General features: G+C 37.3%; 4 protein-coding genes and 1 pseudogene across 4 annotated transcripts; 4 read left to right on the top strand and 1 right to left on the bottom strand.

The window, feature by feature from the left end:
- Positions 1-7,101: 7,101 nt before the first annotated feature.
- Positions 7,102-8,391, bottom strand: LOC110733281 (extensin-2-like). Its single transcript, XM_021913293.1, has 2 exons — positions 7,971-8,391; positions 7,102-7,913 (listed from the first exon to the last, which is right to left on the bottom strand). The coding sequence occupies exons 1-2, from the start codon at positions 8,273-8,275 to the stop codon at positions 7,394-7,396; spliced, it is 825 nt and encodes a 274-aa protein (XP_021768985.1). The 5' UTR covers positions 8,276-8,391; the 3' UTR covers positions 7,102-7,393.
- An 8,603-nt stretch (positions 8,392-16,994) lies between these two features.
- On the top strand, positions 16,995-19,112 carry LOC110733276 (serine/threonine-protein phosphatase 7 long form homolog). Its single transcript, XM_021913290.1, has 6 exons — positions 16,995-17,102; positions 17,210-17,550; positions 17,632-17,691; positions 17,995-18,082; positions 18,171-18,605; positions 18,687-19,112. Exons 1-6 carry the CDS (start codon positions 16,995-16,997, stop codon positions 19,110-19,112), a joined length of 1,458 nt encoding a protein of 485 aa, XP_021768982.1.
- An 866-nt stretch (positions 19,113-19,978) lies between these two features.
- On the top strand, positions 19,979-23,958 carry LOC110733277 (glucan endo-1,3-beta-glucosidase-like). Its single transcript, XM_021913291.1, has 4 exons — positions 19,979-20,791; positions 22,150-22,734; positions 22,878-23,178; positions 23,689-23,958. Exons 1-4 carry the CDS (start codon positions 20,336-20,338, stop codon positions 23,709-23,711), a joined length of 1,365 nt encoding a protein of 454 aa, XP_021768983.1. The 5' UTR covers positions 19,979-20,335; the 3' UTR covers positions 23,712-23,958.
- A 1,697-nt stretch (positions 23,959-25,655) lies between these two features.
- LOC110733280 lies at positions 25,656-26,843 on the top strand. Its single transcript, XM_021913292.1, has one exon. The coding sequence runs from the start codon at positions 25,963-25,965 to the stop codon at positions 26,677-26,679; it is 717 nt and encodes a 238-aa protein (XP_021768984.1). The 5' UTR covers positions 25,656-25,962; the 3' UTR covers positions 26,680-26,843.
- A 1,747-nt stretch (positions 26,844-28,590) lies between these two features.
- Positions 28,591-36,111, top strand: LOC110733279 (annotated as a pseudogene).
- Positions 36,112-60,948: the final 24,837 nt, after the last annotated feature.

Here is a 60,948-nt window from a genome sequence, read left to right as displayed (position 1 = left end):
CGGAAGTGGTTTTTAGCTGTCCATCCCAATTAACGGTGATCTGTTAATTGGAGGATGCCTTTAAACTCAAATTGTAGAGTAGATCATTGCATCTGATTTTATTTATCATTATTATCATACAAAATACTTCGATTGTACTTTTATATTATACATAATATTTCTTAAGAACTGCAGTATTCCAGACATTCTTCAGCGACTTTCCGTCTTCAGTTTCCAGATAAAATGATCCTTGCATAACCATATCTCTTATTCGATATGGACCTTCCCAGGTAGCCGTTAACTTTCCATCTTCATTACCCTTTCCTGTTGCTGATGTTCGTCTCAATACTAAATCTCCGACCTCTAATGGCCGGTGATTAACCTTCTTACTGTAAGCTCTTGACATTCTGTTTTTGTATGCGGCCGATTTAACTGCCGCTTTTTCCCTTACTTCTGGAAAAAAGTCTAACTGTTGCCGCAATAGTAGATCATTTTGCTCTTCACAGTAATGTTGTATTCTGTATGTCGGCAGACTGACCTCGGCGGGTATAATGGCTTCTGTTCCGAAAACTAAGTGGAAAGGGGATTCTCCTGTTGCTTCTTTAACTGTTGTTCTATTTGCCCATAAGATCTCTGGAATCAAATCTTCCCATAACCCTTTGGCATCTTCGATCTTTTTCTTTATTGCCATTACTATCTGCTTATTAGATGCTTCTGCCTGGCCGTTTGATTGCGGATGACAAACTGCCGCATATGCAAATTTGACTTTGTAAATTGTTAACAAAGTTTTTACGGGCTTGCAATCAAACTGTGATCCATGATCAAAAACCATTGCTCTCGGAAGGCCAAATCTTGTAAAGATATTTTTCCAAATGAACTTTCTAACTTCTGCTGCCGATATTGTTCTTACCGGTTCTGCTTCGATCCATTTGGTGAAGTAATCTACACCCACCAGTAGGAACTTTCGATTTCCAGTTGCTGACGGAAAGGGACCAACTATATCCATCCCCCACTGCGCAAACGACACTGGATTTAATATCAGCGTCAAATCATTTGGTGGCCGGTTCAGAATAGGTGCAAACTTTTGACATTTTTCACACTTTTTAACATAATCGGAAGCATCTTCATTCATTGCTGGCCAATAATATCCTCGTCTCATTATTTCTCTTGAAAGAGCTCGTCCTCCTAGGTGATTTCCGCAAGTTCCTTCATGAATCTCCACTATTAGCTTTGTAGATTCCTCTGCTGTTATACACCTTTGTAATGGGAACGAGAACCCTCTTTTATAAAGTTGGCCCTGGTATAGTATGAACCATACGCTATTTTTTTTTTATTTTCCGAGCTTCTTCTTTCTCTATCGGCAAAGCCCCTGTCAGTAAGTATGTTAGAATTTTGTCATACCATTGCTCCCCCAACTGGATACATTGAACTTCCTTTGCCGATTCGTCTATACTTCTCTGTTTCAGAACCTCTACCATAACAGTTCTTTCCAAGTCATTAAAACTTGAGCTGGCTAGCCTTGCTAGAGCATCAGCCTGGGAATTTTGTGCTCTCGGCACCAATTAAACTTCAAAATGTTGCAGCTGAGCTGTAAGCTCATTTATTTTTTCCAGATAATTTATCATCGCTAATTCTCTTGCTTCATACTCCCCACGAAACTGTCTAGAAACCAATTGTGAGTCGGTTTTGAGAACTAACCTCTTTGCTTCTGCCGCTATAGAGAGCTGAATACCCGCAATTGCTGCCTTGTATTCAGCTTCATTATTTGTAGCTTTGAATTTAAACTTTAAAGCATACTCAAAAACCTCTCCATTCGGAGCTGTTATCACAATACCGGCTCCAGATCCCATTGAGGTTGCTGAGCCATCTACTGATACCTGCCATGTCCCCAATTCTTCCTCTTCATCATTATAAGAGGTTTCTACAACAAAATCTGATAGGGCTTGTGCTTTTATTGACACCCTGGGTTTGTAATACAACTCATATTCCGATAATTCTACAGCCCACTTCAATAACCTTCCCGATGTATCCATTTTCTGCAATGATTTTTCCAATGGATGATTTGTAAGAATTTCTATTGGATGTGCATCAAAATAAGGTCGTAATTTTCTAGCAGCAATTACGACAGCAAAGGCAATTTTTTCAATCACTGGATATCGTCGCTCAGCAGCATTAAGGACATGATTGATAAAGTATAACTGTAAGTATTCTCCCGGCTCTGGTCGTGCAACTGTTGGGAGAGACTAAATGGTTTCTTACCACCTCTAGAGCATCAGCTTGATCTTTCCCCCATTCAAATGTCTTGTTTTGCCGTAAAACTACAAAAAACGGAAGTGCTTTATCTGCCGATTTGCTGATGAAGCGCGTCAAGGCTGCCATTCTTCCTGTCAATCTCTGAATGTCTCGAATTGATTTAGGTTGTTTCATTTCGAGAAGAGCATTAATCTTATCTGGATTTGCATCAATGCCTCGCTCGCTAACCATAAATCCTAAGAACTTTCCAGATCGGACTCCGAAAACACATTTTTCTGGATTGAGCTTCATCTGATATTGCCGCAAAGTTGCAAAGGTCTCCTTTAAATCCTCTATGTGATCTTTTTTCAGCTTGCTTTTTACTATTGTATCATCTACATATACTTCAACATTACGGCCCTTCTGATTTGCAAAAATTTTATCAACCAGCTTTTGATATGTTGCACCAACATTCTTCAACCCAAACGACATTGCCTTGTAGAAATATACCCCGGCATCTGTTATAAAAGCCGTTTTAGGCCTATCAACTTCATTAAGACTAACCTGATGATATCCAGAAAATGCATCTAAGAAGCTTAGCATTTCATGGCCAGAAGTCGAATCTACCAACCTGTCTATCCGAGGTAACGGATAACAGTCCTTAGGGCAAGATTTATTCAGATCCGTAAAATCCACGCACATCCGCCATTTCCCGGTTGGCTTTCTAACCATTACAACATTTGCCAACCATTCTGGATAAGTACACGGTTCTATAAATCCTGCCGTTAACAGCTTGTTGACTTCTGCTTGAATGGTTTCAATTTTTTCTGTGGAGAAGTTGCGCTTCTTCTGCCTTACCGGTCTGAACCTTCGGTCCACATCGAGCTTATGCTCCATCACTTCTGGGTGTATGTCCGGCATATCACTTGCCGAGAAGGCGAATACATCCGCATTTTCTCTCAACAAGCTGATCAGATTGCACCTCATTTCAACGTCCATATCAGCCCCCACCTTAACTGTCTGACTTGAATTTCCTGGTCGGAGCTCTACTTGCACTGTTTCACCTCCTGGCGATGGTCTCGGCATAGTTTCCGGCCTAGAATCAAAATTTTCCATCGACAAATCTCGCACTGTTGGTTCTCTTGCCCGCTTAGGGTTGTTTGGTACTTCTCCTTTCTGCCCCGGATTTTTTAACGCCGTGACATAGCATGACTTTGCCATCACCTGTCCCCCATGTACCTTTTCCACAACCCCTCTATTTGACACATAAGCAATAGTTAAATGATAAGTTGATACTACTGCCTGTATGTCATGAATTATCGGCCTTCCCACAATTGCATTATACGCCGACGGTACATCCACTACTAAAAATTCAGCCATCGCATCTCTTGCTGTTGTACCGTCTCCGAGCCTAATAGGGAGAACTATACTTACTTCTGGCCTCACTGTTGAACCGTTAAACCCAATCACCGGATATGATACCGGCGTTAAATATTTTCGGCCTATCATCAACTCATTGAAGACTTGCATAAACAGAACATTTGTTGAGCTTCCTCCATCAACTAGAACCCTTTTCACATCGGCCCCATTAATCTTTGCTATTAATACAAGGGGATCATCATGAGGAAACACTATTCCTTTTGCATCTTATTTGGTGAAGGTTACATTCGGAATTTCAGACGGCTGTGGGCGATCAGCAACATCTAATGCATTAATAATGTGCCGATACTCCGACAGGTGCTTCCGTGCTCCACTTATGGTTCCTCCGTGAACTGGTCCACCAGTTATTACATCAACTCTTTTTCCAGTAGATGACGGTGGTTGTCCGCCTTCCCCCTGTCGGTTCACTTGACCTTGTCTTTCTGGCCGGTATTCTATCTGCTGGCGTCCTGGTTGCCTATATTGTTGTTGCTGACTTTCCCCAGATTGCAACCGGTATTGCGTAAGATGCCCCCTTCTTATTAATTCTTCAATATTATCCTTCAACTGCACACAGTCCTCAGTGTAATGCCCTACATCTCGGTGGAACATGCAATACTTCTTGGTATCCCTTCCTTTCGCTTTCATCGGCACAGGTCTCACCCATCCTTCTCGGTTCTGATTTATAGAATATATTGCAGCCCTTGGTGCATTTAGAGGTGTATACGAATTATATCGCATTGGTGCTTTGGTTCCTCTGACCTCTTGGTGGCTTCCTCTTCTTGCTGCCGTTGGGTTCCTTGACCTTAGAACCCCTGAAGATCCCTCTTCCGACATAGGGTGAATTCTATCAGTAGAACTTATTCGGCTGCTTGTCTTCATTAATTCTTCACTCTTAATATAATTATGAGCTTTATTAAAAGATGCGGCTAATGTTGGCTGATTTTTTCGAGTTAGGTATCTCTTGAATTCCGAATCATTCAGACCGTTCATTAGTGCCATGACTGCTATCTCCTGCTGCAATCTTGGAATTGTATTGGCTTCATTATTAAACCTCCTTATGTAATCCCTTAAAGATTCATCTGCTTTCTGAGTAACAACCATTAACTCTCCAGAAGTTCTCTGCCGAACACTATTACTGACATACTGCCCTATGAACATTTCGGCTAACTGCTGGAAACTGTGAACTGCTCCATTTTCAAGATTATTAAACCAATCGGCTGCTGCTCCAACCAAAGTAGTGGGAAACACCTTACACCAAACGACATCAGAGTTGGTGTATAAAATCATGTGACCTTCATACGAGGTCATGTATCTTCCTGGATCTCCCCTACCATCATACCGACATGTCGGCATTTTGATTTTCTCCATTGGCTGGTCAATGATGCTTTGTGCAAATGGTGATGCCCTCAACTGAACTACTCTTCGCCCCGCTCCTTGCTGGTAAGTTCCTGTACTCTCGTCCTGAGCTGAGGATCGAACCTCTGATTCCCTAGGGGTTTGTTGGGATCTTGTCGGCGACCCATCATTCCGGCGTCTTTGCGAACTTCCAGTCTGGTCAAATTGATTGCCATGAGCTGTAAAAGGCATCCCTCCTCCATCTTGGGTTGCCCCTATTTCTTTTCTTTTTTTGCTCATAGTTGTCATTACCCTTGAAGTTGTTGCCAATTCTTCTGATGTAAACCCTGCCATAGGGTCTATATATGTCCTAGCCTGCCTTTCAGGGGTTAACGGCATATGAAATACATTACCCCCCAATGTATGAGTCTCATCCTCGATCTGAATTTCTGGATCAGGCATATTTTATATATTTTTTTTATTATATATATATATATATATATATATATATATATATATATATATTTTATTTTATCGGAAAGTATAAGGCTCTTTCAGGCGATAGAAGCAATTAAGTAGCTCCCCTCCTTCTAGCGCCAACTGTTTCAGCAGAAATCCGATAACCCGAATTCAGGATTCGAAGCTCGAGTATATAACCCGTTCTGCTCCTATCGGCCAAATAAGAACCTACACAAAGAGAAGAGATAAGCTAGCCCCGGGGTGAATCCGGGGATAACCACTCCAAAGATTAAGTCAGTAAGTGTTTATAGAAGAGAAGTGATTTAGAGAGAGAAAGTAGTGAAAGAGAGAGAGAGAAAGTGTAATAAATGCTACCTTGTTTATGAAGTAAAACCGGATTATTTATATGTTTACTAGGTGACAGATGGCAGTCTAATAAGTAATGTAATTTCTGCCACGTGTCAATTGTGAGCGCGACATGTGGCAGCTACCTATATGCTGATATGTCTACTTTATAGGAACGCCGATATTAACAAAGGCCATTTATGGATCGAATTCAAACAGTATGTCGGTATGTCCAACCATATCGGTCCATTATGATTTCCGTTATGTAGATATTTCCCCATACAATAGTGTCCGCAAACAACCGTGAGCAAGTCGGTGATGGCGGCAACGGCGGCGATTACAACTTCCGGCGCGGGGATTGATGATGGTGAGGAGTGTCGACTTTTTTTTTTTTTTTTTTTTGGGGATGATTCAGTTGATTTATTTTACAAGGGAAAAGGGAAGTGATTTTGTTAAAAAAATACTTAGTAAATACAAACCGCTACTTGAAGTAGCGGTTTCTCTAAATAATCCGCTATTTCAAGTAGCGGTTTTTAATCGTATACCGCTACTTCAAGTAGCGGTTTTTTAATAAACCAGTTTTTAAAAAAATTCCCCCTGAACCGCTGACGTGGACGGTACGGTGGGAATTAAAAAAAGATTAGTGATAATTTGGGAATTGTATGTTTTCCCAACATTATTTAGGGAAAGGGCTCTTAAATTAGTGTTATTAATATATTATTATAATTATTTTTATTGATTTGTTCTGGTCTACTGTTGAAGATAAAATAAGCTTAGAAAATTCAAATACAATAAGTTCAAAAAATGAAGTAAAATCAAATTAGGTAAGATAAAATAATTTCAAACAAAGTTATATGAAACAAATAGACCCTTAATGATTTTTTTTGTTTGCAATAACAATTGCTCTCTAATATACTTCCATTTATGTTTCATTATTTTATTGTTTTGACTTAACTTCTGATTTAGTGAGAACCCTTCAAAGTCATACTTAAACAAGGCAGCTTTTGATTTGGTATTGATCTTTTATGTTAATGTATTGATGTGGATAAGGCTTATACATCATGTACTTTGTGTATATTATCATTAAAATATATGTGCGCGTTCAACTATCTGTAACGAGACCTGGACATGTAAATGTAGCTGAATTGTAGGATTTTGTGGATACCACTCTTCAATTCTATCATATATTAATGGTACTTGTGGTAAATTGCGTCTGTTCTTGATCAGTATTTGGACACGATACGGATTTCATTCTTATACTTAGCTTGTAAATTTAAAAGTGATGTATGCAGCATCAGGTGCACCTAAATAAAATTTTGGAGATCAGACTAGAAGCACAAGATTATCAATCCATAAATTCAATTAAGAACTCAGATACATTATTTCTTATATAACAATAGGGTCAATAGCCCACAGCAACCAAGCACACTTATTACACTTTTATTCAACATCCAAGTAACAAAGATGAGTAAACAAATTGTATAAATGTAAATAAACAACAAAACTTTGACAATTTTCTTTATTGTTTGTAGTAAGTAGAAGATAAACAGTATCAGGGAGAGTGACTTATGATAATGATTTTTGAAGCTAGGGCACTAGGTAAGATAGTGGAGACTTTAGTTTAGTAAGGAGGTGGAGACTTGTAAGAGTACGAGGGTGAGTAGTAGTATGGTTTAGGAGAGTAGTAGTATGAAGGGGACTTGTCATATGAAGGAGCCTTGTATGGTTCGGGGGATTTGTAGTCATATGAAGGGGACTTGTAGGGTTCAGGGGACTTTTCATATGAAGGAGCCTTGTATGGTTCGGGGGATTTGTAGTCATATGAAGGGGACTTGTAGGAGGGTGGAGACTTGTAGTACGAAGGGGACTCATAGGAGTACGAAGGGGATTTGTAGGCTGGTGGAGACTTGTAGTATGAAGGGGACTCATAGGAGTATGAAGGGGACTTGTAGGCTGGTGGAGACTTGTAGTCGTATGAAGGAGATTCATAGGAGTATGAAGGGGACTTGTAAACTGGTGGAGACTTGTAGTCGTATGAAGGGGATTCATATGAGTATGAAGGGGACTTGTAAACTGGTGGAGACTTGTAGTATGAAGGGGACTCGTAGGAGTATGAAGGAGCCTTGTAAGCTGGTGGAGACTTGTAGTATGAAGGGGACTCGTAGGAGTATGAAGGAGCCTTGTAAGCTGGTGGAGACTTGTAGTATGAAGGGGACTTGTAAGCTGGTGGAGACTTGTAATATGAAGGGGACTCGTAGGAGTACGAGGGTGAGTAGGTGCCATATTCATAGGGTGGTGGAGACTTATATTCGTATGGAGGGGATTTGTAGGAGTACGAGGGAGAGTAGGGTGGTGGAGATTTATAGTATGATGGGGATTTGTACACATATGAGGGCGAGTAGTATGGTGAGGGTTTGTAATCGTATGAATCTGCAGCTACGTTAGTAAACAGTGGAAGCAATGCAAAAGCACAGACAAAAATAATAAGCCAGTTATTTGCCATTGTGTATGTTGTGCCAAAAATATCAGCTGCCTGCTCTTCTTCCCTCTGATTATTTGACAAGTTACTTGTTAATCTTTGTGTGCAGGCTATGAATGTTGCTTCAAACTTAAAAGATAATACTCGTTTATATAGTTAACATATCGTGCAACTTGAAGGATTTGTTTAATTCCTGAGGAAATTTTCAAACTTCAAAAACATCTATCACAGCTGATCACACACACCCCTACTTGAATTTTTAGATTAGTGTAACTAGTCATTTCGCGTTACATTAAGAAACATTATTAAAGAAATTGTCAAGTTGAGTACTTGTTTTCTCTTTTTCCCTTTCTTCTTTGCTTGTTTACTATGTCATTACTAGAACTAATCAGAGGAATCATACCACATCTAGAATCGGTCTGTGTAACGAACATCATGATCATGACGCTGAAAACTTCGAATATTTTCAATTTTTATTTTGGTCAGAAGGGGAAATAGTATGCTAGTCCTCCAGAGAAAATTAAATTAATTGCTACTTACCATTTGAATTTTCTCATATGAAAACATTACCGTGATCAGTAGATTTAACCTTTTATTGATGCAAAGGTTATTTGACTAGGTACTATTAGAACTGGTCTTATGACCATGTAATTGATGTAAATTATGCCGTGTGAATTGAAGTGTTGCTTACAAATGTTAAATTATGACCAATTATGTACTCCGTTTACTAGTCCTACCATATTGATATTTCACCATTGTTAATTCACCATTTTGACCAATATTATCTTTAACTATCAATCTTGTTAGTAACTAATTAGTCTGTTTATATCGTGAGGTTCAAAGAACTATCTTCCCTCATTTCTGCAACTATCACGTTGTCTGACAGAAGATGCCTGAATCTCTTCAGAGGCCTGATCATACTATCCTAGACAATGTGCAGCAGACAATTAGACATGCAGAGTATTATACTAGTATATTTTTGTATTACTAACTAATTAATGCAAATAAGCTGAATGTTTGTTACCTTTGCAAGACCTAACAAATTGTAGTTCCTAGAAGCTTCAAAATAATGTGCTTTCATTTAATCAGTATGTACTTATAAATAATGATAAGTCTGGTACGGCGAGTGATAAAAGAAAAAATCATTTGAATGCGTAGATTTAGATGCTGATCTTCTTTTAAAGTTTTTCTATCAAAAAAAGACTTTTTATATCATATAAGCAAGTCATCGGATCATAATTCATATTTGCCAAATAAGATTAGTTTCTCAAAACTCAAATGCTTACAGTATGAACTGAAGGGAATTTATGCCTGCCTGCACTGACAATGCTGTTTTTTCTTCGATTACTCTATTGTTATCTAATACTCCGTACTCCATAGTAGAGATCATATGTAATACACTAATACAGACAGTTTGATAGAATTTACCAATGACTGCTCTGTATATTTGGTCAAATGATATCAGTTGTATTTAATTTGTTCTGTGTGTAATTTGTTGGTTATGATTCTTATGAACTACTTCATTTGTTAAACTAGACAATTATTCAGGGAAACGGAGATAGCTAAATCCTATTGGTTAACGCGATGTGTTTGAACCCTTTAACTCCATCTTTGTCAACTTAATGACTTATTGATGGTGAGACTTGTAATTGAAGTCCAATTTAGTCAGATTACTCAGATATAATTTACCTTATGTTTTATGTTTCCTTGAGCTATAGATTTGGATAGCTAATTACTTTAAAGCAAAAACATAATTTTTGACAAATCCCACATTTTAATTTTACAAAGCCGACATCAAGTTTATAAACACTTGAGAAGCGTATAATGGATACGACCTTACTTGAACAGGATCTGTTCTATAGGATCGTACCTCTGTATCCTTGAGTTCTAAGGAGACAGAAAACCAAGTCTGGTGGATGAATTATGACCGTGTGATCAGAGCGTGATTAACAGCTACCTTTGGTTCTCGGACCACTGATGCCGTAGATGATCGTTCCCCGGCTACTCTGTGAGCTTGGGATGGTCACACGGTTGTCTGACAGACTCCAAATATTTTTGCAGCCTATGAACAATGTAATCTTTTACTTTATTTTAATTTGTGGAGAGAATGAAGAATGTAATTGTAATGTAACAACAAGGTTGTTTATACTGCATACATTGCAAGCTACTAAGGTAACTGCGGGGCTCACAAATTGTATGTGCCTTAAATATTTTGTATGTTTGATTAGACTTTGGTTATTAGGCTAAATATGTTTTGTCCTCCTGGCTCAGTTTATTTCAGGCCTTGCAGTAATATAGGCATGTCCAAGTGAAGGGCCAACATCACTGCAGGCCAAATCGCGAAAACGTAGTGTGCACAACTACACAAAATATAATGTTCATGAGTATCGAGTATGGTCCAGAGATGGACTGAGGTTGGGAAGTTGCTGTCACAAAGTAAACTGTTTGATCTCTACTTGAGGTTTGCCTAACCAGTAGTTAAAATAGAAAACTTGACAACAATTCGAGGTAAAAGGGATTAGTTATTTGTAAGTTTAATAGGTTAATGCAATGTGATTAGCGCTATAACATCAACTCTTTAACTCCCACATTATTATTTTACAAAGTAAACACCATGTTTATAAACACTTGAGCAGCATATGATGGATACGACCTTACTTGAACAGGATCTGTTCTATAGGATCGTACCTCTGTATCCTTGAGTTCTAAGGAGACAGAAAACCAAGTCTGGTGGATGAACTATGACCGTGTGATCAGAGCGTGATTAACAGCTGCCTTTGGTTCTCGGACCACTAGTGCCGTAGATGATCGTTCCCCAGCTCTACTTTGTCAGCTTGGGATGGTTACACAGTTGTCTGACAGACTCAAATCTATTTTTAGCCCTCGTAGTTGCTGTCATAACTAACCATTTTTACAGAAAAAGCTTGCAGCCTAGCTGGTGTTGCACTGTTAGTTAACTTAACACACCATCCAATATGAAATTGATGAAATGTATGCAGAACTTCAATTTTGCACCTTCAAGATCCTTACTCTAGCATTAGCTATATAGGCTGTACCTGAACCGCGTGAGATGGGGGTTGTGACACAAGCTCTATTTGATTTACGCTTTGTATCCCAGGAGGTGAACCGTGAACAAAGAGATGCCTAATTAAAGGAGTTACAAGAATCATGAAACGCCAGAATAGAAGAACTACTGATTAGCCAAAAGGTGTGACTATTAGAATTTAGGACCTCTAATAACAGAAAGTTTGTCAATTGTCATGAATACTGATAAATTTTTAGTCCCACATCGCATTTTATTTAATATCATACATATTTATATACATCCGTATTGTTTTCAACAACCTATTTTGTCAAAATATGGCAACTCATTACATTATATGGGCCGCCAGCCCATCTGTAAACAATACAACAACACTTGGCCCAAGCCCAACTTACAAATTATCGCGTGAAACTTGATTGATTCCTTGACGCTAATCCAACTATCCAAAATATCTGTTGCCAACCGTGTTATCCCAAATTACTTCTAGATTGGATAAACTCACAAACAACCTTAGTATCTTTCAGTTTACCGTGTTTAGTTCGTGTATTTTGAAGAGATGATATCTTTGCATCGTGTATTGCCAACATTCATGCCTCATCCAAATCCACCGTGTTGCTTTTTGAGTATTATTTCTTTCAAGGTTTGACTAGTCAACTCAAGTTCCGGCATATTTAAAGTCGTATAAAGAAAATGCTTAAATTAATTTGAAACTGAGATAGAGTGAGTAGATTTTGTTAAAACTTATATACAGAGTTATATTTGAATTGAACAATTGTACACTAATATATTTTCGAATTATCTTTTTTTTTTTCCTCGTATTTTGATACTACTAATTGTTACTTTGCTAGATAGCTAGCAATCAATCTAGCATATTCATTTCATGTCAAAAATAATGATAAACACTATAGTATCTTTACAATGAACATGTATAAACACATGAATAAACTGCACTTATGCACACATATGCCAATGTAACTATGCTCTACTAAGATAACATTACTAATATTCCTATTGTCCTATACACTGATCAACTCTATGTATTTTTGCGTGAATTATATCTCATATTTTGGTCGTGTAAAAATAAAAATTATTTCGTATTAAAACTGCATGTTTATTTATGTTATTGTAAAGAAAGATGTCAACTTGAATTATACAATGTAAATAATTAGTATACGTAGTTTTAATATCGATTTTCATATATATGTTGATACATGAATTATATGACTAGTATGAAAAGGGATTGATATTCTCACTCGTCTTGAAAGAATGAAGTTACTAGCTTGCGAATTAGTTTAATGATTACTTAAGCTCCCTGGGATGTGAAATTTATTATATAATACTCTAAGTTTAATCATTAATTGATTGCCTTGAACTTCATTAGCGTTCTAACTAAGTTATCTGAAATTTCTTCAACTTTTTGAACGTTAGCATAATTCTATGTTTTCAATTGGTAGTTGAGGGAGGACACCTGTAAATCTGTAATCGTACATCAATTAAACTATTGTACTAAAGATCTAAAAACAGAAAAAAGTAACTTAATTTAATGAACTTTATTCTTATTTTAAAGTAAAGCACAAATTATTCAACCTGCCTTTTGCCAACGGTCTAAAACGAATATGCACACTAGGGGTGAGCAAAACCGGGTACCCGGTCAAAAACTAAGGACCCAGTCCCGGAACCGGTTAGTACCGGGTCTAAGATTTTGCAACTGGTCCCGGAACCGGTATCAACCGGGTCCCAAAATTTTAGACCCGGAACCGGAAACGGTGGGTACCGGTTCTAGAACCGGGTACCCGGTGTTATAGTTGACCAGCCATTAAAAAACTTGAAACCATAGAAAATTTCCAGAATATTGAGATGAACAAATTAAGATCTAAAATCTAACCAATACATGAATTATACACTACCAAATTAGTATGAGTCAAATAATCTATATAAATTATAATTTAATATATAATCGAGCTTCTTCTTCGGGTCACCGCCCTTAACTATCACCTCTTCTCTCATTCTCTTAACATTGACGTGTTCTTCGTTGATGTGGTGGTGGTTCCGACTTCTTCATATGCCATGAATGAGAATTTGTAAGAGAGAACAGGTTCATAATATGTTTTTCGTCAAAAAAAAAAAACAAAAAATAAAAAAAATAAGAATTTGATATAGATCTAAGAATATGGAAAAGGGTGGTTGATGAATTATAAGGTGATATTGGCTGGTGAAATTTGTGAAGATAGTGCATTTGGTGGGCGGTGAAGAGTAGTTTTAGGGTTTTAATAATAAGTACTCCTTATAAGATGAATGGGTTGTGAGTAAGTGGGCTGGTAATAACAAAAAAGGCCCAATATTTCATTTGTTTAGTGGCTGACAGAAACCCTAGCAGAAATGAATTGGATGAAATGGGCCTAATGTTGTATTGGACTGTGGATTGTTGGGTTTTTTAAAAAAAAAAATAATTTTTTATAACTAAATCAGTACCGGTTCCGGGTACCCGGATTGTCTGGATCCGGGACCGGGTACCCGGAACTGGAATTGGTTTAAACCGGGTACCCAGTGGGTACCGGGTCCGAAATTTTAGGACCCGGTCCCGGAACCGGTTACAACCGGGTCCGACATTTTGGACCCGGTCCCGGAACCGGTGGGACCAGTTCCGGGTCCGGACCCGGCGGATCCTAACCGGTTCCGGGTCCGGTACCGGGTACCCTGGGTCTTTGCTCACCCCTAATGCACACACCCCCCCCCCCCCCAAAAAAAAAAAATATAAAAAAAAAAACCACATGCTAAGAACATCCAACAGACAATAAGTCCGCCACTTACGACGGAAACCTTTACTATAATAGTCAACACGGTGATCTAATTGGTTGGACCCCACAAAACGAGTTTGTGGCCCATTTTAACATTAAAAGATTTTGTCACCAAATTTGCCACTTTTTTTGGGAAAAATTACCAAACTGAGCGTTTTTGGAAAACAATTTCCCAAACAAGACGCGTGGCAAAACTATTTACCAAACTAAGCTTTCAGGGTAAAACGCCAACCAGGGTGGCGGGCAATTTTTTTTTTAATTTTTAGTCAAAGGTAAAACGCCATCAAGGGTGGCGTTTTACTGCTGGGCAAATTTTTTAAAAAAAAACATTTACACAAAAACGCTAACGCCGTTGGCGTTTTACTTTTAACACAAAAGCGCTAACGTCGTTGGCGTTTTAGAGTCGGGTATTTCTAACAGCATATATCGCTGTTCTTCATTATTCAACCAAACCCCCAAATTGCAAACCCTAACCCCGCGCTTACCAACTTCCAATTCTCCATATTTGAAGCAATTTCATCACATTCCGTAGCTTAGTTTTGCATCATAGTCAATAAAAATTAATCCTCCTTCTTTGTTCAACACTGTTACGCCCTACTTTCATCGAAATTGAGGTATGTCTTGAATTTAACTATTTTACTTGTGTATGATGTTTTTTGGGAATTTATGTTTGTAATTTACAATGTATGTACTATAGTGTTGTTCAAGTATGCGAAATATGTATAACTACATAATACATTGTTGTTTAATTATTGAAATTAAGTATAGTTATATGTATGTTGTATAATTTCGTATAATTTATATGAAGCATTTAGTTGTTGAACTACATATATGAAGCATTTAGGGAATTACGAACTACATTGTTGAGTTAAGTACATTTAAATGTATCTTACATTGTTAGATTAAGTAGGTAAGTTAGTATGTTGTTGAACACTGCGTTGTATGTACGCTTTGCTTGAGGATTTATTGGAATCATTGTGGTTTTAGTTGTGCATATGTGTCACCTAATATGTGGTATGATGTTATGTAGAACATGGCTTCACAATTGATTGTTTTGTTATGCCGTTGGGGGGGTGAAATTTTGTGTGTCGGACCCAATGTCGAGTATAGAGGAGGAAAAATGGAACCGCTAGCATTGAAACCTTGTATGACTTACAATGATTTGTTGAAGAAAGTTTATACTATAATTGGTTCAAAGCCAACAAGTGTTGAAGTGAACATCAAAATGAGGTTTGAAAGTGTTAGCAGGATTCAAATCTTACCTGTTTTGAATGACGACCATTTGGAGGTTTTGAGGGGTGCCGTTGTAATGAGGTCTCTTCCTACTGATTTGTATGTGGAAACGGTGCCTGTATGTACTCAACAACCAACATTTCTTCCATCATACAATGCGAGCTCTCTACAAATGCCCGCATATAACATTCCATCATCTGAATATGGAATGGGTTCTTTCAGTAGAATGTTACACGACGATCAATTTGACATTCCATTCAGTTCACAATTTACGGCGTCGGGGTCAATGCAGCAACCTGGTCCATCTACCTCAAACAATGACATTTCATCATCGATGCAGTTGCAAAGTTACTCTCCCACGCAAGAACATATTGAAACACCACCGTTTCAGACTTTGGTGAATGCTGAACTTGTTATAAACAACGAGTTGTCTGTTCTTGATATGTATAATGACACAAACGACGAGGGTGAAGACGGAGATGAAGAAGATGTTATAAACAACGATTTGTCTGTGGATGATGTTGTTGCTAGAACTCCATTACCTTGGTTCAGTCAAATAAACGAGAACTATGAGGTGGACATACATTGGGGTGATTCGGGAGCCAGTGTTCGTTTCGTGTCGGGGGAGAATTTGAGAAGGGCATGATTTTCGACAATAAGAAAGCGCTACAGGAAATGGTGAAATTGTATTCCATAGAGCGAAATCATTTCTACACCACAGTGACGTCGAATGAGAATGTCCTTCATTTAAAGTGCAAGAGGGGGTGTGGTTGGTCGCTACGTGGTACAAAAACAAATCTAACCACACGTGCCTTTAAGATCGTATCTTACAAGGGCCCACATCGCGACAATTGTGTTAATGAAGTTCCGCCCAGAGATCATCGACACTTGGACTCCTCTGTTATCTGCGACTATGTGAAGTCGTTTGTGCAGAAAGATCCATGTTTGAGAGTTGAGTTCATACAACATATCATCTCCAACAAATTTCAATTCGATGTTCCATATCGAAGAGCGTGGTATGCCAAACAGAAAGCGATTGCGGAAATTTTTGGGGATTGGGAGAGTTCATACAACAGACTTCCTTCATTCATGCAAGCCCTCCAGGAGTCGAACCCAGGCACTGTAGTTCTGTGGAAATACAAAGCTATTGCTGAAGGCGTTTATTACAGCAACAGGGGGTCATAAGCATACCGTTAACTTTAATTTAAGAACATGTACATGCAACAAACCGATGATATTTCACCTACCATGTTCTCATGTTCTAGCCGTGTGTCTTAAGTATTCAGTTTCTGAGGAACCGTGGGTGGACAGTTTCCTACGATCAGAGGCGTATGCAAATACTTATGCCCCACAATTCTGGCCTATTCCTTGTGAGACGACGTGGAGGTCATACAGAGGGCCTAAAATCATCCTGATGAGATCATGGTCCGAGGACACGGTCGCCCACCGTCGAAGCGTATACGAAATGAAATGGATGAGACAAACCGTCCACCAAGCAAATGTAGTCGTTGCCGTCAGGAAGGACACAATAAGAGATCTTGCCCTTTTCGAACGGACGGTGACCGGTGGTGGTGTTAGTTTATGTATTATTTTTATACCATGTTGTGTGTGTGTGTTCAAGTAGGATGTAGATGACTTTTTGTTTTACATTGTACGCTGAACAAAGATCATGGAGGGACAGGATCAGGGGCAGACACGACATGATCCTGGACCAGCTGACCCTTCAGTGCTGACACTTCAGGATACCCATCGGAGCCGTGACATATGGGAGCAGATAGTAAGTTTTCATCTACCAAATATTTATTGTGTTTGGAATTTATTTGGATGGCCTTCACACCGATCGATCGAGCGCTTATTACTGCGCTTGTTGAGAGATGGAGACAGGAAACTCACTCCTTCCATCTACCAGTTGGGGAGGCCACCGTCACGCTCCGAGATGTGGCGATACTTACACGGTTCCTAGTGCATGGTAGGGCAGTTACAAGACCGATTATACAGGACCCTCGTGGCCTTGTTGAGAGGGTGTTAGGGGTGAGGCCTGAGGCGACCGATGTTAGAGGCACAGGGTTAAGACACATATGGTTACGAGAGACATTTGGGGTGTTGCCTCCTGATGCTGATGATGGGGTCGTCCAAAGATACGCTCGAGCGTACCTGTTCATGTTGATAGGATCATTATTCAGTAACAAGAGTGGTAGTCACATACAGTTGATCTACCTACAACTGTTAGAGAACAACTAGGAGGGTATACGTGACTACAGCTGGGGTAGTGCGTGTCTGGCAACCTTATATCGACATCTTTGCAGAGCATCCCAGCGTAGTAGATGGGAGATCAGCGGTCCCTTGATTGTGCTTCAGGTAGTCTTGTACTTTCATACCATTTTCTACCTATTACGTACTAAACATTGGCTAGACTAAACTTTTGTTTTTTTTATTACAGTTATGGGCTTGGGAGCACATCCACGTTGGTAGGCCAGCTATGCCTGCTAGGCGTCGACGCGAGGAGGAGGAGGAAGACGATTAGGAGCATGCATATGAGGCGCCGCCACACCCACCACCGGACTTAGCATACGGTTGCCGGTATGTATGACTTATTGTTAAGTTATCCACATATGGTTTTAATTTTCTATTAATTTTGTCATGAACACTGTTATTATACATGTAATCAGGTGGCTAGGGCGGAGACTTACTCGTGTGCATGCAGCAAGGGGTCTGCCGTATTATAGAGATGCATTCGACAGACTGAGCGAGTCTCAGGTTATAGTTCACTTTAAAAACTAATTTAACACCGTGTTCATTATTTTAATAAGTTAATTATGATGTTAACGACTGCTTGTTAATGCAGATGACGTGGGATCCGTACGTCCCTCACTTAGTCGATGACATGCCCCAATATCTTCTTGATCACCAGATGGAGTGGCGTGCCATGACAGTGCTTATCTGTTTTGAGTTGGTGGAGGCTCACCTCCCCGACAGAGTCATGCGACAGTTCGGCCTTTGTCAAGCCATCCCCGCCCCGTGTGACACGAGTGTCCAGTTGCACAGGACAGACCGACGAGGAAAGGGGAAGGTTAACTGGGCAGTTCAGCATGCCCCTTACATTGACATGTGGGACCAGCGGCTGCAGCACGTCGCGGATGGTGCGCCTGTCCAAGGCCTGATGGAGTATCACGATCCATACATGGTATGGTACAGGAGCATTACCCGACGCTTCATCAACCCTAACTACACCCCACCCTTAACGCATTACCACCCAGCTTTTGGAGACATCAGTGGATATGTGAGTTTTTTGTCATTTTTTCTTTTCCTCCAATTTATAGTTTCTTTAATTATTAAAATGGCTGATTGTTGACTAATGCAGGCGTCTGATATGCTTGCTATACATGATGCACTAGAAGTCTTGAGCATATCATATCCCACCATACCGCAGTTGGATGACATTCACGCAATGACTGTGAGTAGCTTACAGAGACATGGTCATGGCCATCTTATCCCCCAGGGCCGGGACCAATCACACCGCCGTTCACACCGTGAGGTAGGCAGCAGTAGTAGGGGACAGACTCACACGTCCCCTACAGGGTCCCCCCTGTTTTTTGATGATCAGGAAGATATCGCCATCCACATGTTTGCGCCATACTCATCTCAGGAAGGACCATCTTCCAGCCAACAGACTCCTCCCCAGACCTCTGCCCCAGATCCTTTCACAACGGTATCTCAGTACTACCGTCGTAGAAGACCGCGATTGGATAGACAACACTTACATACAATAGATGAATCGAGATCTTAGAACTTCTTTTGTTAGTTGTAATCAGATTCTATAGTACATTGTATCCAAATAAATATTATCAATTTTACTAACCTTTTTAGTTCATTTTCTGTACATTATCAACTTCACCATACACATTCATTCTTTTCATTGTATTGGTTGCTGTTGTTGTTGTTGTTGCTGGTGTTGTTAATGTTGCTGATGTTGTTGCAGTTATTGTTGTGGTTCCTGTTGTTAAGGTTGTAGTAGTTGTTGTGATTGTTGTTGATGCTCTTGTTGGGGTTGTCGCTGTTGCTCTTGTTGGGGTTGTCGCTGTTGCTGTTGTTGTAGTTATTGTGGTTGTTGCTGCTGTTGTTGTTGCAGCTCCTGTGGTTGTTGCTGTTGTTGTTGCAGCTCCTGTGGTTGTTGCTGCTGTTGCTGTATAGCTGTGTTTGTGTGCAGAGATAAAACGCCAACCATGGTGGCGCTTTAGGGGGGTAAATTATTTTCAAAAAAATCACTCAGGGTAAAACGCCAACGGCGTTAGCGTTTTTGTGTAAATGTGTTTTTTTAAAAAAATTTGCCCAGCAGTAAAACGCCACCCTTGATGGCGTTTTATCCTTGACTAAAAATTAAAAAAAAATAAATGCCCAGGGTAAAACGCCATCCTGGTTGGCGTTTTACTCTGGAAGCTTAGTTTGGTAAATAGTTTTGCCACGCGTCTTGTTTGGGAAATTGTTTCCCAAAAACGCTTAGTTTGACAATTTTTCCCTTTTTTTGTCCCATAAAAGTAAAAAAAAAAAGCATGTGGAGGTCGGTTTTAAAACTCTCATACCAATATAATTTCCATACTTAAATACGGAGTACTTTATTTAAGGTGTCTATTACGGAGTACTCGTAATAAAAAATAAAGGTTTGTATATGATAAGTCACACGATTAAATTTTCCGTTTTATTCATATCATAAATTCATATGTTAATAGCTTAATAGAGTTACCTGTTACACATTATAAAATAAAAGATAAAGATTAAAATAAAAAGAACCAATGACATAGGATTCCATCCTTCCTTAATTAAGAGACAAAAAAAAAATGGAAAATATAGTAACTGGTAAAAAAGCCAAAACAAAAGACAGCTAAAAGAAAGTTGGGTGTGTTTCCACCTTGATTCCCTCCTAGCCTCTCCTACTCAAAATATATTTATACCTTCCTTATCTCACAATATCATCTTTCTCCCAAAGTTTAAACTATAATATCATACCCAACCATGAATCCTCTATTCAACTTTCTCATCATATTCTCTTTCCTCCACTTTAACCTTCACCCTGCCGTCGCATGGAACGTCGGGGTGAATTACGGTACACTAGGGGATAACCTTCCGCCACCTGCTCAGGTGGCGGAATTCCTCAAAACAAAAACATCAATCAATAGGATCAAATTATTTGATGCCAATTCAAATATTGTAAAGGCGTTCGCTAACACGGGTATAGACGTGACAATTACCGTGCCTAATGGCGAGATTCCGAACCTTGTACAACTCCCCGGTGCACAACAATGGGTTGCTACGTATGTTACACCATTTGTTCCACAAACAAATATTATAAGAGTTCTTGTTGGTAATGAGGTCCTTCATTGGGGCCCACAAAACCTCATTGATAATCTTGTTGCTGCTATGCGTACCCTTCACCAAGCCCTCGTACAAGCTGGTCATAACCATATTCAGGTATGTACATATTTTTTTTTTGGAGGTTACTTTATGGCTTTTTAATTGCTTGTTTCAATGGTTAATTGTGGTTATGGTTAATAATGGTAGTAATTAATTTGGTTAGTTCAAACGTACCAAAGATGATGTTTCATTTTCTTAGTGTTGAATTAATAATGTATTTATGAATCATGAATGCATAGATGTAGCCTTGTTGAGTAATGAATAATGAATTCAAGTCTGCTGCAATATTGCAGACTATCATGAGAATGGGAAATACGGTTGTTTATTTAATTGCAACTTGCAAGTAATACGATTGTCCATTTATTTGCAACGGGAAATGATTTTGACACACCATAATTGATTTCGACACACCTTAATCCGTTAATGATGATGCTTGCAATTTTGCAACTTGCAAGTCCGGAATTATGCTATTTGTGACAAGGTGTTGGGTTGCAAAATACACTTATTGGGTTACAGATTTAAAGCGTGTTTGAAATTTTGATATTGGGCCTAAAATTTATAATTGGTGGATCTTGATTAAACTTTGAGTTAATAAATTCGGCCCATGAAAAAATAGATTAAAAACAAAAGGCGTTATGCGTTAATATTATTGGAGGTAATGAAATGAGGTTATGTAATCTATATTTTGTAAGAACCACACAATTCAAAGCATAATGGTGAAGCAGGGTTTGCAGGACAAAACAGACACCTCAACACCCTGGCCCTCTTTGATGCAGTATGAATGCATCATTGCTTGAATTTTGTACAAAAATTTCATAAATTTAGAGATTGGATGAATTTGCACCACATTTCAATTGCATTTTCTAGGCAAGCTCAAATTAATTTCCTAAGACCAAGATTAATAGTCAAGTTGATAATTTGGGATGTGTGCAAAATGTTAAGTATCATCATACACTTGTATAAAATACTTCTATGTAGTGTATAGTACCGTAGATTAAATAAATATACTGGTATATATAGTGTAATACAAACGACTCAACAACTATGAAAGATTACTCCGTACATTGTAAAAACTGGAAACATATCATATCATTAATTATTATAAGTTGGGACTTTGTTACAAAATAACACGGTAAATTATTTCTGATGTAGATTCTACAAAGTAACATTGAAATTCGTGATTAATCAATTAAGCCAATTGCTGTAAATTTCTTGCATGTGTCAAAAAAAAAAAAAAAAAAAAAAATCTTGCAAAATGATGCATGAATTTTACATTAGGCTCTGACTTAAAGTAATACCAATTGTTTGATAACACGAACTAAAAAGATTACTGAATTGTGGTAGTCTATGAATTTAGCTAAAACTTTGCTTTCCTAGAGAAAATGGATCATTTTATGCTCTGCTATGAACTACAGGTCTCTTCTCCTCATTCCTTGGCCATCCTAAGCAGGTCACAACCCCCAAGCACAGGCCGTTTTCGACCCGGATGGGACAAGGGTGTGTTAGCCCCAATGCTCCAATTCCTCCGCGAAACCAAGGCTCCCTTTGTCGTAAACCCCTACCCATACTTTGATGTTTATCCTAAGAACGTCAACTTCTGCCTCTTTAAGAGGAATAGAGGAAGGTTTGATAGGTATACCAAGAAGATGTACTACAACATGTTTGAGTCTCAGATGGATGCTGTCTACTCTGCCATGAAGGCCTTGGGCTATGCAGATGTTGGCATTGTGATAGGCGAGACTGGTTGGCCTACTGTTGGTGAGTCTTTCCAGACTTGGGTTAGTCCCGCGGATGCTCAAACCTTTAACTCGAGACTGGTTATGGCTGTCAACTCGGGGAAAGGAACTCCTTTGATGCCTGGCAGGAAGTTCGAGACTTACATTTTCGGGTTGTTTACTGAAAATCAGAAGCCTGGACCTGTTGCTGAGAGGAACTTTGGTTTGTTTAGGCCCGACTTCACCCCTGTCTACGACATTGGTGTTCTGAGGAATGGACAAAAGGTATGTAATTCATCAGTAATGTTTTCTTCCTAGCTATTTTTATGCTTAAGCTTTTGGTTGAATTGGTCCACTAATATTATTTATAGTTTTGAGTCGTAATATAGCATTATGATCTAAATATTTGGTGTTTCCTTGGCTTGCAGTCTCAGACGCGTCCTAGTGTAGGACCACCAAAGTCGACTACTCCTGCTAGACCTGGCCCTGCTAAAGGATGGTGTGTGCCTAAACAACAGGCCACTGATGCACAACTGCAGTCCAACATCAACTATGTCTGCAGCCAAGGTGTTGACTGCAAACCCATTCAACCAGGAGGTGCATGTTACAACCCAAACAATGTTAGGTCTCACGCGACATATGCCATGAACACATTTTACCAGATCAAGGGTCGCCAGCCCTACCAGTGCGACTTCTCCCAGACTGCTGTTATCTCCAACCAGAATCCAAGTAAGTATTAAGGCTCCTCTATACATATTTTATGTGCTAATTGATAATTACATGTTTCAACTCCTGATTTCGAAAAGCCTAACCTGAAGATTCTCAATGACATGTAGATTGATCTAAGTTTTAGGTCTCATACTCTCATATCAACGGCCCTTTTTTTTTTTGCTGAACTGAAATATTAATGATTAAAATCGATTTAAGCATAGTTTAGTTGTTAATCAAGACTAATGTATGATCGATTTACTAGTTTACTTGTCATATTTAGCCAGCTGCCAACCTACTGAGTGAAATTAACTTTTACAATTGACTTGAACAAGGCCTTAAACATGCTATTACATCAAAGATTTGCTACCTTTGAGTGTTCTGTCTTTTGATGTGCAAGCACACCTTGCATACTAATAGACTTGAGTTGTAATCTTCGTGATTTCGATGTAATCAAGCTTAAGCTTAAGATCTTGCTTCAATTCCTAAATCTGGTTTTCATTGAACTAATTTATGCGTTCTTTTTTGCAGGTTATGGCACATGTAAATTTTAATCTCTCTTAAAGAACAGTAGGCTAAATTGAAGTTAGGGGCTATGGACTAGGTCACTAGGAGGTCCCTTCAACAAGATTTTTTATTCTTGACCCATTGACATAATAATTGTGTAGTTTAGCACTCTCGTTGATGGTCACTAATTAGCATAATGATTTATCATTTTCAGTGTGTAAATTATGTATGTTTTAATCAATCAAAATTATGACATTTCATTATATATTAGATTTAGAGGTTACATTTTCTTCACTCCCTCATTTATCTCTCACTACAAGTATCCATAATACGGACTATAGATGTGTGAGTATATTTTACATTAATACCATTATGCCCAACATTGAAGTGTGAGTTTGGGGGGGGGGGGGGGTTCCAACAAGGGATCCCGAACCCTCAAAACTACTTAAAATTTCAAATACCAAACGTACAGTATACATGAGGTCATATGAATTGGGGAAGAGATTGTTCAATTCCCTAATTAAAAGCAAATTTTATTATGTTATATGATAAGTGGTGTAAACTTGTAACTCCTTAACTATTGATTGTCTCAAATCTAATCCCGAAGAAAGAGGAAGCTAAGGCAAAGGGATGTGGGGAATTGATGTTTTCTTAGTGAGAACTAATCAAAACTTGAAATTATCAAATTTTATAGTTTCAATACCAATTAAAGTTGATAGATTAATATTCAATTGAATTGACTAAATCAAGAAGATGGAGATGTGCAAACAATCTTGGAGGGACAGGAAACCTTCCTTATGAATCTAAATTAGTTTGGGTAAACTGATTGATTGAAGGCAACGTAAGCTTCAGCTTTAGGAAAACCATCTTCTCCTAAAAGACATTACATGCTAATAGTCGATATTGTACTAATTAAGCTTACTTGTCTCTCAAACAAGGACTAGCAACTTTCACCAAACTTTTGTCTGTTTGTTTCTTGACAAACCAGGCTGTTGTAACATCTACCATGACCCTAACTTCATGTATCAATCTAAATCGAATTTTGCAGCATCTATTTAAAATAGGTCGTGCATATAATACACACAACATCTCACAAATAAGTTTTATATACATGTTGCCTAGGCGTTGTTGGGGTGTACCTTTCTCTATAGGTACACCAATGTATATGATAACATTGTCGTGTGTGATACAATTATTAAAAAAAAAAAAACAAATACATTTTATTGCATACTTCGTATATCATAAGTTTGAAGTAAATGATCTTGGTGACAATGAAAAAAAAAGTTGCAAAGTTAAAGGAAATAGTTTTAAATCATATGTTTTTTTTTAAAAAAATCTATAGGCTGAGTTGATTACAAAAGTCTCATTTGTAGGGATCACAAATTATTTAATCAAACGGCGGGAATTGAAGGAATAAGGTAGATAGCCATGGAAGACTTCGTGATCCTATTACTAACTAATGCATATAAAGGCAGTGTCTATATAGGTTAACTATATTAGGACAACATTCGTACATTCCATTTATTCTTGCATTTATCCAATTCTGTTGGAATTTAAAAGGTTCATCACTTCATCATAAGTTAATACAATGCTTATAAAGAGGTCATAGATGTGAGTAGTAGTTAGATACTCGTATTGTGGAATGGAGTTAAGATTTCCTTAAGAGTACGATCGTGGTCCAATGTTACATGCTATATTGTGCATTGCTACCAAATAAGATACGAGTACTGGAGTATTTCCTTAACAGACATACAAGATGTATGGTCCAAAGCTCGAGTCAAAATAAAAAAGTAATGAGCTGAAATAAAGATTATTGTACTACGTACAGTAGCAATCTTTTAAGACAGGGTAAGGACCTGCTCTCATTGACTTAAATGAGCTGAATTGAACTTATTAGAACTGAACTAAACTGAATTGAAATGAATATTTTATAAGAATAGGAAATTAGAAGTTGAAATGAATTGAAAATAATCCGATGAGAACAAACCCTAAAGTGAAATTTATCTCTAAGGTAAAAATAACAATTTTCTCTACACAAGTCAATTATCACTTTCTTCTCATGACCAATAATGATTATCATCCAATAATAAACATCTAAATCAACAACTAATATTATTCTTTTTAATTATTAAAAATAAACCCACTTTAAGACTAACAAATAATCTTTCCAATAAGCTCTATTTTGTCGATCAACCACTCACCAAAATCAAATCAAACCCCTCCATTTTTCCCAAATTCCTCACCCCTTTCTCTCTCCTCTCCTCACTCCACAACACTCACTCTCTCTTCCCAAACAAAATGCAAGATATCAAAAACCCCACCAAAAAATCCACCCCTTCTCTGAAAAAACCCAAACACAAACACCACAATCACATCCACCCTCAAACCACCTCCGCCGCACCAACCACCGCATCAACCGCCCCAAACATCTCCTTCAAACCCAACACCGACGTAAAAGGCCTGAAATTCGGCGGGCAATTCATCGTTAAATCCTTCACAGTACGGCGATGCCGCCCCGAAGAACTCTCTCTCCTCCTCAATCTCTCTCCTCCACAACCCCTCCCTTCCACCATCGCTTTCCTCCCTTCCAATTTCACCATCTTAGCCCACCACGCTTGGCACACCCTTACTCTTGGCTTGGGCACCAAGAAATCCAAAATCATCATCTTCGTCTTCGACTCAATCACCGGAAAATCCGCCGCCGATCTGACGTGGCCGCACGAGATCCCTCTCGGTGACGTCAACAAACGGTTGATTCGAGGGATGAATGGGTGGGATTTTGCCAGGTTTAAGTTCAGAAAAGGGTGTATTACTTTCTATGTTTTTGGTGTGAGAAGAAGCGGTGAGAGAGGTGGGTTCCAGTGTGGTGAGGATTTGCGTAGTATTCTACACTCGGTTGTTTCTCTTAAGGATTTTCTTGATCATACGGCTATGCTTGCTTTGCCTAATCAAAGGTCTCTTAATCATTCTTCTTCTACTAATAATAATACTTCTCGTTCTGTTGCTGCTCATTAATTTTTATTTTTTTTATATAATAATTCTTGTAGCAGAGTATTATTTTTTGGGGGTAATCTTGGTTTTTATATTAATTTTTCCTGGGTTTTTGACTTGGTTGTTGTACTTGTACATGTAATTTTGTTCTACTAATGATCAATAAATACGGATATGTTAGCTTTTTATTTTTTATTTTTTTAATTTTCTTCCAAACACGTCTTTACATTGTTTTAAGTTATTTTTCGTGATTTCTCAAAAAAAAAAAAAGAAGTTATTTTTCGTGAAATAAGTGAAAAATACGATGACTAAAAGTGATATACTTAAATAACTTGATACTCCTAGTTAAATTATTAATTTATTTAGAGAGAGGAATAGCTCGAGTGGTTGGAGCTTTTCTCCCGGTTTCAGAAGATTTTGAGATCGATCTCATTTCTAAACACCAAAAACAAAAAACAAAAAACAAAAAAAATTATTAATTTATTAATTTATAGTTAAATAGAATGTTATGGTGTGTTCTTCATTGCTTAATCTAAAATTTTGTTAGAATTTTGTTATAAGTCAATTTGGGAGATTAGATAGTGATGTACTACGTACATTTTGAATATGAATTACAAGTATGTGACATTTTTGTCTTGGAGCACATTTATTAGGTGTTCAGTGTTCTATTACTTAAGCTGAACTCAAGATAGTGATTTGGTAAATGCTTTAGTATGCATGTAATCTTCTTGACTCTTGAATTATTGTTTTATGTCAAATTGTCAATCACTTGCAATATAAGGAAATTTTTTTTGTCAGGAAGTTTGTTAAATTTTGTTGTTTTCTGTTGTGTTTGGATTCATCATGATTCATGAAGTTAGTAGGATCATTGTTTTTAATACTCGTAAAGTCGTAATAGTCAAAAATGCAAGCAAAAAAGAGAAAGGAGAAACAAATAAGTGCAGAGTAATTATTAAGTGTGAATGATGTGGAGGTGTGGTGCCAATTGGACAGTCGTGATAAGATTACTACTAATAGAATGTTCAAGGAATATATTAACAGTTCATCTATCTTTTGCTTATTCATATTAAGGACTGGCAGAAAAGTTTCTATTCCAAATGTTGGTGGTCTTGCTTTAAGTTAGAATAAAGATACTTATCCAATGTACAAATTTTATGACAAGATAAATGTCTTTTTAATTATTCTATGTATTCCTATTTCTAGCATTTATTCCTCACAATAGAGAGAAATAAGAATATAATTTAAGGACGGAGACAAAGTACTAATATAATGTCAAGCATTGTCCTTTAGTTTGTACAAGTTGCATACTAATAGACTGAAATCAGCTGAAATGAAATTAACGGAATATTTTATAAGAGAAGGAAATTAGAAGCGGAGATGAACCAAATTGAACTGAAAATAAACGTATGAGAACAAGCCCTAGCTATGCGTGGAAAACATGCAATGGTTTCAATCAAGAGTACTATTTAGGTTTTGGAAATGATGGAGGTGAATAAAATTTAAAATTGCAAACTACGAATAGGAGTATTTTAGAGATCGACATATATACTGTTTGCTTGTGAGTAGCGAGTGGCGAGATCTGAGTCTATTCTTACAAATTCCAAAGCATAACACATGACATTTTAACAAATTCCAAGCTCTCCTTATTAATTTGCCACAGAACCCACGTACAACTTCAGTCTTCAGAATTCTTCCCCTTTTTTAAGTTTTTGGGAAAAATACAACAAAAGTGATTAAGTATTATACTTCTCCGTATATGTCCGGATCCCCTTGTTCTTCGTTCAATGATTTAATTTGCCTATTTTTGGAAGGATTAAAGATTTTCTTCTCTCACAAAAGGACACACATGTCGTTTCATATATTTTTTTTCTTTATAAATTAGTTTTTTTTTTATTTTTTTATTTATCAGGTATTTTTTTTTTTTTTTTTTATGTTTAGAGAGCCACAAGGGCGGGGTGATAATCAATCCCAAGATCGATCGGAATCAGGAGGAAAACTCTAACCACTTGAGTTATTTCTCACTCTCTATTTATCAGGTAATATGATACTCTAAGCATTTCATTAGTTTATCAACGTTCCAACAAAGATACTTGTATGCATCAAAAACCCCAGATTCCACGGGCAAATGGGTTAAAAAGAAACTATTACTTCGTATTATTATTTGGTTACCTAATGACATTGCATTTGTAGTCAAATTGCCAAAAACATGTTCTTGGGGTAAATTTTAACCAAATATCATGATGTACCCTCATTAAAAACAATTGTCATTTTAAGTATTAAATATTCAAGTTCTAAGTTATTTTTTAATTTCTCAACCTTGCTTACTTTTCCCATCAACAACCTACTCTATATACAATTATATTTTCTTTCTTTTTATTTTGGATATATGGAATATAAAAGTCATGATTTACTCATCATACCATCTTTTTTGCATACACCAATGTTTCAATTGCTGTATCAATTACCAAGATAAAAATGGTGCACATTCTACCTACATATGGCTAAATAGGCTAATAATGCATACCACTATGTAAAAATTGTCAACCATACAAAAATTTTATTAATTGATAAGGGAGCAAGAAAACATTCATAATAATTATAATGACAGAAAGATAAGAAGAAGAAAATATTTTTTTTTTTTTTTAGTTTTACAAAAAGATGAATGATGGCATGGTGCATGGTACAGATAGATGTGATGATGATAAATAAAGATATGAAAAATAAAAAATAAAATAAATTAATTGTGTTAATGAAAAATTTTCCAACTGAAAAAAGATGATGGGCCAATCTAAACAATAGCCCATAATCTTTATGGTCTGAAAAAAGTGAATAAACAAATGGATTCTTAATTATTCTCTTTTCATCTTCATTTTCCTCTTTAATTTGGTGTCACCCTCAAGCTTTAATCAATGCTCTCTGTTATCACTTATCAGAATGCCCCCACCTATACAGCGGTTGCACATGAAAATTTGTACTAGCTTACAATTGAAACTAGGGGTTATGTTTTTTAAAAGTACCATTGATGGAGGAAAAATATGGACCTTGTATCAATTTTGCTTTTCAATTGTCGCGAATGTGTTAAGGTGATATTAATATGTGAGTTTGTTCTAAATAACTAGCATATAAGCTTAATGCACGTCTTTTATATATGGTTGTGCTCTACCAATTGAGCTAGATGTTAATCTATTGTTAATCAGTTTCATGATTGACAAGTGAAAGAATTATCAAATCGTGATTTATTTACATGCCTATATTAATAACATATTTGATTTGACAAAACGTCCCATACATTTGGAAACTTATGGATTTGTTCAAGGCGGAACACATTTAGCAGACCAATTAACATAGAACTAAATTAAATAACAATTGTGTTTCACTGAATAATTTTAGAAAATTCACTCATGTGTGATGATCTACATCATAAACCATTATTTTTAGGATAAATGACGTGGATAATCATACAAATATATATTTATTTGACAATAAAATAAAGTAGTAACTCATCATCTTTCCATTATTATGGTCCTTTTACAAGGAAATTCAAGAATAAAGTGTTTTCCAATTGGAGTTGGCTCAAAAAGAAACATAAAATAGGATTTTGTTGTGCAAATTAAAATGAATATAGCATATTTGCAAGCCATATCCATTAAGAAGTATACTATGTGTTTTGCAGTCCAATGTAAGGGGTCCGCCCATGTAAGTCCACATGATTTAAGAAAATAACCAACAAAAAAAAAAAAAAAAAAAAAAAAAAAAAAAAAAAAAATGAAGCAAAAAATATTTATAATATAATGTACTTCAGTATAGTAAAAACAATAGCACTGACTTTTCAGTGGCATTACTAAAATTCAATATCATAAGGTAGAATTTAAGGGAATCACCATATATTTACAAAGTACTTTCTCTGTTTTTTTTAATAGTTGCAACTGAGACATGATTTTAATTATAAATATGTAAAATTTGTAAGCATTTGATATTAAAAATAGTACAAAACGAGACAAACCTAATAAGATCTCACATGATTATATTTTTGCATAGGTAAATATAAATCATCAAATCTAGTCAAAGTGAGTCATATAAATAGTATAAAAGTCAAACTGTTGCAACTGTAAAGAAATGGAGGAAGTATAATTTAATATGTAGTAAGTGGTTATGTGAGATTGTAAAATTGAAAGTTATTTGGGATAGTAAAATGTTTCTCTAGTTGTTTATTTTAACTTTATTTATAATATTATTTTCGTCATAAACAATCACAAACTTGCAAACAAAATACTTATGTTAAATTAAGAGTATCATATTAGTATTCAATTGACTCGAATTCAAATTTAACAAGTGTTGGAGCATTCTTAAGTCTCATATCAAACCAATGACTTTGATTAAATTAGAACAACTCACTTATCAACTGATCTAAACATTTGTCAATTATAAATCATTTTTATACTCCATAATACAACTATTACCTTAAAGTCTAAGTTACTCTTATTTATATTTTCTTTATTGAAGTAAAGTTACTCTTCCTCTATTTCACTTATTTTTTTCAAGAAAATAAATCTATTTTGGAATTAAAAAAAAAAGGAAAAGAAAAAAAAACGCGGTGGGAAGGAGTCAAATATCGTGAAGTGGGAAAAGAAAGATAGAGAGGAGGAGACGGCGGAGATGAGCGGAGGAGGGCTGTTGACGGTGGTGGAGCTATTCGGCGCCGCCGCTTTACTTGTTATCATCGCCATTATTTCCATCATCTTCTTCGAAGCTTATAATCGCCGATTCAACAATTCGTATGTTATCATCTTCCCCTAAATTTTAGACATTTTCAGTGATTTCATACTCTTAATTTTCCGATGATTTTTTTTTGTAGTCATGTTGAAGGTGAAGCAATATTCGAAGATCCAAATTCACTTAATAAGGTGAAAATTTCGATCAATTTTAACTTATATTTCACTTAATGTGTTGTATTTCCGAGTTTAGATCAATTGATACTGGATTTTGGAAAATTGATTGATTTTAGGGTTTCTATTGTTTTGTAATTTTTGTTTTGTGAATTTTATGTTGATTTTCCTGAATTTTCTGGTTTTATTGTTTTGTGTTAGACCTGTTAAATAGAAAGGAAATTAAGATAATTGTCAGAAATTAATGGTGATTACTGAAATCTTCCTTTGCTGTACCATTTCCATAGGGTATAAATTTGTGATTGAAGTTGTTTCAAATGTGCTTAAGAATACCTATTACTTAGCGAGTGATGCTGCATTGTTTGATGAGTGGATTGTGGTATAAAAATTCACAAATTTACCTTTGTGTTGGAAGAATTAAGGACCTTACATATGTTTAACTGATCGAAAGGTGTGATTGGAATATGTTACTCGTATAATTCTTAGGCGCATCAAACCTTCTGTTGCTAAACTTACACTGGCACACCATTATGTGCCAAGAGGACAATTATTGGCTACCACTTGGCATGTTTAAATGTATATGGAGTGTTAAAGAAATGTTGGAAACGCATTTGGATTCACTCCTTTTTCGTCATTGCTGATTTGTTTGATTTTGAGCGCTGCCACATATTCAACTTAACCTAAGCATAAATATTTGCTTGAGATTTCTTGCTATCAGAATTATTGACTTCAGTAGGAAACTATTTTCTCAGGTTCCATGCCCTTCTATATTTGATCCCGCTGAGAAGTATATATCTTTGATAATTCCTGCATTCAACGAGGAGCACAGACTTCCAAGTGCACTTGAGGAAACTATTAAGTAAGTTTGTCTAGAGTAGTAGAGTATAATGGCAAAATAAGATCCTTCAATATTCTCTGTTTGTCTATCTGTTTCCTCTTTTGTTAGTGCTTTTAATACAACATAAGGCCCTGAATTCGATATATCTTACATACTATGTTTTGGAAAACTTGTCTTCCCCCCCTCAAAAAGAAAAAAAAAGAGATAGTAACTATTCTTATCTATCATTCCTGATGCTGTAATTATGTATAGATTGATGACAAGTTACCTTATATGCAGGTTTTATCATTTGAATTTTAAAGCTTCAGAATTCAAAAGAATGTGTTCTTGTTAGGTATCAAAAATTCATAATTTGTTTACATAATATGGTTCACTCTATTTTAATGTATGAACAATTAGTGGGTGGTATGATCATGTCTTGACGCCTTGAACCAAGGTGGAAAATTGATGGAAGTAAGAGAGGACTGAATTAATGATATTCATATATTGTCTTATTGTTAGAGATTTGCAACAGCGAGATTTGCAACAACAGGGAGATTTGCAACAACAGGGAGGGACCTAATTAATGATATTCATATATTGTCTTATTTTCAGCTATTTGCAACAGCGAGGAGAGCAAGATAAGTCGTTCACTTATGAGGTATAACATAAACTGTACTAGATTTGAATATACAGTGCATTGTATTACATGGGTATATCATGCTTCACTTTTAGGGTTTGTTTATAATTCAACTTTGTATACGTAGTATTAGGAACAGATGTGCATACCATAATGCTGTTTAGTTCCATTATTTGCAGCATGTGTAGTATGCAAAAGAATGATCAAGGTTTATGCAGGGATTATAGATATTGCAAAAATAATTCAAACTTATTTTTGAGAAATTCCTGTTTTGAAGAAAATAGCTGGATACACTGGCTCTTTCAGCTTTTATAATAGATAATAAATTTGAGATAATTTAAGTTTCTACCGCTAATGACTTATGACCTGATGTAAATAATTCACTAAAGAGATTTAAGCTAGTAGTGTGCTTTATTAATTGATTACTTTCTGATGCATTGTAATATTTGTATTAGTTGACCTCTTCGTATATGTAGCATAGGCATTCACAAATAACATGGATTTTGATGTTAGGATCCTTAGCTTTATCTTTGTTGCTATAAGTTAGGAATTTTGCTTGGGTTTCTAAGTATCATTTACTCTTTCTCAAAATAAAAATAAAAAAGGGCTCATTTACACTCTGGTTTGTTTAACTCCTCTATTTGTTAAAACATACTTGAGAACTGCAAGGGTCTGTTTTTCTTCAAAATTTTACACAAGCAGATGTCAGCAGCAACTTTGTGCTAGACACTCTGACACTGAAGTAAAATCATATTATGTGGTGATTAACGATTTCAAATCATATGGTTTGTTAGGTGATATTAGTGGATGATGGAAGTGTTGACGGACCAAAAGAGTGGCATTTGACTTTGTCAGAAAGTACAAGGTGGAAAATGTTAGGGTTCTTCTTCTTGGAAGAAACTATGGGAAGGGGGAAGCTATTAGAAAAGTGAGTTAACTCAGTCTAGTGAGCAACTTCTTGAAAATATATTTGAATGTTTCTGGGGGAACTCTGTTGCTTGGATGACAATCAGATAATAACTGATTGATATTCTTTGCTTATTTGAACAGGGAATGCTTCATTCTCGTGGTGAATTACTTCTTATGCTGGATGCAGATGGAGCTACTAAAGTCAAAGACTTGGAGAAACTTGAAACTCAGGTTGGCACTATTTACCTCATTCTTGAAGTCACTATATACAGAGAATGATGGAGAAAAAAATGGGTCTAAACTATCTTGGAGTATATAGATCATAGATGCATGCTTGTTCATACAGTGTATTGGCCATTAGATTCTTACAGTTGCTGGAAAGGAGATAGATGTAAATGCTTCTGGTGGTGGTGATTCGAGTTTTAGAGTATGTGATGTTCCTGTTGCTGCGTTTGGTTCACGTGCTCATCTTGAGGATAAGGCTCTTGCTACGGTAAAGCTCCTCAGCTTTGCCTTTTTATTTGCGGTTCTAACTGCAGAACTAATGCTAATATATATGGTTTTTCTCTTATTCAGAGAAAATGGTATCGTAACTTTTTGATGAAAGGATTCCATCTTGTTGTTCTTTTGGCTTCTGGTCCTGGTATCCGTGATACGCAGGTATTATTCTTTGATATGCCTTTATGTTGGATCTTCATTCTCATTGAAATCACTAATTTTTCTTTTCTTGGATCTAGAAGTTGTATGAAGTACACCTGAAAATGCATTTATCTTACCATGGGTTTTGCATGCCTGCAGTGTGGTTTCAAGATGTTCACCAGGGCTGCTGCACAGAAACTTTTCAGAAATGTTAGGTTAAAAAGGTAATTATAAACTTTTTATGCTGTGTTAGATGTATCACCTTAAATTAAAATGTGTATGTGACGAAGTTTATATGTGCCATGCTGTATTAATCATATCATTATATGTTATGTTTTTGGTTCGTATTTGTGAAAATTCTGTGAAAAACCCTCCCTCAAGAATTTCAGTACTTATATGCCATATTTGTGTTGTTTATTGAGTAGTCTATTTCTTGGAGTTCTGGCTTTTCCTTTGTAACTGCTTACTAGTGTTCTTTCAAGAAAGCAAGATGGTAATGATCTTGGTATGCAACTATGCATTTTCAAAAACTCTTAGTTTCTTACAGGTGCTAAACATAAGTGAGAAAAAGGGATAAAATTAGAGAGATTTTAATTGTATTTGCCCGTGAAACAAGTATTTCTCACTTCCTTCAGATTAGTTTGTACTATAATTGGTTGCAATTAATAGGAGTTGAAAGAATTGTTTATTGATTTATGTATATTCATCCCAGGAGTTGGTGTCTTTGAATCTGGCCTTTGTTTATTATGTTCTATCCATACTAGGCACTAGCACAATGGTTGCGAACCATGCTCTTTTTAAATTGATACCAGCCATTATACGTAGTACATGCTTAAAAATGTTATCAATCGTCTTCACCGTTTGCCTGTTCTACAGGTGGTGTTTTGATGTAGAGCTTGTCTACTTGTGCAAGTGGTTTGGCATTCCAATGGTTGAGATATCTGTCACTTGGTCTGAGATTCCAGGATCAAAGGTGAACATGTTGAGCATACCCAACATGCTTTGGGAACTTGTGCTCATGTCCGTAGGTTATAGGACGGGTATGTGGAGAGTAACTGTCTAAGCTTATTTGGTGTATGGTGTACCTTGTTGGATGAAACCTTCTGGTATACGGCAAGACATCCAAAGCCGCTTTAAACTTTCACAACATGAGTTGCTTAGCGTGATTGTCCTCATCCAGTTCTATCGAATCCAGGCAAAGAGGCTATACAGGCGAACACAGAAAGTTGGGTTGCCTTATAGTTGCCATTCATTAATGTATAAACTGAATGTGAAAATCATTTTGGAGGGGTCTGTACTACACTGCTTCTATACCTAACAATAGCAATCTAACTCGTGGTAGAGGTAGCTAATTAGCTATAGTGGACAGAGTAATACGCTAAGTTGAAAACTGTATTTCTTGCCTTGTAGTTTAAGTTGAGGACTTAAAATTTGTATTCGTTTCTTTTTCCTACAGCTTCACACAGCTAAGAAGATGAGATTTATTTGTACAATGTTTTATTGAGGCACTTCATTACGTGGCCGATTTTGCCTTCCAGATATACAAAGTTGTAGATTTTCCATTATTTATTTTGAATATTCATTCACCCAGTACTTTACTGACTAGTGACTACAAGCAATACAGAGTATATAATTGCTGGAAAGAGCTACAAAGAGCTGTGATATAAACGGGATTTGTTATCAAAACATGGGTTTTAGGCTTTAGCGCATAACACTTTAACTAAAAGTAGCTGGCATCACTTAAAATTAGAGTCGTAAAAAGTTGACCCGGCTCGAAATACCGACTCAAACCCGATTATTAACCGACCCATCTGAACCCGAAAAAATGGTGACCCAAACTTGACCTAACCTAACCTCAAACCAACTCTAGACCAGAGTTGAACCGAGTATGTGAGACCCGAACCCGAACATGAACTGACCTGGAGATGACCCAACCTGAATGTAACTCGTAAATTATTGACCTGAACCGAACCCGACTTGAATCGAATTTGACCCAAACCCGTTTTAACCCGTCAAAACCCGAATTTAACCCAACTTGTTCCTAACCTGACCTGTATTCAAACCGACCCATTCCTAACCAGACCCAAATTTAACCCAACCTGTTACAAACCCGACCCGAAATCAACCCGACTTGTTATTGACCCGACTCGAATTTTACCAAACCTATTACTAACCCGACTCGAAATCAACACGACTTGTTATTGACCCGGCCTTAATTCAACCCAAATTGTCCCTGACCCAATTTCAAATCACCTTTAATGAAATTTAGACCACCTTATTATCGTTGATCAAAGCATTTTGTCTAGGGAGACCATGTCGGTCCAAGCCAACAAAAGAAAGGAGCATCATCCTCAAATTTAAGAGTTAAATATAGTATATATTTGTTGTATGGTCAAAGGAGATAATTATATTCCTAAATTATAAATTATAGTTTTCTAGTATATTGACATATATATTAATATATTATAGTCAAAGGAAATAATTAGCTTGATAAAAATGATAATTATTTACTTATAGTTAGTTGAACCCGAATATGACCTGATTTGGAAATGACCCAGCCTAATTGTAACCTACAAATTATTGACTTGAACGTAACCCAACGGGACTCCGAGAATGACCCGACTTGGCAATGACCCAACCTAATTATAACCAGCAAATTATTGACTTGAACCGAACCCGACTTGAACCCGAGAATGACCCGACTTGAAAATGACCCGACCTGATTATAATCCGCAAATTATTGACTTGAACTAAACCCGACTCAAACCTGAGAATTACCCTAACCCGTTTTAACCTGTGAAAACCTGAATTAAACTCGACCTATTTGTTCACCCGACCCGAATGTAACCCAACCTGTTATTAACCCGACCTAAACCCGATAAGAAGTATGACCCGACTCAAGCATGACCAAACCCAAACCCAACCCGCATAGGTTATGGAATTAATCTGAATTGAACCGACCCGAGTTGACCCGACCCACTCTTATAGACCCGAGTTGATCTGACACACTCTTACAGACCCGAGTTAACCTGACCCAATCTTACCGACCCAAACTCAATCCGTTTACCCGAATTGATAGCTCTACAAAAAACCTTCGAAATTTCTCAACAAGCGTGGATATTACTTCAATTTTGGATTTTTTTGACTTTTTTTCACCCGAAAATAAAAATTGCCAGAATGTTTACCATGGTCCCTATACCCTCCGGGAGTCCAACTAGGTGGGTGGAACCATCCAATTTGCCTTTAAGCGACAAATTTACCAGTTTACAACTTGCACCGATTTCATTAACTAAAGCTTACCACGAGCATTTATGACAATATATAATGATCATGTATGGATCCAAACGGCATGATATGACCCCGAGATGTATCCTCTAAAATCTCAATGTTTTTCAACACCGGGCCTCGAAACATTCGAAATTTCTCAAAAAACGTGGATATTAGCCTTCAATGTTAGATTTTTTTTTTACTTTTTTGGCCCGGATGAAAAAATTTCCGAATTGTTTACCATGGTCCCAAATACCCTCCGTGAGTCCAATTGGGTGGGTGGAACCATCCAATTTGCCTTTAAACGACCAATTACCGGTTTACCATTTACATCAATTTCATTGATTCAAGCCTACCACGAACATTTATGACAACAAATAATGATCATAAATAGTTCCAAACGACATTATATGACCATGAGATGTATTCCCTAGAATTTTAAGACTTTTCGACACCAGTTCTCGAAGACTCCAAAAATTCTCAAAAAGCGTGGATATTGTTTCAGGGTTTTCTGATGTCCTGCGGGAGAGTTACAATTCCGAGACTGGAACCGGACGCCTGTACCTGCAAAATAACGGAGACTCCTGTGAGCTCCGCCTCCAACGGTCAAGTTAGTACCTGATTAAGGAGTAATCAATGCGGAAATTAAAGTAATAAGGTCTCTCTAGGTGAGAGTGTTTAATGTAGGTAATCTGCTTTGTTAGCGAGATCAGCCGGTTATTAGTGTGTTCCGTAATGTTTTTTGCTCTCCCCCTTAATGAGGATTAAGGGAGGTATTTATAACCTTGGGAAACGTGCCCATCCTAGGTTTAGGTAAACCTAGGGCCGATTGGGCTTCCCTCGGAAGTTGGGCCTGGGTGGCCGGTTTCTCCATTAGGCATGGAGTATGCCACATGTCGTGACATAACAGGTCCAAGGTGGACGAATAAGCGCGTGCCACGTGGCAAGCCCTGACAGTTCCAACTAGGGGACACTTGGCAGGTCCTGATTGGCCCACGTGGCGCATTCCGATTGGTGGGAGCAAAAATCCCCTAATCATTTGCCCCTCACAGGTGGCACGTGACTGGTCACGTGTTACCTGTGACAGGTGTCGCACAGTAACGGGCGACGACCTGCTACAGGTGTTAGTCGGCGAAAGGACGAGAGATTTTCCCGCCCAAATTTTGAATTCTGAAAGTGACCCTTCGCCTTCTCACTTCGCCTATATAAGGGAGAGTTGTCTCGAGTCATTTTCACACTTTGAGAACTATTTGAGAACATTCGGACCCCTGAACTTGCTCTGACATTTTGGACTTTTTCTGCCTACCGCCTGTTCTGACAAGCCGACTGCACCGGATTTCCAGAACTTCATCAACCGTCACTCGTTCAGGTAACTCAGTTCTCTTACTCTTAATTTTCTTTTTATTTTCTGAAATGGCACCACGGAAGCACACGACACGACCTAGGTTAGTGATCAGCCGGTCACCGGGGACGGCTGAATCTAGGACTAGGAGTGCCGCCTGCCCTTTTCCGGACCCATCTTTGCCCTTTATACAAAGTCCTACTGTATCTATGTCTATGTAGAGCAGGATGGCCAGAACGAAAAAGACAGCTAGGATCTCAAATTCAGACGGCTCCTCCCACAGGGTGCCGATTAGTGAAACATCTGACCAGGCGCCAGATGTTGAAGTGAGACAAGGCGGCCTGGATGCCGGCAATTCTGTGGGGGGAGTCATAGTGACCCCTTCCAATTTAACAGTTAACAAATCTGCTCCTTTTCAAAGAGAGGAGGCGGGCCCCTCCGGGAGAGGGGAGGAGTCGTCCTCTTCAGACTCGTCCGAGGACGATTCCTCGTCAAGCTCTTCTGGCCATGCTTCTTTGGGTACAGAAGAGAAAAACAGCCGCCTGCAAGAGGCGAGACTTTCTCACACAGTTGAGAAGGGGGACAATTGGGCGGAACCATCCGCCTCTTACCGAGAGCTAAATACTACTGCACGGTACCTCGGGGCCGAATTACAGCCATGCAAGAGAAAGTGGAGAGCTTTATTGCAAACCACACCATGGGCCCCGACTTTCTAGTGTTTGTGCCGGATCCAGAAGACACAGTCGTCTGGCCGACTGGTTCCAGTTATGATAGCGCCTGCTTTGGCTGCTACGAGGCGGCCATCAAGGCAGGGCTGCGCTTCCCATTACATCCGGCTGTTCAGCGGATTTTGGATGGGTATGAGTTGGGGTTATGGCAGTTAGCCCCAAACTCCCGGGTCAACGTACTCGGCTATGTGGCCGGGTGCGAACTGCACGGGGTGGAGCCGAGCTTCGAGGCTTTCGCCCATATGAACTATCTCAGCCGGACCCCTAAGACAGGCGGTACCGGCTGGTATCAATTAACGAGCCACAGGGGCTACCTCATGACGAGAGGTAAAGCAAACAAGTGGAAGGACTGGCGGAGTACCTTCGTCATCATTGAGAGTTCAGACATTGAGCTGAACAAGCGCTTCAATAGGTGGAACAGGAATCCGCCCCTTCTTGCAAGCGGCCGTAGCATGCCGCCTGTTCCCCCCAAGGCTAAGAAAGAGATCCTTGACAAAGGACTCTTTAAAGTAGAGTCGAGGGTCGACTCTACTTCAGGGGTACGAGAGCAAGTACCCCTGCACTGCGTCCCGAGCTTCAAGTGGCTCTATGACGAGTACTTTTTGGCCGCCTGTGGCCTCAGCAGTCGGTGCTCAAGAGGTAGTCGGCCTGTCGAATACTCTGTTGTTTCATACATTTGCTGTTTATCTTTTATTAACTTTGCCGTTTGTTTTTGCAGCTGACGCCATGAGAAAAATCACCGCCTCCAAGACTGCGGCGGCCATGTTGCGGGCCTCTATTATGCAACAAACTTCAACCGACTCCCCCAAAAAGGGGGCACCCTTGGTGAGCTCCGAACCTTTCACCCTCTTTTTGGAGTGTTTATGCATACACTGACTTTTTTCTTCTGTTTTAGACGGGTGCTCCAAGAGCTTCATCTTCCCAACAGCCGGACCCCAAGGCCCGGAAGACGACTGTTGGGAGCTCTCCTGGTTCTGCCAGGAAACAGGTGGCGGCTGAGAAACAGCCGGCCACTTCTTCTAAAGCTCCAACTGGACCGCCTAGAGGTATGAAGTTGTCCTTGTAAATTTTAGACTTGCTCCCTTTGTTACTAAGTCTAATCCGTTTGTTTATGCTTGAAGCAGCCGGCCCCCAGGAGCCTGACTTGGTAGAGATGGCCAAGTCTATGATCAGGGCAGTTCCTCCAGCTGAAAGGGAGGCGGTCAGGGGTGTCGGCACCCTTGACCTTGACGGGATTGCAGGGGTCCTTGCTGAGGTATACTTAGCATATTTTTTAGTATTTAAATTTCTGGACGCCTGTTTTCTTTTTTGTTTGGAAACTGACGCCTGTTTTTTTTTTGTACTTAGGCCCTGCTCCGGGTTAACGGCCTTCGCAAGCCGCTTGATCGGAAGAACAAAGAGGTAAAGGCTGCAAAAGCTATGGCCGCCTCTGACTGTGATAAGGCAATGTTTCAAATTGCCCAAAATGAAGTACTGACCATTGATATTCTTTATTATCAGGCGCAGGCTACCGCCGCTGTTCGGGCTCAGTTAGAGGCGGCCCAGAAGAAGAATGACGAGCTGGAGGCGACCATCACAAATCTTAAGGCCGAGCTGAAACCTCTTCGCCTAAAAATGTACTCTTACGAAGCCATGGAGAAATCCTTGGCCAGCGTAAAAGAACGCCTGGTGAGCCAAGAGAAGAGTCTTACCCAAGAGCTCTCGGAAAAGGCCGAGCACGAGAAGAAAGAGCTGGTCCGGGAGATGATGGAAGACTCCGCTCAAATCCAGCGCATGACTTGGGGCCGCCTCTTCCCCAGTGCCGACTTTGCCTCTTGGGAAAGAACGTACCGCCAGTGTTCGGAAACATATAATCAAGAGATCCTGGCGGCTGCTGAAGAAGAGGCGTTGGGAGAAGCGTTGGAGGAGGAGGAGGAGCTGGTAGTGGCGCTTGTGCCGCTTGGGGGTAAGGCATCAAAAAAGGATGCAGCTGAAGCCGAGTCCAGCAAGAAGAGTGCTGACCAGGCGGCAGCTGCTAATACTGAACTGCCCCCTTCTTAAGCTTTATGTATTCTTTCCACGGCCTGCGTGCCGTTTGCTTTGTATTTACCCGGCCAGGGGGCCGGGGCTTTGAATATTTTGCTGGTCTTTAATGACCGGCTTATTTTTAATGAATTTTTGTTTTGCTTCAAATTTGTCTAAGTATTCCATATCTAATATCCAATTGTTTACTAGACCGACTGTTTTACATGGCCGAACGTTGCAGACAGGTACGGATAGTTAGTACGCCGCCTATGCCCCTGGACGACTGGTTGTCTGTTTCCAGGGTAGACGATCAGTCGGCCATTTATCTAATCGGTATTCGAACTATTTTGTCTGGATCCTTTTTAGGCAGGCGGGCCTGTCATTTGTAAATTTAACCAAGTAGGAAAGTGGTCTGACCAAGTAAATAGAGTATTACCTAGTCGCCAAGGAATTGAGTAGTAGAGATAAACAAGCGGCGGGTACCGGTTGTTTCCCTTTATTGCCAATGTTGTTGGCTTTTAACTCATAATTTGTTAACCTAGCAAGAGTAGTGGTTGAGAGCCCCTGTTTTAAAAACAGGCGGACGACTCATACCTTTTAGGCTCCATACTAAGTTTGAGTGACTATTAAGTTAACATAGGAGTTACTTAGTCTTCGTCACAATCTAGATTGAGTAGTAGAGGTACCAGGCGGCGGAGGCCGGCTGATCCCCTTGATTTGCCAATGTTTGTTGGCTATTAACTCAATAGGTTACCTAGTAGGAATAGGGTTTGAGTGCCCCTGTTTGTTAAAAACAGGCGGACGACTCAAACTTTTTAGGTTCCATACCAAATTTGAGGGAGTGACTATGAGTTAACGTTGGAGTTACTCAGTCGCCGTCACTTTTGTTTGAGAAGTAGAGGTACCAGGCGGCGTAGGCCGGCTAGACCCCTTGATTCGCCAATGTTTGTTGGCTATTAACTCAATAGGTACCCCCTGCATTTATCCCAAGTAATACAGGCGGTCATCTGACTCAGATGTCAACTGCTACCACTGCTTTGGTTAGTGATAGAGTTATCCTTGTCTCAAAAACGGCTACGTGGTTGCCCTTGGGGACAGTCGTATAGGTGCCGTGTAATTAGTTTATAGAACAATGTTCCACCCAAAAGGGAGCTGCTCTCTGCGACGAATTTCATCCGGAGGATGCCGTCGGACGCCTGCTATGATGTTGGGACAGGTCGTATTAGTTTTGTAGATTTGATCAGTTGGCTTGGCGCCTGGTCTGATCATTCGGCCTGTGGCCTTGGTAAGTTCTTGGTGAACGTAGGTGCTAAATAAAAGGAGGGTAGCCGCCTGTTAGGCACAGGGTCGGCCAGGCCCTAATCTTTTTAGCTAAGTATTAGGGGGGTGGCTATGTGTTTGGAACCAGTCGGCCATCTTCTTATGGAGAGTAGCCGACTATATGCCCACGCGACATGCCCCTATTGTGAGTGAAGTACTCAATGGAGAGTAGCCGACTGTAAAGGTACAGACGGCATGCCCCTCTGAAGATAGAGTGTAAAACTCAATGGAGAGTAGCCGACTGTAAAGGAACACGGCATGCCCCTCGTAGTACAAAATTGAATAGTAAGTGCAAACTTTTATTAAGTAGCTCTTTACTTTACATCATTCAAAAGAAATATTTCTTAAGATTATCTACATTCCAAGTTCGAGGCAACGGTTGTCCGTCTGGTGTTTCCAGACGGTAGGTACCGTCCCTGACTTCCTCATAGATTCGGTAGGGTCCTTCCCAGTTGGGAGTTAGTTTTTCCAGACTCATTAGCCCTACCAACTGCTTCCATTTTTCTAAGTACAAAGTCCCCTACTTTGAGTGGACGCCTGTGTACTTTTTTGTTGTATGATCTAGTCATTCTCAGGCGATAGATCTCATGGCGCAAGACAGCATTGCCCCTCTTTTCAGGAAGTGAGTCTAATGCCAGGCGCATGGCTTCCCAGTTTTCCTCTTCGTCATATAGCATCACTCGAAGAGTCGGCTCGTAGTGTTCTATTGGAAGAACAGCTTCCGCGCCGTAAGTTAGGAGGAATGGAGTTTCTCCAGTCGCCCCTTTTTCAGTCGTCCTAATGGCCCAGAGAACATGTGGTAGTTCATCCGCCCATAGGCCGCCTGCTCGTTCAATCTTTTTTTCTTGAGACCGTCTGAGATGATTTTATTAAAGGCTTCTACCTGACCGTTTGCTTGTGGACGGCCGACAGATGCAAAGTAGTTTGCAATTCCTTGGTCACCCAACCAGCTTTTGAGAACAGGCGTCTCAAATTGGGGACCATTATCAAAAACCATAGACATGGGAACCCCGAACCGAGTGATGACATTTTTCCAAATGAATGAAATTACATCTTTCGTCTTGATTCCCTTTACAGCCTCCGCCTCTACCCATTTAGTGAAGTAGTCGACGGCAACAAGTATGTACCTCTTGCCGCCTGTAGCAGGCGTATATGGACCCAGAATGTCCATGCCCCACTTAGCAAACGGTAGTGGGCTGTGAATGGTAGTGAGGTCAGTAGCCGGATGGTGAATTTGTTTGCCAAACCTTTGGCACTTGTCACATTTTTTCACCATCTCCATTGCATCTGCTTCCAAAGTAGGCCAAAAGTAGCCCTGCCGCCTTGCCCTTTGAGCAAGCGTCCTACCGCCTATATGAGAAGCACAGTAACCAGAGTGAAGATCGTCTAGTATCTCTCGTCCTTTTTCTGTAGTAACACACTTTAAGAAGGGTTGAAGGTACCCCCTCTTGTGAAGTTCTCCCTTTATCATTTCAAAACAGGAGGCTCGTTTTTTCAGTGCTGCCGCCTGTTGAGGATCATCCGGCAGTGTACCGTTTGTCAGATATGCCCTGATTGAATCCATCCAGGTTGAGCTTCTGTCTAGGATTCCAATAGGGTTTTCCTCGATGCTTCTCTTCTCCATTACTTCCCAAAAAACAGTTCGAGGAGTATCAGAGGAGGCGGATGATGCTAATTTTGACAGCGCATCCGCCTGGTTGTTTTCTGATCTCGGCACTTGGATCAGATGGAAATCCTCAAGGGAGCCGACTGCTTGTCGGACCGCCTGTAAATACTTGATCATGGCCGGATGGGTTGCTTCGTATTCGCCATTGTACTGACTCACTATCAATTGTGAATCGGAACAGGCGTCTATTTTTCTTGCCCCTTCCGCCTTGCACATGCGGATCCCGGCTAGTAAAGCTTCATATTCTGCCTCATTGTTTGAAGCCTGAAAACTGAAGCGTAGAGCATACTCGAACCTGTCGCCCTCTGGCGACTGACATATGACGCTGCTCCACAACCATTTGAAGTAGAGCTTCCGTCCACATATACCTTCCATACTTGGTCTGGAACTTGAGAGTCAGGAGGACGAGTCATCTCTACAATAAAGTCAGCAAAGGCTTGCCCCTTCACTGCTTTTCTAGGCTCGAAAGTAACTTCGAGGCTCTGTATTTCTATGGCCCATTTGATCATTCGGCCTGACGACTCCATGATGGTCAGCGGCCGCTTGATAGGTTGGTCTGTATACACGACGACTGTATGTGCCAAAAAGTAGGGCTTCAATTTTTTAACAGCCATGAAGAGTGCAAGACCAAATTTCTCCACTAGGGGATACCTCAACTCGGCATTTTTCAGTACGTGACTGACAAAGTAGACCGGGAGCTGACAGCCGTCCCTTTCAGCAAGGAGAACAGCGCTTAACGCATGATCAGAGACGGCCAGGTACATGTAGAGAACCTCTTTGGGAAAAGGGCTGACCAGCCTCGGCAAGGAATGCAAGTGAACTTTTAATTTCTGGAAGGCGGCCTCAGCATCCGGCCCCCATTCAAACCTTGCCTTTTTCTTAATTGCCTAGAAAAAGTATAGGCATTTTTCGCCTGATCAGCTTAGAAATCTTCCCAAGGCCGCCAAACAACCTGTTAACTTCTGAACCTCTCGGATGGTACGAGGCGACTGCATGTCAATGACCGCCTGCTCCTTCTCAGGGTTCGCTTCTAATCCTCTCTGATTGATAAGGAATCCGAGAAATTTCCCTAACTCAACTCCAAATACACATTTCTTGGGATTGAGCATGACATGGTGCTGCCTGAGTGTGGCGAAAGTTTCTCGGAGGTCCGACAGATGATCTTTCTGAAGTTTAGTCTTGACAATCATATCATAAATATATGCCTCGACGTTTCTCCCAATCTGATCAAAGAACACAGTGTTTATCATTCGTTGGAAGGTAGCCGGGGCATTCTTAAGACCAAACGGCATGACCGTGTAACAATATAACCCCTGATCAGTGACGAAGGCCGTCTTCTCCTAATCTTTCTTCCATAAGGAAATTTGATGGAAACCAGAATAGGCGTCCATGAAACTCATCAAGGCATGGCCGACTGTTGAGTCGACCAGGTTATCAATTTTAGGCAGAGGATAACTGTCTTTGGGGCACGCCTTGTTTAAGTCTGTGTAGTCTACACACATTCGCCAGGTGCCATTCGGCTTTTTAACAAGCACCACATTTGCAACCCAGTCTGGGAAGTAACATTGCCGAATGAACCCTGCATCAAGTAATTTTTTAACTTCGGCGGCTGCCGCCTGACTTCTTTGTTCGCCATGGTTCCGCTTCTTTTGCCGTACCGGCTTTTTTTTCGGATCCACGGCGAGTTTATGTACCGCCAGATCAGGACTAATGCCTGGCATTTCATGGACTTCAAATGCAAAGATGTCCTTGTATTCTTTCAATAGGTTGTGAAAGTCGTCACCAAGGTTTCTCAGAGCAGTCGTCCCAACTTTGACTGTTCGGTCAGGACGTGAGTCGTCTAAGATCAGGTCCGCATGCTAACCAGCCGGCTGAGGGCGGAACTCATCCGGCCGCTCCTCTGCCAATGATTGCTATTTTCTTGCTTTTCTTGCGAACTCTGTCTGGGACGCCTTTCTCTTTTTGCCGCCTGCTTCTTGAACAGGCGCACTCTCCTTGACATTGTCAAGGTCTGTTTTTTCACCACTTGACCCAGTGGCCATAACAGTGGGCTTGACATCCGAGAGATAGCACTCTCGGGCCATCCTCTGATCTCCCCTTAGGGAGCCGACTGTTCCATTATCCCTCTCAAACTTGAGCAACATAAGAGACGGGATTATAACAGCCTTGGAATTATTCAGGGTTGGTCGACCCAGAATCATGTTGTAGGCCGAGAGTTCCTCTACTACAAGGAACCGGACTAACATGTGTCGTCCTTCCCCTTTTTCGCCCAGGCAAATGGGTAAATCTACTCGTCCCAGTGGGTGGACGACTCCTCCTCCAAACCCTATTAATGGGTGGGAGGCCGGATGTATGCAGTCAGTCTGATATTTCAGTTTCGACAGACATTTGCTGCTGATGAGATCTGAGGAGCTCCCGGTATCTATGAGGATTCGGCCAACTCTCTGGTTGGCCACTTTACATTCAATAACGAGAGGGTCGTCATGCGGCCCCCTTACCCCTCCTAGATCCTCTTCAGTGATGACAATCTCAGGAAATGTATATTTGGACGGCTGTTCTTGGTGAACGGAATTTACATCTAACCGCCTAATATTATCTTTGTTGCCCCTAATAGTGGGGCCGCCTCCTGAGAAGCCGCCTGCAATGGTGTAGACGACTGCATCATCTGTATCGGAGTTGTCGGCCTGTTGATTCTTTTTGGCCGACAACTTTTTTGAGGAAGTGTTCCCCGTAGATTTCTTGACATAAGTGTCAAGATCACCTTGCTCAGCCAGGCGGTCTAGGTACCGCATAAGACTGATGCAGTCATTGGTGTGATGACCAACGTCATCATGATAAGCACAGATTTTATCTTGGTTCCGGTTGTTTGCAGAACCCTTCATGGGGACCGGCTTCTCAATTGAGATCCGTCCCTTGATTTCTTTTAGGATAAACTGGTTATCCTTGTTAAACGCATACTTTGAGGAGTATGGTTTGAATTTTTTTCTTTTTCTGGGCCGGCTGTTTAGAGGAATCAGCCGCCCAGACCTCTTTTCTTTTCTCATCTTTGTTTGACGACTGTTTCTGTCGTCCTTCTCTTTTGTCGAACCTTTTCCCGTCCGACTGTTTTATCGTACACAGATCAGTCGCCTGTATATAGGCTTCTGCTTCAATCAAGGCCTCTTGAAGAGTCGCCACCCTTTTTCGAACCAAATCAAATTTGAAGGTAGACCCGTCCTTGAATCTGTATTCTCATCAGGTTAAACCGCCTGATGTAAGAACGAAGCCCTCCTTCTCGCCCTGCTGAATTGTTCCCAAATCAAGGGTCGTTTTCTTCGCAGGGATGTTCATGGCGAAGTTGGAGGCAAATAAGTAAGCAAGCGTCCTGAAGCTATTTACACAACCAGTCGGCAGGTTGCCGAACCATTGCTGTGCGATTCCTTTGAGAGTCGCTGGGAAACACTTGCACCAAGTGGGATCATCCAACCCTTGAAGGTACAACAGGTTGGTGAATGCCATCAGATGGTCTTCTGGGTTAGTAGTGCCGTCATAGGCGCCTACTAGTACATCTTTCACTTTGGCCGGCTGAGCGGCTTCAGTAATTTCCTTGGAGAAGGCCGACGGCTGTTCACCAAGTCTAAGCAACCGTAGCTGCCAGTCCATAGGTTGGACGTTTTTTGCTGTAGGTCCACCAAATGGAGGTGGCTGCATAAAATACTGTTGTTGCGGCACAAATGGTAAGTTTGGTACCGCCTGTGCACTATGAAAGCCGGACTGACGGGAGGTGCCGCCTGACTGACTCTCATGGTACGACTGAGTATGCCTCATCGAGGCATTTCGCAAACTGTCTTGAAAGTTTGAAGTAGAAGCCGACTCTGACAATCGGTCACTCTTCTTCTGCTCTAGCAGTAGCCGAGCATCTGTGAATGTTTGCTTTGACCCGTCCGCCTGAATATGACGAACCGGTTTCCTATTTCCTGTAGGATAACGGAATTTTGTGAAATCAAGGGCAGGTGGCTCCCGCTTCCTAGATTTAGGATGAGGAGTCGCCTCTCGCCCTTGAACTGGCTTCCTCTTCAGTGAAGTGGAGGGTTTCTTGGCCGACTGCTCCTTGACTGAAGCAGGCGGCTTCTTGTTGATCAACTCTTGAATCTCTCCCTTGAAGTCCCTCATGAAGGTCATGAGTTCGTTCCTTGTGATGGGAGTAGACCCATCAGTCGGCTGTTGCCGAACAGGCGGTGCGCCTGCTGGCTCGCTTCCTGTTTGAAGATGCTCCCGTTCCCTCCTTTCGGTATGACGGGTACGTCGGGCCCTTAGGGTCTCGTCTGAAGCTGTATGAGTTTCAACTTCAAATTCACTTTCGGTGTCATGGTCCGACTGAACTTGAGGGTCGTCTACGGGACGCCTCTCTTCAGGAGTCGGTACAGACTTGGATGCCATCTCTGAAGTACTCTCCCCACAGACGGCGCCAAATGTTTCGGGGTTTTCTGATGTCCTGCGGGAGAGTTACAATTCCGAGACTGGAACCGGACGCCTGTACCTGCAAAATAACGGAGACTCCTGTGAGCTCCGCCTCCAACGGTCAAGTTAGTACCTGATTAAGGAGTAATTAATGCGGAAATTAAAGTAATAAGGTCTCTCTAGGTGAGAATGTTTAATGTAGGTAATCTGCTTTGTTAGCGAGATCAGCCGGTTATTAGTGTGTTCCGTAATGTTTTTCGCGTGTTGTTTCCCCCCCCCCTTAATGAGGATTAAGGGAGGTATTTATAACCTTGGGAAACGTGCCCATCCTAGGTTTAGGTAAACCTAGGGCCGATTGGGCTTCCCTCGGAAGTTGGGCCTGGGTGGCCGGTTTCTCCATTAGGCATGGAGTATGCCACATGTCGTGACATAACAGGTCCAAGGTGGACGAATAAGCGCGTGCCACGTGGCAAGCCTTGACAGTTCCAACTAGGGGACACTTGGCAGGTCCTGATTGGCCCACGTGGCGCATTCCGATTGGTAGGAGCAAAATCCCCTAATCAAAATGCATTCAACAAAGCTAATTGAATCAATTGAAAGTCAAATGCATTCTATTAAGCTAATTGAATCAAATGAAAGTCAAACACATCCAAATAAAGCTTTTTAAATCTAATGAAAGTCAAATGCATTGAACAAAGCTAATTGAATCAAATGAAAGTCAAACAAATTCAAACAAAGCTTTTTAAATCAAATGAAAGTCAAATGCATTCAATAAAGCTAATTGAATCAAATAAAAGTTAAACACAGTCAAACAAAGCTTTTTGAATCAAATGAAAGTCAAACACATTAAAACAAAGCTTTTTGAAAAAATTGTAAGTCAAATCCAGTCAATAAAGCTAATGGAATTAAATGAAAGTCAAATGCATTCTACAAAGCTAATTGAGTCAATAGAAATTAAAACACAATCAAACAAAGCTAATTGAATTTAATAAAAGTCAAACACAATCAACCAAAGCTAATAGAATCAAATGAAAGTCAAACAAAGCTTTTTGAATCAAATGAAAGTCAAAAGCTTTCAACAAAGCTAATTGAATCAAATGAAAGTCAAATGCATTCAATAAAGCTAATAGAATCAAATGAAAGTCAAACAAATTCAAACAAAGCTTTTTGAATCAAATGAAAGTCAAAAGCTTTTAACAAAGCTAATTGAATCAAATGAAAGTCAAATGCATTCTACAAAGCTAATTGAATCAAATGAAATTCAAACACATTCAAACAAAGCTTTTTGAATCATATGAAAGTCAAATGCATTCAACAATGCTAATTAAATCAATTAAAAGTCAAATGCATTCTACAAAGCTAATTAAATCAAGTAAAGTCAAAAACATTCAAACAAAGCTTTTTTAATCTAATGAAAGTCAAATGCATTCAACAAAGCTAATTGTATAAAATGAAACTCAAATGCATTCTACAAAGCTAATCGAATCAAATGAAAGTCAAACACATTCAAAAAAAGCTTTTTGAATCATATGAAAGTCAAATGCATTCAACAAAGCTAATTGAATCAATTGAAAGTCAAATGCATTCTATAAAGCTAATTGAATCAAATGAAAGTCAAACACATCCAAATAAAGCTTTTTAAATCTAATGAATGTCAAATGCATTCAACAAAGCTAATTGAATCAAATGAAAGTCAAACAAATTCAAACAAAGCTTTTTAAATCAAATGTAAGTCAAATGTATTCATCAAAGCTGTTTGAATCAAATGAAAGTCCAATGCATTCTAAAAAGCTAATTGAATCAAATGAAAGATAATCACAATCAAACAAATTTAATTGATTTAAATGAAAGTTAAACACATTCAAATAAAGCTTTTAAAATCAAATAAAAGTCAAATGCTTTCAACAAAGCTAATTAAATAAAATGAAAGTCAAATCCATTCTACAAAGCTAATTGAATCAAATGAAAGTCAAAATCATTCAAACATAGCTAATTGAATCAAATGAAAGTCAAATGCATTCTACAAAGCTAATTGAATCAAATTAAAGTCAAACAAATTCAAACAAAGCTTTTTGAATCAAATGAAAGTCAAATGCATTCAATAAAGCTAATTGAATCAAATGAAATTCAAATACATTTTACAAAGCTAATTGAATCAAATGAAAATCAAACACATAAAAACAAAACTTTTTGAATCAAAAGAAAGTCAAACACGTTCAGACAAAGCTTTTCAAATCCAATGTAAGTCTAATGCATTCAACAAAGCTATTTGAATCAGATGAAAGTCAAATGCTTTCAACAAAGCTAATTGAATCAAATGAAAGTCAAATCCATTCTACAATGCTAATTGAATCAAATGAAAGTCAAACACTTTCAAACATAGCTAATTGAATCAAATGAAAGTCAAATGCATTCTACGAAGCTAATTGAATCAAAATAAAGTCAAACAAATTCAAACAAAGCTTTTTGAATCAAATGAAAGTCAAATGCATTCAACAAAGCTAATTGAATCAAATGAAAGTCAAATGCATTTTACAAAGCTAATTGAATCAAATGAAAATCAAACACATTAAAACAAAAGTTTTTGAATCAAAAGAAAGTCAAACACATTCAAACAAAGCTTTTCAAATCCAATGTAAGTCAAATGCATTCAACAAAGCTATTTGAATCAGATGAAAGTCAAATACATTCAAACAAAGCTTTTTGAATCAAATGAAAGTCAAATGCTTTCAACAAAGCTATTTGAATCAAATGAAAGTCAAATCCATTCTACAATGCTAATTGAATCAAATGAAAGTCAAACATAGCTAATTGAATCAAATGAAAGTCAAATGCATTCTACAAAGCTAATTGAATCAAATTAAAGTCAAACAAATTCAAACAAAGCTTTTTGAATCAAATGAAAGTCAAATGCATTCAATAAAGCTAATTGAATCAAATGAAAGTCAAATGTTTTCTAAAAAGCTAATTGAGTCAAATGAAAGTCAAACACATTCAAACAAAGCTTTTTGAATCAAATGAAAGTCAAATGTTTTCAACAAAGCTAATTGAATCAAATGAATGTTAAATGCATTCAACAAAGCTAATTGAATCAAATGAAAGTCAAAAGCATTCTACAAAGCTAATTGAATCAAATGAAAGTCAAACACGTTCAAACAAAGCTTTATGAATCAAATGAAAGTCTAATGCATTCTACAAAGCTAATTGAATCAAATAAAAGTCAAACACATTCAAAAAAAGCTTTTTGAATAAAATGAAAGTCAAATGCATTCAACAAAGCTAATTGAATCAAATGAAAGTCAAATCCATTCCACAAAGCTTATTGAATCTAATGAAAGTCAAACATATTCAAACAAAGGTAATTGAATCAAATGAAAGTGTAATGCATTCTACAAACCTAATTGTATCAAATGAAAGTCAAACACATTCAAATAAAACTTTTTGAATTAAATGAAAGTCTAATGCATTAAACAATGCTAATTGATTTAATTAAAATTCAAATGTATTCTACAAGCTAATTAAATCAAATGAAAATCAAATGCATTTAGACAAAGCTTTTTAAATCAAATGAAAGTCAAATGCATTCAATAAAGCTAATTGAATCAAATGAAAGTCAAACACAGTCAAACAAAGCTTTTTGAATCAAATGAAAGCCAAACACATTCAAACAAAGCTTTTTGAATCAAATGTAAGTCAAATCCATTCAACAAAGCTAATTGAATCAAATGAAAGTCAAATGCATTCTACAAAGCTAATTAAGTCAATTGAAAATTAAACACAAATTCAAACAAAGCTTTTTGAATCAAATGAAAGTCAAATGCATTCAATAAAGCTAATTGAATCAAATGAAAGTCAAATGCATTTTACAAAGCTAATTGAATCAAATGAAAATCAAACACATAAAAACAAAACTTTTTGAATCAAAAGAAAGTCAAACACGTTCAAACAAAGCTTTTCAAATCCAATGTAAGTCTAATGCATTCAACAAAGCTATTTGAATCAGATGAAAGTCAAATGCTTTCAACAAAGCTAATTGAATCAAATGAAAGTCAAATCCATTCTACAATGCTAATTGAATCAAATGAAAGTAAAACACTTTCAAACATAGCTAATTGAATCAAATGAAAGTCAAATGCATTCTACGAAGCTAATTGAATCAAAATAAAGTCAAACAAATTCAAACAAAGCTTTTTGAATCAAATGAAAGTCAAATGCATTCAACAAAGCTAATTGAATCAAATGAAAGTCAAATGCATTTTACAAAGCTAATTGAATCAAATGAAAATCAAACACATTAAAACAAAAGTTTTTGAATCAAAAGAAAGTCAAACACATTCAAACAAAGCTTTTCAAATCCAATGTAAGTCAAATGCATTCAACAAAGCTATTTGAATCAGATGAAAGTCAAATACATTCAAACAAAGCTTTTTGAATCAAATGAAAGTCAAATGCTTTCAACAAAGCTATTTGAATCAAATGAAAGTCAAATCCATTCTACAATGCTAATTGAATCAAATGAAAGTCAAACACAGTCAAACATAGCTAATTGAATCAAATGAAAGTCAAATGCATTCTACAAAGCTAATTGAATCAAATTAAAGTCAAACAAATTCAAACAAAGCTTTTTGAATCAAATGAAAGTCAAATGCATTCAATAAAGCTAATTGAATCAAATGAAAGTCAAATGTTTTCTAAAAAGCTAATTGAGTCAAATGAAAGTCAAACACATTCAAACAAAGCTTTTTGAATCAAATGAAAGTCAAATGTTTTCAACAAAGCTAATTGAATCAAATGAATGTTAAATGCATTCAACAAAGCTAATTGAATCAAATGAAAGTCAAAAGCATTCTACAAAGCTAATTGAATCAAATGAAAGTCAAACACGTTCAAACAAAGCTTTATGAATCAAATGAAAGTCTAATGCATTCTACAAAGCTAATTGAATCAAATAAAAGTCAAACACATTCAAAAAAAAGCTTTTTGAATAAAATGAAAGTCAAATGCATTCAACAAAGCTAGTTGAATCAAATGAAAGTCAAATCCATTCCACAAAGCTTATTGAATCTAATGAAAGTCAAACATATTCAAACAAAGGTAATTGAATCAAATGAAAGTGTAATGCATTCTACAAACCTAATTGTATCAAATGAAAGTCAAACACATTCAAATAAAACTTTTTGAATTAAATGAAAGTCTAATGCATTAAACAATGCTAATTGATTTAATTAAAATTCAAATGTATTCTACAAGCTAATTAAATCAAATGAAAATCAAATGCATTTAGACAAAGCTTTTTAAATCAAATGAAAGTCAAATGCATTCAATAAAGCTAATTGAATCAAATGAAAGTCAAACACAGTCAAACAAAGCTTTTTGAATCAAATGAAAGCCAAACACATTCAAACAAAGCTTTTTGAATCAAATGTAAGTCAAATCCATTCAACAAAGCTAATTGAATCAAATGAAAGTCAAATGCATTCTACAAAGCTAATTAAGTCAATTGAAAATTAAACACAAATTCAAACAAAGCTTTTTTAATCAAATGAAAGTCAAATGCATTCAATAAAGCTAATTGAATCAAATGAAAGTCAAATGCATTTTACAAAGCTAATTGAATCAAATGAAAATCAAACACATAAAAACAAAACTTTTTGAATCAAAAGAAAGTCAAACACGTTCAAACAAAGCTTTTCAAATCCAATGTAAGTCTAATGCATTCAACAAAGCTATTTGAATCAGATGAAAGTCAAATGCTTTCAACAAAGCTAATTGAATCAAATGAAAGTCAAATCCATTCTACAATGCTAATTGAATCAAATGAAAGTCAAACACTTTCAAACATAGCTAATTGAATCAAATGAAAGTCAAATGCATTCTACGAAGCTAATTGAATCAAAATAAAGTCAAACAAATTCAAACAAAGCTTTTTGAATCAAATGAAAGTCAAATGCATTCAACAAAGCTAATTGAATCAAATGAAAGTCAAATGCATTTTACAAAGCTAATTGAATCAAATGAAAATCAAACACATTAAAACAAAAGTTTTTGAATCAAAAGAAAGTCAAACACATTCAAACAAAGCTTTTCAAATCCAATGTAAGTCAAATGCATTCAACAAAGCTATTTGAATCAGATGAAAGTCAAATACATTCAAACAAAGCTTTTTGAATCAAATGAAAGTCAAATGCTTTCAACAAAGCTATTTGAATCAAATGAAAGTCAAATCCATTCTACAATGCTAATTGAATCAAATGAAAGTCAAACATAGCTAATTGAATCAAATGAAAGTCAAATGCATTCTACAAAGCTAATTGAATCAAATTAAAGTCAAACAAATTCAAACAAAGCTTTTTGAATCAAATGAAAGTCAAATGCATTCAATAAAGCTAATTGAATCAAATGAAAGTCAAATGTTTTCTAAAAAGCTAATTGAGTCAAATGAAAGTCAAACACATTCAAACAAAGCTTTTTGAATCAAATGAAAGTCAAATGTTTTCAACAAAGCTAATTGAATCAAATGAATGTTAAATGCATTCAACAAAGCTAATTGAATCAAATGAAAGTCAAAAGCATTCTACAAAGCTAATTGAATCAAATGAAAGTCAAACACGTTCAAACAAAGCTTTATGAATCAAATGAAAGTCTAATGCATTCTACAAAGCTAATTGAATTAAATAAAAGTCAAACACATTCAAAAAAAGCTTTTTGAATAAAATGAAAGTCAAATGCATTCAACAAAGCTAATTGAATCAAATGAAAGTCAAATCCATTCCACAAAGCTTATTGAATCTAATGAAAGTCAAACATATTCAAACAAAGGTAATTGAATCAAATGAAAGTGTAATGCATTCTACAAACCTAATTGTATCAAATGAAAGTCAAACACATTCAAATAAAACTTTTTGAATTAAATGAAAGTCTAATGCATTAAACAATGCTAATTGATTTAATTAAAATTCAAATGTATTCTACAAGCTAATTAAATCAAATGAAAATCAAATGCATTTAGACAAAGCTTTTTAAATCAAATGAAAGTCAAATGCATTCAATAAAGCTAATTGAATCAAATGAAAGTCAAACACAGTCAAACAAAGCTTTTTGAATCAAATGAAAGCCAAACACATTCAAACAAAGCTTTTTGAATCAAATGTAAGTCAAATCCATTCAACAAAGCTAATTGAATCAAATGAAAGTCAAATGCATTCTACAAAGCTAATTAAGTCAATTGAAAATTAAACACAAATTCAAACAAAGCTTTTTGAATCAAATGAAAGTCAAATGCATTCAATAAAGCTAATTGAATCAAATGAAAGTCAAATGCATTTTACAAAGCTAATTGAATCAAATGAAAATCAAACACATAAAAACAAAACTTTTTGAATCAAAAGAAAGTCAAACACGTTCAAACAAAGCTTTTCAAATCCAATGTAAGTCTAATGCATTCAACAAAGCTATTTGAATCAGATGAAAGTCAAATGCTTTCAACAAAGCTAATTGAATCAAATGAAAGTCAAATCCATTCTACAATGCTAATTGAATCAAATGAAAGTAAAACACTTTCAAACATAGCTAATTGAATCAAATGAAAGTCAAATGCATTCTACGAAGCTAATTGAATCAAAATAAAGTCAAACAAATTCAAACAAAGCTTTTTGAATCAAATGAAAGTCAAATGCATTCAACAAAGCTAATTGAATCAAATGAAAGTCAAATGCATTTTACAAAGCTAATTGAATCAAATGAAAATCAAACACATTAAAACAAAAGTTTTTGAATCAAAAGAAAGTCAAACACATTCAAACAAAGCTTTTCAAATCCAATGTAAGTCAAATGCATTCAACAAAGCTATTTGAATCAGATGAAAGTCAAATACATTCAAACAAAGCTTTTTGAATCAAATGAAAGTCAAATGCTTTCAACAAAGCTATTTGAATCAAATGAAAGTCAAATCCATTCTACAATGCTAATTGAATCAAATGAAAGTCAAACACAGTCAAACATAGCTAATTGAATCAAATGAAAGTCAAATGCATTCTACAAAGCTAATTGAATCAAATTAAAGTCAAACAAATTCAAACAAAGCTTTTTGAATCAAATGAAAGTCAAATGCATTCAATAAAGCTAATTGAATCAAATGAAAGTCAAATGTTTTCTAAAAAGCTAATTGAGTCAAATGAAAGTCAAACACATTCAAACAAAGCTTTTTGAATCAAATGAAAGTCAAATGTTTTCAACAAAGCTAATTGAATCAAATGAATGTTAAATGCATTCAACAAAGCTAATTGAATCAAATGAAAGTCAAAAGCATTCTACAAAGCTAATTGAATCAAATGAAAGTCAAACACGTTCAAACAAAGCTTTATGAATCAAATGAAAGTCTAATGCATTCTACAAAGCTAATTGAATCAAATAAAAGTCAAACACATTCAAAAAAAGCTTTTTGAATAAAATGAAAGTCAAATGCATTCAACAAAGCTAGTTGAATCAAATGAAAGTCAAATCCATTCCACAAAGCTTATTGAATCTAATGAAAGTCAAACATATTCAAACAAAGGTAATTGAATCAAATGAAAGTGTAATGCATTCTACAAACCTAATTGTATCAAATGAAAGTCAAACACATTCAAATAAAACTTTTTGAATTAAATGAAAGTCTAATGCATTAAACAATGCTAATTGATTTAATTAAAATTCAAATGTATTCTACAAGCTAATTAAATCAAATGAAAATCAAATGCATTTAGACAAAGCTTTTTAAATCAAATGAAAGTCAAATGCATTCAATAAAGCTAATTGAATCAAATGAAAGTCAAACACAGTCAAACAAAGCTTTTTGAATCAAATGAAAGCCAAACACATTCAAACAAAGCTTTTTGAATCAAATGTAAGTCAAATCCATTCAACAAAGCTAATTGAATCAAATGAAAGTCAAATGCATTCTACAAAGCTAATTAAGTCAATTGAAAATTAAACACAAATTCAAACAAAGCTTTTTGAATCAAATGAAAGTCAAATGCATTCAATAAAGCTAATTGACTCAAATGAAAGTCAAATGCATTTTACAAAGCTAATTGAATCAAATGAAAATCAAACACATAAAAACAAAACTTTTTGAATCAAAAGAAAGTCAAACACGTTCAAACAAAGCTTTTCAAATCCAATGTAAGTCTAATGCATTCAACAAAGCTATTTGAATCAGATGAAAGTCAAATGCTTTCAACAAAGCTAATTGAATCAAATGAAAGTCAAATCCATTCTACAATGCTAATTGAATCAAATGAAAGTAAAACACTTTCAAACATAGCTAATTGAATCAAATGAAAGTCAAATGCATTCTACGAAGCTAATTGAATCAAAATAAAGTCAAACAAATTCAAACAAAGCTTTTTGAATCAAATGAAAGTCAAATGCATTCAACAAAGCTAATTGAATCAAATGAAAGTCAAATGCATTTTACAAAGCTAATTGAATCAAATGAAAATCAAACACATTAAAACAAAAGTTTTTGAATCAAAAGAAAGTCAAACACATTCAAACAAAGCTTTTCAAATCCAATGTAAGTCAAATGCATTCAACAAAGCTATTTGAATCAGATGAAAGTCAAATACATTCAAACAAAGCTTTTTGAATCAAATGAAAGTCAAATGCTTTCAACAAAGCTATTTGAATCAAATGAAAGTCAAATCCATTCTACAATGCTAATTGAATCAAATGAAAGTCAAACACAGTCAAACATAGCTAATTGAATCAAATGAAAGTCAAATGCATTCTACAAAGCTAATTGAATCAAATTAAAGTCAAACAAATTCAAACAAAGCTTTTTGAATCAAATGAAAGTCAAATGCATTCAATAAAGCTAATTGAATCAAATGAAAGTCAAATGTTTTCTAATAAGCTAATTGAGTCAAATGAAAGTCAAACACATTCAAACAAAGCTTTTTGAATCAAATGAAAGTCAAATGTTTTCAACAAAGCTAATTGAATCAAATGAATGTTAAATGCATTCAACAAAGCTAATTGAATCAAATGAAAGTCAAAAGCATTCTACAAAGCTAATTGAATCAAATGAAAGTCAAACACATTCAAACAAAGCTTTATGAATCAAATGAAAGTCTAATGCATTCTACAAAGCTAATTGAATCAAATAAAAGTCAAACACATTCAAAAAAAGCTTTTTGAATAAAATGAAAGTCAAATGCATTCAACAAAGCTAATTGAATCAAATGAAAGTCAAATCCATTCCACAAAGCTTATTGAATCTAATGAAAGTCAAACATATTCAAACAAAGGTAATTGAATCAAATGAAAGTGTAATGCATTCTACAAACCTAATTGTATCAAATGAAAGTCAAACACATTCAAATAAAACTTTTTGAATTAAATGAAAGTCTAATGCATTAAACAATGCTAATTGATTTAATTAAAATTCAAATGTATTCTACAAGCTAATTAAATCAAATGAAAATCAAATGCATTTAGACAAAGCTTTTTAAATCAAATGAAAGTCAAATGCATTCAATAAAGCTAATTGAATCAAATAAAAGTCAAACACAGTCAAACAAAGCTTTTTGAATCAAATGAAAGCCAAACACATTCAAACAAAGCTTTTTGAATCAAATGTAAGTCAAATCCATTCAACAAAGCTAATTGAATCAAATGAAAGTCAAATGCATTCTACAAAGCTAATTAAGTCAATTGAAAATTAAACACAAATTCAAACAAAGCTTTTTGAATCAAATGAAAGTCAAATGCATTCAATAAAGCTAATTGAATCAAATGAAAGTCAAATGCATTTTACAAAGCTAATTGAATCAAATGAAAATCAAACACATAAAAACAAAACTTTTTGAATCAAAAGAAAGTCAAACACGTTCAAACAAAGCTTTTCAAATCCAATGTAAGTCTAATGCATTCAACAAAGCTATTTGAATCAGATGAAAGTCAAATGCTTTCAACAAAGCTAATTGAATCAAATGAAAGTCAAATCCATTCTACAATGCTAATTGAATCTAATGAAAGTCAAACACTTTCAAACATAGCTAATTGAATCAAATGAAAGTCAAATGCATTCTACGAAGCTAATTGAATCAAAATAAAGTCAAACAAATTCAAACAAAGCTTTTTGAATCAAATGAAAGTCAAATGCATTCAACAAAGCTAATTGAATCAAATGAAAGTCAAATGCATTTTACAAAGCTAATTGAATCAAATGAAAATCAAACACATTAAAACAAAAGTTTTTGAATCAAAAGAAAGTCAAACACATTCAAACAAAGCTTTTCAAATCCAATGTAAGTCAAATGCATTCAACAAAGCTATTTGAATCAGATGAAAGTCAAATACATTCAAACAAAGCTTTTTGAATCAAATGAAAGTCAAATGCTTTCAACAAAGCTATTTGAATCAAATGAAAGTGAAATCCATTCTACAATGCTAATTGAATCAAATGAAAGTCAAACACAGTCAAACATAGCTAATTGAATCAAATGAAAGTCAAATGCATTCTACAAAGCTAATTGAATCAAATTAAAGTCAAACAAATTCAAACAAAGCTTTTTGAATCAAATGAAAGTCAAATGCATTCAATAAAGCTAATTGAATCAAATGAAAGTCAAATGTTTTCTAAAAAGCTAAT

The sequence above is a fragment of the Chenopodium quinoa genome, unplaced genomic scaffold (genome assembly GCF_001683475.1).
Source record: "Chenopodium quinoa cultivar QQ74 unplaced genomic scaffold, ASM168347v1, whole genome shotgun sequence".
NCBI lineage: Eukaryota > Viridiplantae > Streptophyta > Magnoliopsida > Caryophyllales > Amaranthaceae > Chenopodium > Chenopodium quinoa.
The sequence above is the reverse complement of the archived record's forward strand: the minus strand, read 5'-3'. Positions and strand labels throughout refer to the sequence as shown.

Excerpts from the sequence above, each read along its gene's own strand:
- LOC110733281 (XM_021913293.1), bottom strand. The coding sequence starts at position 8,275 with ATGGCAAATAACTGGCTTATTATTTTTGTCTGTGCTTTTGCATTGCTT. Across the intron at positions 7,914-7,970 it reads AAGTCCCCTTCATACTACAA|GTCTCCACCAGCTTACAAGG; the intron begins GTCTCCACCAGC and ends TTCATACTACAA.
- LOC110733276 (XM_021913290.1), top strand. The coding sequence starts at position 16,995 with ATGGAGGGACAGGATCAGGGGCAGACACGACATGATCCTGGACCAGCT. Across the intron at positions 18,083-18,170 it reads ACAGACTGAGCGAGTCTCAG|ATGACGTGGGATCCGTACGT; the intron begins GTTATAGTTCAC and ends TTGTTAATGCAG. Across the intron at positions 18,606-18,686 it reads TTGGAGACATCAGTGGATAT|GCGTCTGATATGCTTGCTAT; the intron begins GTGAGTTTTTTG and ends TGACTAATGCAG.
- LOC110733277 (XM_021913291.1), top strand. The coding sequence starts at position 20,336 with ATGAATCCTCTATTCAACTTTCTCATCATATTCTCTTTCCTCCACTTT. Across the intron at positions 22,735-22,877 it reads TTCTGAGGAATGGACAAAAG|TCTCAGACGCGTCCTAGTGT; the intron begins GTATGTAATTCA and ends CTTGGCTTGCAG. Across the intron at positions 23,179-23,688 it reads TATCTCCAACCAGAATCCAA|GTTATGGCACATGTAAATTT; the intron begins GTAAGTATTAAG and ends TCTTTTTTGCAG.
- LOC110733280 (XM_021913292.1), top strand. The coding sequence starts at position 25,963 with ATGCAAGATATCAAAAACCCCACCAAAAAATCCACCCCTTCTCTGAAA.